Below are 71,223 nucleotides of genomic sequence, written 5' to 3' on the forward strand. Positions count from 1 at the left end.
AAGAGGATTGGACATACGGCTGCATGAAAGGATCAAGATGCCCAAGAGGGGGGGGGGTGAATTGGGCTAATTTAAATTCTCTTGCAATAATCAAATCCTACGGATAGCCCAATTAACCCCTTGTGCCTAGAAAAGTGTTTATATCAAACTAATGCACAACAACCTCTCAACCTATGTTCCAAACTTACTTTAGCAAGCAATTCTATGGATGTAAAACAAGTATTGAATTGCTCAAAGTAAATACTCAAAGTAAGTGCTCAAAGTAAGTAGAGAGAGAAAGGAACGCGGCGATGTTTTGCCGAGGTATCGGAGAGTCGCCACTCCCCACTAGTCCTCGTTGGAGCACCCGCGCAAGGGTGTAGCTCCCCCTTGATCCGCGCAAGGATCAAGTGCTCTCTACGGGTTGATTCTTCGACACTTCGTCGCGGCGAATCACCCAAAGCCGCTCACAACTTGAGTTGGGTCACCCACAAACTCCGTCGGGTGAACACCAAACTCCCAATCACCACCAAGCCGTCTAGGTGATGGCGATCACCAAGAGTAACAAGCACGAACTCTCACTTGACCACGCGAAGCCTAATGAGAAGATGGATGCACACTTTGCTACTCTTGATTTGCTAGTGAGGCTACTCTCTTGGATTCTCAAATCACAAACACCTCACTAGGATCTTGCTCTTCTTGGCACTCACAAACGTGTTTCTCAGCTGTTGGAATGAGCAAAGGATACTCCACTCACGAGTGGAGCTTCTATTTATAAGCCAGCCTGAAAAACTAACCGTTATGAGCTTCTGCGGGATGACCGGACGCTCCGGTCGTGATGACCGGACGCTCCGGTCAGTTCAACCCGCGAACCAGCATTCAAGTGATGACCGGACGCTGTCAGGGTCCGGTCAGTACCGACCGGATGCGTCCGGTCGCTCTTGGATGCTTACTGTAAACGACCGGACGCTGGATACTCAGGGTCCGGTCATACTGACCGGACGCGTCCGGTCACACTTTTCCAAGTCTGGACCCTTACTGGAGTTGACCGGACGCTGGCCCTCAGCGTCCGGTCACATGACCTCCCAGCGTTCGGTTACACCAGACTTGATCTTCTCGGTCAAATGAACTGACCGGACCCTGCGGCCAGCGTCCGGTCGCACCGGAGCCAGCGTCCGGTCAGTATTTGACCCTCCATTCACTTCCAACTTCCGAACATATGTGAATGAAGTTTGCTCCAAAGGATCTTAGGCATTCATAGGAGCTACCTAGAGCTAGTTTTAACAAGTGTGCACCACACCTAACTCACTAGACTCAACTAGGTCAAGCTACCCGTTCATACCCCCCTTCATAGTACGGCCAAAGGAAAAACAAAGTCCTAAACTACTCTAAGTGTCTCTCCAACTCCAATCGACACTTAGAACTAGTCATCCTTAACCTTGTCGTCCATCCTTTGAAAACCGAAACGATTTCCATCGTAGGGGCATGACAACCTCGATTGCCCAATCGATCTCCATTACCATGACCTAACTTACTTGTCTCTGCAAAACACACATTAGTCATAGTAATCTTTGTATTGACATTAATCACCGAAATCCAACTAGGGGCCTAGATGCTTTCAATCTCCCCCTTTTTGGTGATTGATGACAATACCACCTCGAGTATGTTATGGAGTGAGGTTTTTGACGGGCTTGGTTCATATAAGCTTTTGTCAATAAGAACAAAAGAGTTAGTCAAGCTTATATGACCCAAGCCAACACAATGTACTCAAAGGATATGAATTAAGCATGAGTACAAATAACAAAGCTCATTTGCTTCGAAGTAAAAACGCGGAAGCAAAAGCAAATGAGCATTCCACAAGTGATATGACATATAGATAAAGCAAAGTAGAAATCACATATGTCAAATATCACAATTATGTAGATAGCACTATCACATGTATATATAATAGTATGCATGAAAGAAAACACACGAATGCATAAGTAATAGTGTATCACACAAATAAAACTCCAAATGTATATAATAAGCTAATACTAGATAACTAGCTCCCCCTAAAACTCGCTCCCCCTAAGTCTACATACTCAAACCCTCTCCCCCTTTGGCGTCAAACACCAAAACCTAAGGGTCGGTCGGCGGGGCTGCAGCGGACGAGTCGGGCGCTGAAGTACGTGGAGCAAGGTGGAACTGGGCGCCATCATCATCTGACCCTGAGCTCTGAACTGACTGACCCTCTGAAGCAGGAAGTGTTGCTGAAGCGGTCTGGGTCTGAGCTGGGGCTGGTGCTGCCTGTGAAGCTGCAAGTATGTCTGTCGTAGGATCTGACGAGGCGACAGACGAGGGGAGCCTCTGAGTAGTCATGATAGCTGGAGCTGCTGTAGACGAACCGGCAGTATGCATGTGAGGCGGAGTAGGCATGCCGGTCAACTCGCTGAATGATGCTCCAAGACTCCTGGAGACTGACGACTCAGGCACGAATAGCGAGGAAGTCTGCTCTGGTGAGAAACCCGTGTGATAAGGAGTGAACTGCGGGGCTACACCAGGTGAAGCTAACCACTGGGACACCTGTACAGGAGGTGAAGTAAACTGAGCTGGAGGCTGTCCCTGACACTGAAGCCCGATGGGCTGTACTGCTGGAGTCGTCGAAGTGGTAGGAGGCTGTGCAAGCTAGGGCGAAGTCTGTGGCAGTGGAATCCCAATGGCTGTCACTACATGCTGCATGAATCCCATGAGCTGCTGCTGCATAAGTAACTGCTGGTGCTGAAGGAGCTGCTGCTGCCGCTGAAACTCATCCTGACGAGCCTGAAACTGAGCGAAGTTTGTAGCTGTCTCCTGTGCCTGTCGTGTCTGATCCTGCTGCATCCGCTCAAGAATAGCAATGAGAGCGGGGTCTGTCTGTGGAGCAGGTGGAGCAGAACTAGAGCTACCGGCCTCTGCATCGTGTCTGCGTGGAGGCATCTGAGGTATAGGCTGGTAGTCGTTGTTAGAGCTATCACTGTACTCACTCACTCCCTGCTGTGCCTCTAGCTCCTCCTCCTCAGTGGCTGCAATCCCTCTGATGATCTCGTCCTGCTGAGCTGCAGGACTCTGGCACATTGGGGCGACGGCTAGGCTGACTGGGTGCCTGAGGAGTGGCGTGTCTGATCCTCTGTGACAGGTTGTAAGCTGGGAACTCTGTAGTGGCACCTGTATACTCATCCATCATGCCAGGGGGCTTATCAATCACAACTCTGCGGATGAGGAACGTGATCCAGTGAGCATAGGGAAGCTGCCTACGACCCTTAAATCCCTCAGCTATAGTATCCTCCATCTCTGAAAGAAGGAGGTCCCAGATGTCAAACACTATCATCTGCATGATGGCATTGAGAAGCCAGAGCTATAAGCGAGTCAGGCCCTCCCTGTATCCCAACCTGGGAAGCAGTGTCCTCCTGATGATGGCCTCTAGTATCCTCGCTGTAGGAGTCAAGTCACTGGGGTTCCTGCTCGACCCCTCACCAAACGGCTCCTTGAAGCAATGGCGCACTAAGTCTGTAGGGGGCACCAACCCTCCATGAGGACGCTTGGGAGGCTCCTGATGTCCATAGCAAACCTCATGCAACCTTACAGGCTGCTCCTGTAGTCTCAGTATCTCTCTGGCCCTGCTACTCGTCACTCTATAGTCTTTGCCGTTGAAGGCAAAGTGAATGAATCTGTGATGAGGATCGATGTAGAGCGAGGCATAAAACTGACGAACCCAAGAAGGTACATATATCCCTGTCCGTCCAATCAGATCTGACAGTCCTAGCAAATATGACAAGTATTGCCGAATGCCCTCTCCGGCTGCTGCCACTATGGACTCTATCAGACAGACCCTCTGTGATCTGAACACTGCCCCACTGTTTAGATATGCATTGTAGAAATCCTCCTGCAGTGGCGTGTAGAACCCCTCAGCTGCTCTCTCATCCCTCCTCGGAGGGAACCAAACCTCAAACTCAACAAACCGCAGCTGCTGAACCTGCCTGGCTGTAGCGGCCCTCAAGTCGAGGTGAACCACTGGAGGCGGACCCTATGGTCTGGGCGGAGGGCGTGAACCCCTGCGCCGTGTAGCTGGCCTCGATGGAACTGCAGCACTGGTACGACTCGAGCGGCGTAGCTGAGGTGCCGGCTCGGTCTCCTGACTCTCCTGAGTCTCCTGGGCTAGCTGAGGCTCTGCTGGTGGAGGCTGCTGCTGTGCTGACGGACCCTCCTCAATGGCAACCCGTCGTCCTGCAAACGTGGCAGTCCCAGCTGGACTACCATGACGATGCTCAACCTCCTCAATCGCAGCTCTGACTACGGGTGAAACTGGCTGATCTGCAATGACAATTCCGCTACGGGTGCCACCTCTCTCGGCACGCTCTGCGGCCTCTGCAACAGCTGCTGCTCTGGCTGTCTCTGCGTCGGGGTACTTCCGCTTCTTGGATGTTACTTGCTTGGTTGATTTGCCCTTGGATCCGGCTGGCTGACGAGGCGGGGGCCTCCGATCATCTTCACCTGGGCCACCACCAACATTCTTGGTGCGAGCCATCTGAACTGACAAGATGGTGAACTGTCGCTGATGAAGATCGACTATCAAACTGCTGCTTTCGAGGCTTGGCCTCGATCCTTACTCACGAGCTTGGCTCCGAGTTGACTGCCAACTGCCAATTGAACCATAACGGAACCGACTCGCTGCACGATAGAATAGATGGATATACAAATAAATACCATATGTCTAATAGATGCGAAGACCTAGCAGAGAAAGCAATGTAGATGCGAAATTGAATCGAATGGCTTTCTACCTGACGATCAGCGAACCGAGAAGAGGTAAGATGTCACGCGGGGGATCCTCGGAACCGGGCTAGGGTTAGGGTGAAAGTCCTGAATGTAATGGTGAATCAGAGACTACAAATTGATCTAGGTCACCATTGTATAGATCAAGATTGAGAAAAAAATTTCGTACTAAACAAAGGAGATAGTAGGGCTAGGGCTCACAAATTGATGATCAACAGATCGGCGCAAGAGGCAACGATGGAGCGACGAGCTAGGGCGCGAGAAGCCTGGAGCACGGCGTGGAGGCGAGCAGGCGCGGGGCTCGGTGACGCGCGAGGCCGGGGCGCGCAGCTTGGCAGCAGGCCCTGGGGTGTTGCAGAGGCGCGGCACTGAGCAGGCGCGGAGGCCCGTGGGACGGCGGCGTGGCTTGGCGAGGGGACCGAGCGCGGTGGCGCGAGGGACGGCGGCGACTCGGCGAGGCTGCGGCGGCGCGGCTGCTCGGGCTAGGGCACGGCGGTGGCTTGGGCTAGGTCACGGCGGGTGACAGAGGACGCGGTTAAGTAACCCCCAAGAACGTGACAGAAAAGGAAACGGGGAAAAGAGTCCTTAAGATGTGCGAGATCCACTGACCGGACGCTCTGGTGGTAGCGACCGGACGCTACCACCCAGCGTCCGGTCGATTCCAGAGAGGTCCGAATCCTCTAAAATCGCGACCGGACGCGTCCGGTGGTCCATGACCGGACGCAGGCAGGGTCCGGTCAGTACTGCTTGTCCTTCCTTTGATCGACCGGACGCAGAACCCTTCCTGACCGGACGCACAGACGCAGCGTCCGGTCACTCCTTCATCAGTAGTTCACCTCCTGCGAACTGACCGGACGCTGGACAGCAGCGTCCGGTGCAGCGTCCGGTGCACCTTTTACAGCAATCCTTCAACATTCCTTCGCGCTACCTGTTCCCAATCAAGTCCCAACTTGAATAAGATCCAAATAAACACCAATTGGGACTGATGTGAGTGACCTCTCTCAAGCCCTCATATTTTTCAAAATATTTTGCCTTAGGCTATAATTCTTTCTAAGAAAATAGGCAACAAGAGGGCAAATGGAACAAAACAACAAAACAACATTCATGCATATGTAATACTTGTAAGTAAGTCTAGTTGCTTATCAAGTTTGATCCAAGGTTAAGCTTCTTCACACGCTTTTCGGCGGTTATCTTAACCATGTTAGACAAGCCCTATATGCATTGCCACAAATTAAACATGTTGTATATTACAATAAATGCAAGGGACAACACAAGCTCAATTTTTAGTGAAGTTACTAAAATCAAGTACATTGAGCTCGTTCCGCAATCTATAAAATGTAGCCTCATCTAGCGGTTTAGTAAAGATATCCGCTAATTGATCTTCGGATCTTACACCTTCTAGTGATATATCATTTTTAGCTACATGATCTCTTAGAAAGTGATGGCGGATATCTATATGCTTGGTGCGAGAGTGTTGAACCGGATTATTTGCAAGTTTTACCGCACTTTCATTGTCGCACAAAAGAGGTACTTTCTCTAGAGCTACTCCATAGTCTAGTAAAGTTTGTTTCATGTATAATATTTGTGCACAACAAGCACCCGCGGCAATGTATTCCGCTTCGGCGGTGGACAAAGCCACACTATTTTGTTTCTTGGAGGACCAAGACACAAGTGATCTACCAAGCAAATGGCACCCTCCGGATGTGCTCTTTCTATCAACTTTGCATCCGGCGTAATCCGAATCGGAATAGCCAATTAATTCAAATAAAGCTCCTTTGGGATACCAAAGGCCAATGCTTGGTGTGTGCTTAAGATACCTAAGGATTCTTTTTACGGCAATTAAATGAGTTTCCTTAGGACTAGCTTGAAATCTAGCACACATACACACACTAAACATGATGTCGGGCCTAGATGCGGTTAAATATAACAAGCTACCAATCATGGAACGGTAGAGAGTTTGATCAACCGAGTTACCTCCCTCATCTAGGTCGAGATGTCCATTGGTAGGCATTGGGGTCTTGATTGGCTTACATTCATCCATCTTGAATCTCTTGAGAAGATCTTTTGTGTATTTCTCTTGAGAGATGAAGATGCCTTCTTTCATTTGCTTGACTTGAAAACCAAGAAAGAATGTAAGCTCACCAATCATTGACATCTCGAACTCCTTAGACATCAATTCACCAAATTCTTTGCATGAGTCTTCATTTGATGATCCAAAGATGATATCATCAACATATACTTGACAAATGAAGATATGCCCATCAAGCTTCTTGGTGAATAGTGTGGTGTCGACCTTCCCAATGGTGAAGCCCTTCTCAATAAGGAAGTCCCGAAGGCGCTCATACCAAGCTCTTGGGGCTTGCTTAAGCCCATATAGTGCCTTGGACAACCTATAAACATGATTAGGATATCTAGGGTCTTCAAACCCGGGAGGTTGATCAACATAGACTAGTTCATTAATAAAGCCATTTAAGAATGCACTTTTCACATCCATTTGATATAGTTTCATTTCATGATGTGATGCATATGCAAGAAGGATACGGATGGCTTCTAATCTTGCAACCGGTGCAAAGGTTTCTCCAAAATCTAAACCTTCAACTTGAGAGAACCCCTTTGCTACTAGTCTTGCCTTGTTCCTCACAACAACACCTTGATCATCTTGCTTGTTGCGGAACACCCACTTCGTTCCAATGACTCTTGCACCTTTTGGTCGCTCTTCAATATTCCAAACTTCATTGCGAGTGAAGTTGTTCAACTCTTCATGCATGGCATTGATCCAATCCGGATCTTTGAGAGCTTCTTCTACCTTGGTAGGCTCATAGCAAGAGACAAAAGAGTGATGAGCAATAAATGAGGTAAGTTTTTGAGATCGAGTCATCACCCCCTTCGTTGGACTCCCTATGATAAGATCTTAAGGATGATCTTGTAGGAGAGGTGTATTTCTTCTATTGACCACTTGAGGAGGAGGTTGTGGGGCATCAACATCTTGTGCTTGTACCGCCATTTGCTCATGGGAGATATGAGTATCTTCATTTTCTACTCTCCCAACTTTTTCACCATCTTGTGGTACATTTGATGAAGAAGGTTGGTTAATGACTTGTACATCATCTTCATCATCTTTTGGCTTGATGTCTCCCACCGGAATATTCTTCATAGCCTCCCTCAATGGTTCATTACCTACATCATTAAGATTCTCATGTGCTCCTTAGGAGTCGTTAGATTCATCAAATTCCACATCATATGTTTCTTCAACCAAGCCGGTGGCATGATTAAATACTCTATATGCTTTGGACTTCAATGAGTAACCAACAAGAAAACATATATCACAACGCCTTTGAAACTTCCCTAGGTGTTGCCGCTTCTTGTAGATGTAGCACTTGCAACCAAACACCCTAAAGAAGGAGACGTCCGGCTTCTTCCCATTGAGCAACTCATATGGTGTCTTGACAAGGAACTTTTGAAGAAATAGGCGGTTGGATGCATAACATGCGGTGTTGATTGCTTCCGCCCATAGAGCTTCGGGGGTGTTGTACTCATCTAGCATTGTCCTTGCAAGAGTGATCAAAGTCCGGTTCTTCCTCTCAACTACACCATTTTGTTGAGGAGTATAGGTTGCGGAGACTTCATGTTTGATTCCAACTTCATCACAATAAGCTTCTATATTTGTGTTGTCAAACTCTTTGCCATTGTCACTTCTTATCTTCTTGAGCTTCACTTCAAATTCATTTTGAGCTCTCTTGGCAAACTTCTTGAAACAAGATGCAACTTCGGATTTGTCATGAAGGAAGAACACCCATGTATATCTTGAATAGTCATCCACAATCACAAGACAATAGAGATTTCCTCCCAAACTCTTATATGTTGTTGGTCCAAATAAATCCATGTGTAGGAGTTCTAGCACTCTTGTGGTTGACATGAAAGCTTTGGTTGGATGAGTGTTTGCAACTTGCTTGCCGGCTTGACATGCACTACAAAGCTTGTCCTTCTCAAACTTCACATCCTTCAACCCTCTCACCAAATCATTCTTCATAAGCTTCTTGAGTGAGCTCATCCCAACATGAGCAAGTCTTCTATGCCATAGCCACCCAAGTGTTGTTTTGGTGAATAGGCAAGTCTTCAAGTTTGCATCTTCGGAGGTGAAGTCAACTAGATATAAGTTGTTGTATCTAAATCCATTGAATATCACTTGATTGTCATCTACCTTGGATACAACCACCTCCTTCTCGGTGAATAAGCATTGAAAGCCAAGATCACACAATTGCCCAACGGATAGCAAGTTGAAGCTCAATGAAGCAACATAGAGTACATTGGAGATGGAATGATCATTTGATATTGCCACTTTGCCCAATCCTTTAACCTTGCCCTTTGAATTATCTCCAAATGTTATTTTCTCTTGTCCATCTACCTCTTCATCTAGTGAGGTGAACATACGAGGATCACCGGTCATATGTTGAGTGCAACCACTATCAATAACCCAATGACTTCCACCGGTCTTGTAGTTCACCTACACACAAGAGATTCAAGCTTTAGGGATCCAAGCTTGTTGAGGGCCCTTCACCTTTTCAACAAGTGACTTAGCCACCCAAACTTTCTTAGGCCTACTCTTGTTGGGGGGACCTAAGAACATGACTTTCATCTTTCCACTCGAATCTTTTCTAAGCATGTAGTGAGCATTGAAAGCAAAGGGTCTAGCATGCTTGGGCAAGGGTTGTGGTGGTGGAGTTTGACACTCATGAGCAAAGTGACCTTCTTGTCCACACTCAAAACATCTCTTTGGCTTTGGCTTTGGCTTTGATTGTTGGTGTTGAGCTTGAGCCTTCTTCTTCTCTACACTTGCCATATATCCAATGCCACTTCTATCCATCTTCATGACGGTATTCATGAGTAGCTCACTTTGGAGATGCTTGCCTCTGGCAAACTTGCTCAATCCCACCTTGAGATGCTCTTTCTCCATCTTGAGCTTCTTGTTCTCTTCTTTGAGAATATCATTGTTCTTCTCCTCCTTGAGTTTCTTGATTTCTTCTTTTAGCTTCTCATTCTCAAGGATCACCTCTTTGTCATGATCAAGAGTTTCTAGGCACAATGGTGTTGTGACTTTTCATCTCTTTAAGATCTTTCATGAGCTTCTCATTGTCACTCTTGAGCTTGACATACTCATCATAGTCATTGCACTCAACCACTTGTTTGCCCTTGCTACTAGATCCATGCTCAATGCTTTCATCAATTAAATCATCACATGAGGTAGCTATATCAATCTTAACAACATGGTTAGTAGCATCATGTGGCTCATTTGGTAAGAATTCTTGTGCAATAATAAGGGTATCATAATTGATCTTTAGAGTTGTATATTCATCTTTTAGCTTATGGTGACTAGTGACAAGCTCATTGTGTACCCACTCAAGTTTATCATTTTTATCTTTAAGCTCTTTCTTAGAAGATTTGAGCTCCTTGAGTTTGGATGATATAGAATCATTTGTTTCTTTGAGCTCATCATTAGCCTTTTCTAATGTATCACACTTAGCTAAAAGCGAATCATTTTTAGCATCAAGTTTTTCATTTGTAGCTCTACTCTTTCTAATGATCTTAGTATATTTTCTAAGTATTTTGACAAGATCATCATAAGTGGGTGAGTCATCATCATCGCTATCACTATCATCATCACTAGCATGTTCATCATCACTACTATCATCACTCTTAGTTACCTTGCGTTCACCTTTGGCCATAAGGCATAGGTGTGTAGAGGATGATGGCGATGGTGGCGGTGAAGATGCAAGATCAATAGCAATGGCGGCCACCTTTTCATCGTCACTATCATCATCGGATGATCCACTTGATGAATCAATGTCCGTGAGCCAATCACCGACAATGTAGGCCTTGCCACTCTTCTTCTTCTTGTAGAAGTCCCTCTTTTTGCCATCTCTCTTCTTGTATGGCTTGTTCTTTTTCTTTTCATCTTCATCACTTGAATCATCTTTCTTGCCCTTGTTCTTGAACTTGTCTTTCTTGGGCTTTGTGCATTGATGAGCTAAGTGGCCAAGTTCACCACAATTGTAGCAATCCATCTCGGAGATTGGCTTTCTTCTTGAGCTTGTGAAGAACTTCTTCTTCTTGCCGTCGAACTTGATGCCACTCTTGTTTAGCCTTTTTAGCATCTTTGTGGTCTTCTTCACCATGAGGGCAAGGCTTTCTTCATCATCTTCATCACTTGAGCTCTCATACTCAAGTCTTGCTTTGCCCTTGTCTTGGCTAGCTTTGAATGCTAAGTCCTTCTCTTTCTTCTTTGTAGAGGATGAGCCATCTTGTGGTGTGATGTGCATGTACATCTCATGAGCATTGATCTTTCTCAAGATTTGTGTCGGTGTAGCGGTGGAAAGATCACCTTGATGTAGCACGGTCACAATGTGTCCATATTTATCAATGGGGATGACACTCAAGATTTTTCTCACAACATCGGATGGTGACATTTGAGTAAGTCCAAGCCCATTGACTTCCTCTACAAGAACATTTAATCGAGAATACATCTCATTAGCACTTTCTTTGGGAAACATCTCAAAAGAATTTAGCTTTTTAATCACAAGATGATAGCGCTCCTCACGCTCACTCTTGGTTCCCTCATGGAGCGCACAAACGTCCGACCATAGAGCATGGGCGTCTTTGTGGTTCCTTACACGATTGAACACCTCTTTGCAAAGGCCTCTAAAAATGGTGTTGCGAGCCTTTGCATTCCATTTCTCATAATTCACTTCATCGCCTTGAAGTTGTGCGGCATTCCTAGGTGCGGGGAACCCTTGAGAGGCGGCTCTAAGAATTCCAACATCTAGAGCTTCTAAGTATGCCTCCTATGCGGATTTTCCAATATGGAAAATCATCTCCCTCAAAGATAGGAGGAGGTCCATCCCCGTGAGACATCTTGCTCTAAGCGATTAAGCTTAAAAAGTGAGCACGAGGCTCTGATACCAATTGAAAGGATCAAGATGCCCAAGAGGGGGGGGTGAATTGGGCTAATTCTAAATTCTCTTGCAATAATCAAATCCTACAGATAGCCCAATTAACCCTCTTGTGCCTAGAAAAGTGTTTATATCAAACTAATGCACAACAACCTCTCAACCTATGTCCCAAACTTACTTTAGCAAGCAATTCTATGGATGTAAAACAAGTATTGAATTGCTCAAAGTAAATACTCAAAGTAAGTGCTCAAAGTAAGTAGAGAGAGAAAGGAACGCGGCGATGTTTTGCCGAGGTATCGGAGAGTCGCCACTCCCCACTAGTCCTCATTGGAGCACCCGCGCAAGGGTGTAGCTCCCCCTTGATCCGCGCAAGGATCAAGTGCTCTCTACGGGTTGATTCTTCGACACTCCGTCGTGGCGAATCACCCAAAGCCGCTCACAACTTGAGTTGGGTCACCCACAAACTCCGTCGGATGAACACCAAACTCCCAATCACCACCAAGCCGTCTAGGTGATGGCGATCACCAAGAGTAACAAGCACGAACTCTCACTTGACCACGTGAAGCCTAATGAGAAGATGGATGCACACTTTGCTACTCTTGATTTGCTAGTGAGGCTACTCTCTTGGATTCTCAAATCACAAACACCTCACTAGGATCTTGCTCTTCTTGGCACTCACAAACGTGTTTCTCAGCTGTTGGAATGAGCAAAGGATACTCCACTCACGAGTGGAGCTTCTATTTATAAGCCAGCATGAAAAACTAACCGTTATGAGCTTCTGCGGGATGACCGGACGCTCTGGTCGTGATGACCGGACGCTCCGGTCGTGATGACCGGACGCTCCGGTCAGTTCAACCCGCGAACCAGCATTCAAGTGATGACCGGACGCTGTCAGGGTCCGGTCAGTACCGACCGGACGCGTCCGGTCGCTCTTGGATGCTTACTGTAAACGACCGGACGCTGGATACTCAGGGTCCGGTCACACTGACCGGACGCGTCCGGTCACACTTTTCCAAGTCTGGACCCTTATTGGAGTTGACCGGACGCTGGCCCTCAGCGTCCGGTCACATGACCTCCCAGCATCCGGTCACACCAGACTTGATCTTCTCGGTCAAATGAACTGACCGGACCCTGCGGCCAGCGTCCGGTCGCACCGGAGCCAGCGTCCGGTCAGTATTTGACCCTCCATTCACTTCCAACTTCCAAATATATGTGAATGAAGTTTGCTCCAAAGGATCTTAGGCATTCATAGGAGCTACCTAGAGCTAGTTTTAACAAGTGTGCACCACACCTAACTCACTAGACTCAACTAGGTCAAGCTACCCGTTCATACCCCCCTTCATAGTACGGCCAAAGGAAAAACAAAGTCCTAAACTACTCTAAGTGTCTCTCCAACTCCAATCGACACTTAGAACTAGTCATCCTTAACCTTGTCGTCCATCCTTTGAAAACCGAAACGATTTCCATCGTAGGGGCATGAAAACCTCGATTGCCCAATCGATCTCCAATACCATGACCTAACTTACTTGTCTCTGCAAAACACACGTTAGTCATAGTAATCTTTGTATTGACATTAATCACCGAAATCCAACTAGGGGCCTAGATGCTTTCACTGCAGCTTGAGATATACCCAATCACCAGTCTAAAAAGTTCTCTCTGATCTCTTTTTGTCGGCTTGTTCTTTCATACGGCGCTGAGCATGTAGAAGATGCTGCTTGATCAAGTTTTGCATGACCATTTTGTCTTCCATCCATTCAGTGAGCTCAACAAAGGGACATGCATCAATAGCATCAATGCCAAAGTATCAAGGAGAATAGCCATAGAGGGCTTCAAATGGTGAACGATCCAATGCAGAGTGCCAACTAGAGTTATACCAAAACTTAGCAAGATGAAGCCACTCAAACCACTTCACTGGAGTAGCATGAACAAAGCAGCGAAGGAAAGTTTCCATACATTGATTCACGCGCTCTGTTTGTCCATCCGTTTGCGGATGGTATGCGGAGCTCATCTTCAGCTGGACATCAGCGAGCTTGAACAATTCCTGCCATAGAGTACTGAGAAATATTTTATCATGGTCTAAAATGATGGAAGATGGTAACCCGTGAAGGCGGGTAGACTTGCTGCATAAAAATCTTAGCCACAGCTAGTGCTGTAAATGGATGCTTAAGGGCAATAAAATGACTGAATTTGGAAAAGCGATCCACAATGACCATGATACAATTGAACCTATGAGACTGCAGAAGGCCCTCAACGAAGTCCATGGAGATAGACTGCCACGCAGAGGACGGTACATGAAGGGGTTGCAGCAGGCCTGGATAGCGAGACCGATCAAGTTTGGACTGCTGACAGGTAGGACAAGTGGTGACAAAGTGATGCACATCAGACTTTAGTCCGGTCCAGGCAAACAGCTGACGTACTCGACGACAGGTAACCGAAACACCAGAATATCCACCGACCGCTGATGTATGCAGTGCCTGTATCACTTGAGCTTGCATTTTCTTGTTGTTACCGAGCCAGATGCGATCTTTGTAGCGTAGAACCCATTCTGAAGTGTGAAATTGGGAATTGCAGATGGATCAACAACCAATTGTGTTATATAAAGCTGCGCCTGAGGATCTGAAGAGTATCCGGCCACAATTTCAGCACACCACTGTGGAATTGCTGAAGACAGAGCAAAACACGATTCTAGAGCATGTGGTCGGTGAGATAAAGCATCAACTACACGATTCTCAGCCCCTTTCTTGTAGATGATCCAATATTGTAACCCAAGAAGCTTGGTAAAAACTTTCTGCTGCCAAACAGTATTCAGGCGCTGCTCGTTGAGGTGTATCAAGCTTTTCTGATCGGTAAAGATGAGGAACTTAGCAAGCTGTAAATAGGATCTCCATTGCTCTACTGTCAATAAGAAGGCCATGCACTCTTTCTCGTATGTGGATAGACCTTGAGTGCGTGGACCCAGTGGTTTACTGATGAATTCCAAGGGGTGCCCTTGCTACAGAAGAACAACACCTACACCATTGTTAGATGCATCTGTTTCAATCGCAAATGGTTTAGTGAAGTCTGGAATAGCGAGGACTAGGGCCGAGCTCATGGCTTGCTTCAGGGTATCAAAAGCCAGCTAATGCTCAGATGTCCAAACAAAATAGGTGCCCTTTTTCAGCAAATTAGTTATTGGCTTGGCAACCACAGCAAAGTGTCTGATGAACTTCCTATAAAAACCAGCCAAACCCAGAAAACTATGAAGTTCACTCACATTGGAGGGGGTTGGCCATGTAACAATGGCTTCAACCTTAGCAGGATCAGTGGCAATCCCTTCTAAACTGATAATGTGGCCAAGATATGACAGCTTTTGTTGAGCAAAGCGACACTTAGACAATTTGATATGCCAATGCTCTGACTGGAGAAGCTCAAACACCTTCCTGAGATCAATCAAATGCTGCTCATAAGTGGGACTAAAAACTAAAATGTCATCAAAGAATACTATAACACACTTGCTGAGAAGGGGTGCCAAAGTCAAATTCATGGCCTGTTGAAAAGTGTTTGGAGCCCCAGTGAGACCAAACGCCATGACCTTAAACTCAAAGTGACCGGGAGTGAGTGGAGAATGTTGTCTTGTGTTCCTCACCCTCCTTGAGTCTTACTTGATGATAGCCAGCAAACAAATCCAAGATAGAAAACCAGCGAGCACGAGATAATTCATCCATCAGTTGGTCAAAAATAGGTATAGGAAAAGTGCCCTTGACTGTAAGATCATTCAAGTATCGATAGTCAACACAAAAACACCAAGATCCATCTTCCTTTCGCACCAACAACACTGATGATGAGAAGGAAGAACTGCTAGGCTGGATTAAACCTTGCTAAAGCATCTATGTGACTTGGGCTTCTATTTCATCTTTAAGTGCTGGTGGATATCGATATGGCCTGATGTTGACTGGTCTAGCCCCTTGAACCAACATAATGGTATGGTCATATGGCCTAACTGGAGAAAGTTCAGATGATAGATCACACACTGATTGGAAGTCTTGCAGGAGCTGTACTATATCAGCTGGTAACTGGGATGCCTTAGAAGTAGGTTGAGTCCCCAACTGAACTGATAATAGCTGAAAAACCATGTCAGAAGACTGAAATTCAGGAGAACCATGCAACACAACAGTGGAAGCCCCCATAGGAATTTGCATCCATTTGTTCCTCCAATCCACCCTCATTGGACTGAATTTCTCGAGCCAATCCATTCCAACAACAATATCATAAGAGCTTAATGGCAGGAGTTTCAGAGAATGAGTGAAAGAATGAGCAGCCATAGACCAACAACAATTTTCGGCAATAGCAGAACACTGTAAGATATCACCATTTGTAACCTGTACTTTATAACTGGCTGGGCTCAAAGTAACAGACTGCATCTTATCAGCAACATGAGTACTGAGAAATGATGTAGTACTGCCTGAATCAACAAGAACTACAATAGGCATATCCTGAATAAGGCCAGCAAACTGCATGGTGCGAGGACTAGCAACTCCAGAAATAGATTCTTGCGAAATAACAAGGAACATTTGCTCTTCGGCAGGTGATGCATCATTAGGTTCAGAAATGGCTTCATTGAGAGCAAAGAGTTCTAGTACCTCTTGCATGGCGTGTAGGCGAATAGTAGTGTCAGTGCTTTGGAACCAGGGGTCCCTCAACCAACGAGTGAATCTGTGCTGCGTGCCCCTAATCCCGGATGGTAGTGCAAAGAGACACAAGGTTTATACTGGTTCAGGCAATCGAGGCCCTACGTCCAGTCTGAGAGATCGATCTTGTATTCCTTGCACCGGAGTGCTCGTAGTAGGGGGTTACAAGCTAGGTGAGAGAGGGGACTAGCCCCAGGTCTCGGCGTGGGTGGTGCAGGCTGCTTGAGGCATTGTTCCCAAGCAGCGTAGGAGTGCGTGGTTCTATCGGTGTGTTCGTCTTTCTTGTCCCCTAGAAATGGCCCCGGTCCCTCCCTTTTATACTCTAAGGGAGGACCGGGAACGTACATAGGTTGCTACATAGCGCTTCTGCAAATGGGGTGTCGTGTCCGAGCCCTGTAGCCGGCCACTGTTGTTGTGGTATGGTCGATGGAGTGGCTCCGTCCTTGTCGTGCAGAAGTGACACGCCGGTCATACTATCTTGTGTCGTGGGGCTCCAGTACAGCTTGATGCAGGACATGGCGGGCGACGTGCTGGTCACCGTGTAATGACGTCGTAGTGGGCAGCGGCTCTGCAGATGCCGAGGCCGAGCCATCGTGGGGGGCTCGGCGGTCATGGACCCTCAGGCTGCCGAGCCCGTGAAGCAAACTGCCGAGGCCTCGGGGGAGTTGTTGGCCCTGGGTACTGATTCCGAGGCCACAGTAGCCCAGGCGCGGCTCCCCATGCTGCGTTGTCCTCGAAGCAGGAGTTGGCAGCACAGTGAGGCATGGGTGTCAACCATGTGCATGGTGGTTAGCACAGTGATGGGTAACCCCTGCCCAGTCCGGGGGACGTGCAGGTCATCGCGTGATGACGTCATAGGGGGCTGTGGCTCTGTAGGTGCCGAGGCCAAGCCATCGTGGGGGGCTTTGGTGGACATAGGTCCCCAGGCTGTCGAGCCCCTGAGGCAAACTACCAAGGCCTTGGAGGGAATTATTGGTCCTGGATACTGATTCCGAGGCCACAGTAGCCCAGGCGCGGCTCCCCATGCTGCGTTGTCCTCGGAGTAGGAGTTGGTAGCACAGTGAGGCATGGGTGTCAACCATATGCATGGTGGTTAGTACAGTGACGGGTAACCCCTGCCCAGTCCTGCCTCCTGTCCCATCGGCCATTCTGCTGTACTGTGCCGAGCATGCGGTTGTCGTCAGGGGCAGCAGTTGGCTGAGTTGATGCGACACGACGTTTTGTCAGAGGGACGGGAGGAGGAAGAGGCAGCGGAGTGCTGCCGAGCCTGCCTTGCGCGAGACGGAGGGTCGGTGGCCCGGCCGAGGCCTTTGGCGGGGAATCGCTCGAGGTCGGTAGTGAGGGAGCCTCGGGCGAGTCGGAGAATCGGCCGAGGCCCGCGGTGATGGTCCTCGGGCGAGTCGGAGAATCGGTCGAGGCCCCCGGGGCCTCGGGCGAGTCGGAGAATCGGCCGAGGCCAGCAGTGTTTAGCTGGTATCGATCTCTACGAAGTCTAAGCAGTCGTTTTTTGGGTCTTGCTTAGGGTACCCCTTCTCACGGTACCTGACAGTAGCCCCCGAGCCTTGGGGGGAGTGGAGGCACTCCCCCTGAGGTTCTGACGAGAATTGGCTCTTGATAGTTCCTGTCGGGATGGTGTTTTGCATTCGAGGTTTCGGTGGGTGCGCGCGAGCGCACCCGCCGGGTGTAGCCCCCGAGGCCCTGGAGGAGTGATTTCACTTCTTCAGGGGGTTTTTTCTCTTTCGAGTGGACCGTTTTCATCGTGTTTGCCGGGCCCGTGGGTGCGAGTTCGGATCGCGGGGCCTCGACGATGTTGCGGAAAGAGCCCCTTTGCCTCCGCCTGGAGCGAGAGGGCCATCAGGGGTTCTCCCGGCTTTTTGTACGACCCTCGTGCTTCCTTTTTGCTCGGAAGGAGGGGTGGAAGATGCCATGCTACCCTCGGTGGGCACGAGCGATGGCATTTCCGGTGAGCTGTTATCGGGTAAGTCCGAGTGGAGGCCCGTACCCCGTTCGCTGGGGGTCGGCTAGCGGTCCGGAGACGCGCTCCAAGAATACCGGCGGGTTTCTTTAGTGGGTGCCGAGGCCGTTCGCTGGGCCTTGGTGGCTCGGTGCCTCCCTACGGTGGGATCCCATTCGGAGACCTCCCGGCCGGTCTCGGACACGACCCGGGGCGCGCCTGTACGGGCTCGCCCGTGGTCGTCCCTGACTCCTTTATCCTGGGGCGGCTGTCGAAACCCCTGGGGGCCCAGTCTTCGAACCCCTAGACCATAACGGGCTTGGGTCGCTTTGTCTTTATCTAGGGTGTAGGAAGAGCCCCCGAGCCTCTGCACGGAGCGAGAGGGCGGTCAGGGGTCCTCTCGACTTTTTTGTTCGTCCCCCGCACGTCCTTTTCATTCGGACGGGGGGGCTGTTTGCCGAGCCCACTCGTGTGCGAGCTTGAGCCGCTGGGTCTTGGCAAAGTTGCAGGAGGAACCCCCGAGTCTCTCGCACGGAGCGAGAGAGCGGTCAGAGGTCCCCCTGGCTTTTGGTTCGCCCCTCGCGCGTGAGGGTCTGTCTGCCGAGCCCCCCTCGGGTGCGAGGCTAGGTCGCGGGGTCTCGGCGTCTTTTGCAGAAGGAGCTCCCTAGCCTCTGCACGGGCGAGAGGACCGTCAGGAGTTCTTCTGGCTTTTTGAACGACCCTCGCGCTTCCTTTTCGCTCGGAAGGAGGGTTTGTTTTGCCGAGCCCCCTCGTGTGCGAGTCTAAGCCGCTGGGCCTCGGCAATGTTTTGCAGGAAGGGTCCCTTAGCCTCTGCGCGGAGCAAGAGGGCCGTCAGGGATTCTCCTGACTTTTTGAACGACCCTCGCGCTTCCTTTTCGCTCGGAAGGAGGGTTTGTTTTGCCGAGCCCCATCGTGTGCGAGTCTAAGTGCTGGGCCTCGGCAATGTTTTGCAGGAAGGGTCCCTTAGCCTCTGCGCGGGGCAGGAAGGCCGTCAGGGATTCTCCTGACTTTTTATTCGACCCTCGCGCTTCCTTTTCGCTCGGAAGGAGGGGTGGAAGATGCCATGCTACCCTCGGTGGGCGCGAGCGACGGCATTTCCGGTGAGCTGTTATCGGGTAAGTCCGAGTGGAGGCCCGTACCCCATTCGCTGGGGGTCGGCTAGCGGTCCAGAGATGCGCTCCAAGAATACCGGCGGGTTTCTCTAGTGGGTGCCGAGGCCGTTCGCTGGGCCTCGGTGGCTCGGTGCCTCCCTACGGTGGGATCCCATTCGGAGACCTCCCTACCGGTCTTGGACACGACACGGGGCGTCCCAAGCATTTCGCTTGCTTGGGCCTCGGCCTCGCATAGGCTCGCTCGTAGTCGCCCCTGGCTCTGTTGCCCTGGGGCGGCTGTCAAAACCCCTGGGGGCCCAGCCTTCGAACCCCTGGACCGTAACGGGCTCGGTGCCCAGTTCCTTTGCCTGAAAGGAATCGGGGGGGTTATCTCTCTCCCTACGGCTAACAACGGCAGGCGCGCCCTTTGAGGCGGCTTTTTCGGGGAGGCGGAACGGCGCCTGCTGCTGCTGCGGTTGGACGCGACGTGGGGTCAGTCGACGGGACGTATCTGCACGCACGATTTATTGAGGAGGGAGTGGGCGCGTGGGCTGTAAAACCGGATCTGGATAACCGCTCCGGATCTTTTGGGGGAAACTTCCCCGATTTCGTCGCCCGGCGGTTTCATCTTGTCCCTGCATAAATACGCAAAGAACCTCGCCCTTCCCCTTCTTACCTCTTTCGCATTCGCTTTTGCTGCCTCCATGCCGCTGCTGAGAGCATAGAGCGCCGGGGAGGAGAAGGGCGAGGGCGAGAGACTGAAAGAGAGAGGGAGAGAGATAACCGCCGTAGCAGCGTCCTTCGCCGCGCAAATGGCTGGTGGTCCCGTCCTCCTTGCGGCGGATCCCTGGGAGCGGTCTGACGTCACCGAGGAGAAGCTGCAGTCGCTCGTGGAGGCCGGTCTTCTTCGCCCGATCACCGACCCCGACGAGCCGGAGTGGATTGCTCCAGGGGACGAGTCGGAGCCGAGGCCGCGCGACGGCTACGTGGTGAGCTTCGTGGTCTTCCACGAGCGAGGCTTTGGGTCGCCGGCGGATAATTTTATGCGGGCGCTCCCGCACTATTATGGCGTGGAGCTGCACAATTTTAGCCCCAACTCCATCGCGCAGGCGGCCATCTTCGTCGCCGTCTGTGAGGGGTACTTGGGGATCGCTCCCCACTGGGAGTTATGGCTCCACTTGTTCCGAGCGACATTCACCACCAAGCCGGGGGGAACGAGGGGGGCTCGGAAGGTGTAGAGGGCCGACGGCTGCACCCTTCACGTGCGGCAAGACCGGCAGTCCCTCTACATCCCGGACCAGCTGTCATCGTCCAACCGTCGTTGGTATGACGGCTGGTTCTACCTCCGCAACGACGGCGGAGGACTTCCCCCTTATATCGGGCGGGTCGTGGAGAGTCAACCGGAGAAGTGGGGGTACGGCGTCATCCAGGCCGATCAGCCCAGGCTGGAACCGCTTTTGAGGGCCTTGCGGAAGCTGCGTGACCATGGCCTTTCGGCGGCTGTGGTCGTGGCGGCTTTTCACCGCCGGAGGGTGTTGCCGCTGATGGCTCGGCGGCGACGGCTGTTCGAGATGACGCCGAGCGATCCGATCGCCGGTATCAAGATGTCCGCCTTCGCCCTTACCGACGAAGAGACCCTGCGTCGGGTGAGGGAAATGGTGGACATGAAGCCGAAGATTGAGGATTTGATGCCGTTCCCGATGCGCCCGTCGCGGGGGTATGTCTCGCTGGTAAGTTGGAAGTTGCCGAGGCTCTCGCGGCCTTCTTGCTTTTTGCCCTTTCGTCTGTTGTCTTACTTCGTCGTTCCCTCAGGGGATAAGAGATGTGCGGGGCTCTCCGCCGCCCGTACCCGAGGACGCCCGGCGGCGGTCCGCGAACAGGGCGCGTGCCGAGGAGGAGAAGAGGAAGAAAGATGCCAAGGAGGCGAAGCGCACGAAGAAGATCCTTGCGCGTGAAAAGCTGGACGCCCGCCGCCGGCGTCAGAAGCTCGACGGTCTCCCGTTGGAGCCGTCTCCTTCGTCGTTGGCGTCGGATTCTTCGAGCGACGGCGGCGGGCGCGAGGTGGGGACGGCCTGTTTGGAACACCTCCCCGACATCAGGGAGATGGTACCCGGGGCGCCGGCAAGGAGCCTGACGCCCCTAGGAGGAGGAGGAGGTGTCCCGGGGCCAGTGGCGGCCCGTCCCGGGGCCGAGGCTGACACACCCGAGGCGCGGGTGTCGGAGGAGCGTGCCGTCGGCCCGATGGGTTCGACGGTGGAGATGGAGCGGGTGATGGTGGGGGCGACCCCATTGTCTCCGCGAAGGGTCGAGGAGGTGCCGGGGTTCGACGGAGGCCAGCTGGCACTGGTGGACACCGAGGCCGCGCTGCTGCCATCACCGCCACCGTCGCAAAGGAGGCAGGCGGTGTCGAAGCGGCTGCATCCCCGTTCGCGGTAAGCGTCTTCTCCGGTGGAGTCCGTAGTACTTCTTGTTTGCCCCTTGATCGCATGCTGACCTCGGGAGTGTCTTTGTTTCCAGCCAGACGCATCTGGTGGAAGATCCTCCCTTGGCGCCCCGTAAGGCGCTCAAGGTGAACGTTAGCTCCTCCGCCCATCAGGCAGCGGAGGCGTAGGCTGGCATGCAGCGTGGCGTGGCGTCGGACGAGGCCGTTTCAGAGGAGGTAGCTGCCCAGGGAAAGGGTGCCGAGGCGGCCGTGGAGCGAGTGGAGGAGGGGGAGCCCACGCCTCACGATGTTGTGGGTCTTGGGGCGACGGGGGCTGGGGCGTCTAGCACTGCCGAGGCCATTGAGAGTGAGGCCGGGGCCCCCAAGACCTCCGAGGTCAGGGCGGTGGACTCCGGGGCCATTGAGGTAGAGATGGCGGAGGCCAGAGCCCCTGGGTCCATCGAGACCGAGGCGATGGAGGTGGAGGCGGAGCAAACTTTGGCGCCGCCCCAGGTTTAGACAATCTCGTCTGATGATTCTTCCCGAGGGAAGGAGGCGGCGGACGTCGAGGCGGCCAGTGCCGCGGAGCAGCAAGTCCCAGATCCTGTCGAGGGGAGTTCAGCCCTTGCCCCGCTACGGCCCGAGCCCCGTGGGTGGAACTTCCCGCGTGTTTTCTGGTGGGACCAGGCTGATCCCGAGGGGGAGCCTGTGTTCGCCCTTGAAGACATCGCCGAGGGGGGGCGTTGGGATACCCTCGAGGAGTACCGCCAGCTGGCAGTGCGGTCATTGCAGACAGCGATGACTGTCATGGGAGGGGACTTGCCTGGTGTCACTCGGGTAAGTACTTTCGTGTCTCATGCCGAGTTGTCCTCGCAGTGTTTGACGTGCGTTTTTTACCTTTTTAGGAGCTCGAGACCCGGTCCCTTGGGAAATCGGTGTTCCTACGGAGGGAGAGGGGTGTCTGGGACCAGCTCCGGCGGTAGAGGGGCCTGCTTGCCGATGCCCAGGGGCTTTTGTCGGCGCGGAGTGCGGAAGTGGAGGACCTCCGCCTTCGTTGTGCTGACCTTCAGGCCGAGCTGGTCACGGCTAAGGGCCAGGCTGCCCCTCTGGTGGCGAAGATCAAGGAACTGGAGGAGGAGCGAGACTCCTTCAGGTCTCGGGCCCAAGAAGCAATGGCCTCTGCAAAGGCCACGGCCGGGCAGCTGGGTGCGGAGCAGAGTGAGCATCAGGCGACAAAAGTTGCCCTGGCAGAGGCTACCAAGGTGGCCGAGGCCTCTCGGGTCGAGGTCTTAGCCTGGAAGAACAAGGCCGAGGGTAAGTTCCACTGGACCGTGTTCCTCATTCATTTGTTCCGGTTCGCGTTTGACTCCTGCCCCTTCGTTGCGACATAGATCTGGAGAAAGAGGCTTCCCAGGCGGCTGAGGCCTCCGTCGCAGCGCAAGCGGCGCTGGATGTTGAGGTCCAGGAGCACGAGGCGCTGTGCAGCGCTGTTCGTACCGCCTGCGAGGCCCTGGATGTCGAGGAGGTCCAATCAGCTAGCTCCCTTGGGAGCCGCCTGATTGCATTGAGCGGCCGCGTCCACGAGAGGCTCCGGGGGGCGTTGCACACGGGTGTCAAGCGTGCCCTGGCCGTCGTCTCCTCGCACTACGCCATCAACCTCGAGGCTGTCAGCGACGGCTACGTGTTGCCAGAAGATGACGACGAGGCGGATGCGGAGGTCGTGAAGCTGTTGGAGGCGGCCGAGGCACCTGGCACAGCGCTGGCCCGTCTATTTGAAGAAGAGGTGGTCCCTCCCGCGCCGGTCGCCGGTCCTTGAGCTTTAATCTGGGCCAAAAGGGGTCGTGTAACCGGATTGGATTAGTTGTCATATCGTGACGTCTTTGTGGCCGTCGAGGCCTGTAAAGTATTTGCGTACGTGTGTCTTTTAATCGTTTTCTGTTCTACTTTCGAGCCCGTGCCCTCTGTCTCGATCTTGGGAACCCGCAAAGAAATCCCTCGGGACCTAAGCCATCCTTCGGCGAAGGGTGGTGAGGGGGCTGCCGTAGCCCAGAGGCGTAGGCCGTTCTCACGTCTTGACCGGCCCTTTGGCCTCCAGACAAACTTTTGGTCTTTGGGTTTCTTGTGAGGGTCCCGTCGGAGTGCGAGAGAGTTTGGCATAGAAATTTTTTGAAAGACCATTAACAAACGGTATTCGAGACTTAGGGGGGGTTTTAGGGGGTTCCCCCTTTTTAGCCCCCGAGGGGGGCTCGGCTTTGCAGAGGCAGAGCCGAGTCTCCCTTATAGCGCTATTGTGACGTCGAGCCCCCATTGATAGACAAGCTCTCTGCATAGAACTTCCTCGGAGCCTACGCTGTCCTTTGGGTGAAAAGGTGGTGAGGGAGCTGCCGTAGCCCGGAGGCGTGGGTCGTTCTCACGGCTCGGCCAGTCTTTTCGCCTTTGAGACGATCGTGCGGTCCTTAGGTTCTATACAATCGACTTGTCATAAAGGGGGGGGGGGGTTCCTCGAAAGATTATAACAACTAAGAACGCTTGTATTTCGAGAAACAATGTAAACAACGTTTGGAAATTTAAGGGTAGAAACGACGTAGCTGTTGTATGTTCCAAGCGTTTGTGAAGATTTTGCCCTTCTCGTTGGCCAACTTGTAGGTCTCGGGCTTCAGTACTTGAGCGATGATGTACGGCCCTTCCCAGGGTGGGGTCAGCTTGTGACGGCCCTTGTTGCTCTGCCTCCGTCTCAGCACCAGGTCGCCCACCTTCAGGTCTCGTCTCTGGACGCGCCGGGCTTGGTAGCGTCGTAGGGCTTGCTGGTACCTGGCTGAGTGTAGCAGCGCGACGTCTCGGGCTTCCTCCAGTTGGTCGAGGGCGTCTTCGCGGGCAGTGCGGTTGCTTTGCTCGTTGTACGCCTGTAGCCTCGGGGAACCGTATTCTAGGTCAGTGGGGAGGATGGCCTCGGCTCCATAGACCAGGAAGAACGGTGTGAACCCCGTGGCTCGGCTCGGGGTATTCCTTAGGCTCCAGATGACTAACGGGAGTTCGGCGAGCCATTTCTTGCCAAACTTCTTCAACCGATTGAATATTCTTGGCTTAAGGCCTTGTAGGATCATGCCGTTGGCACGCTCTACTTGGCCATTCGTCCTTGGGTGCCCTACGGCTGACCAGGCCACCCGGATGTGGTGGTCGTCGCAGAAAGTTAGGAATTTGCGACCGGTGAATTGTGTCCCATTGTCAGTGATGATGGTATTAGGAACCCCGAACCTGTGGATGATATCCGTAAAAAACAGCACCGCTTGCTCGGATTTGATCTGAGCGATCGGACGAGCCTCGATCCATTTGGAGAATTTGTCGATAGCTACCAGCAGATGGGTATAGCCCCCGGGTGCCTTCTGCAGAGGCCCAACCATGTCCAGCCCCCACACAGCGAATGGCCATGTGATGGGGATGGTTTGGAGGGCTTGGGCCGGGAGGTGCGTCTGTCGAGCGTAGTACTGGCATCCCTCGCAGGAGCGTACTAGCCTCGTGGCGTCTGCCACCACCGTTGGCCAATAGAAACCTTGGCGGAAGGCGTTACCCACGAGCGCCCGAGGCGCCGCGTGGTGCCCGCAGACTCCCGCGTGTAAGTCCCAAAGTAAGGATTGGCCAGCCTCGGTGGTGATGCATCGTTGGAGAATACCGGATGGGCTGCGCCTATACAACTCGCTATTGCAGAGGACGTAAGCCTTGGCGCGTCGCGCAAGCCGCCGGGCTTCGGTTCTGTCAGTAGGAAGTTCTCCTTAAACGAGGCGATCAAGGAAAGGGACTCGCCAGTCCGTTCCTGGATCGGCCTCGGGAGGCTCTGCGTCAATTGCCATGGCCTCGGGCCCGGCGGGCGAGGTCTCGGTGGCAGAGGGGGCCTCGGGCCCCGCGGTGGGCTCGGCTGATGGGCCCTCTTCCGTCGAGGCATAGTCGACGGATGGCTTGTGGAGGTCTCTAGCGAAGACGTTCGGGGGAACTGGGGTCCGTGCCGACGCCATCTTTGCTAGTTCGTCCGCGGCCTCGTTGAACTTTCGTGCAACGTGGCTGAGTTCGAGACCGTCGAACTTGTTCTCCAGACGACGTACTATCGCGCAGTACGCCTTCATTTTGGGGTCATGGCAGCTTGACTCTTTCATCACCTGATCGACGACGAGCTGCGAATCACCCCGTACGTCGAGACGTCGCACTCCAAGTTCGATGGCGATTTGCAGGCCATTGACGAGGGCCTCATATTCGGCGACATTGTTGGAGGCGGCGAAGTGAAGCCGGATCATGTAGCGCATGTGTACTCCGAGGGGCGAGATCAGGAGCAGGCCCGCGCCGGCCCCAGTTTTCATCAGAGACCCGTCGAAGTACATGGTCCAGCATTCTGATTGGATCTGAACGGGTGGCAGCTGTGTGTCGGTCCATTCGGCTACAAAGTCAGACATGACCTGTGATTTGATTGCCTTCCGAGGTGCGAAAGACAAGGTTTCCCCCATGAGTTCGACAGCCCACTTGGCTATTCTACCCGAGGCCTCCCGGTTTTGGATTATCTCTCCCAGAGGAAAAGACGACACCACAGTCACCGGGTGGGATTCGAAGTAGTGACGCAGCTTGCGTCTAGCCAAGACTATGGTGTAAACTAGCTTCTGGATGTGGGGGTAACGTGTCTTAGTCTCAGAGAGCACTTCGCTGATGAAGTAAACAGGTCGTTGGACGGGTAGAGCGTGTCCCTTCTCCTGCCTCTCGACTACTATGGCCGCGCTGACCACTTGGGTCGTCGCAGTGACGTAGAGTAAGAGGCGCTCGCCCTCGGTGGGTGGAACTAGGATGGGGGGGGGGGTGGTGAGTAGTGCTTTGAGCCTGGCGAGGGCTTCCTCGGCCTCGGTGGTCCAAGAAAAGCGCTCGGACTTTCTCAAGAGGCGGTACAGGGGCAGGCCTTTTTCGCCGAGGCGCGAGATGAAGCGGCTTAGGGCCGCAAGGCATCCCATGACCCTCTGCACCCCTTTGAGGTCCCGGATCGGGCCCATGTTGGTCACGGCCGAGACCTTCTCCGGGTTGGCCTCGATCCCTCGTTCCGAGACTATGAATCCCAAGAGCATGCCTCGGGGAACCCCGAAGACACACTTCTCGGGGTTGAGCTTGATGCCCTTCTCTCTGAGACACGTGAAGGCAATCTCCAAATCGCCGACGAGATCCCCGGCCTTCCTGGACTTGACTACGATGTCATCTACGTAGGCCTCGACGGTTCGCCCGATGTGTTCACCAAAGACTTGGATCATGCATCGTTGGTAAGTAGCCCCTGCGTTTCTGAGGCCGAACGGCATGGTTATGTAGCAGTACATGCCGAATGGAGTGATGAAAGAAGTCGCGAGCTGGTCGGACTCTTTCATCTTGATTTGGTGGTAACCGGAATATGCATCAAGGAAGGAGAGGATTTCGCATCCTGCAGTGGAGTCGACGATTTGGTCGATTCGTGGTAGTGGGAATGGGACTTTCGGGCACGCTTTATTTAGACCAGTGTAGTCCACGCACATCCTCCACTTGCCACTTTTCTTCCTGACTAACACAGGGTTAGCCAACCACTCTGGATGGAATACTTCCTTGATGAACCCGGCTGCCACGAGCTTCTGCACTTCTTCGCCGATGGCCCTGCGCTTCTCCTTGTCAAATCGGCGCAGGCGCTGCTTTACCGGCCTGGAGCCTGCCCGGATATCTAAGGCGTGCTCGGCGACCTCCCTGGGTATGCCCGGCATGTCCGAGGGACTCCATGCGAACATATCGACGTTCGCACGGAGAAAGTCGACGAGCACGACCTCCTATTTGCTGTCGAGGGTGGCGCCGATCTTCAGTTCTCGGCCGTCGGGGACGGTGGGATCAACGGGGACGGGCTTGACAGCCTCCGCGGGCTCGAAGGTCCTGGCGCGCCGCTTGGCGTCGGGAACCTCGCCACCAAGCTGGACGAGATCGGCGATGAGGGTCTCAGCCTCCACAATGGCTTCGGCGTACTCGATGCACTCGACGTCGCAGTCGTATGCATGTTCGTACGTTGACTCGACGGTGATGATGCCGTTGGGGCCTGGCATCTTGAGCTTGAGGTAGGTGTAGTTGGGGATCGCCATGAACTTGGCGTAGCACGGGCGCCCCAAGATGGCGTGGTAAGCCCCCTTGAATTCAACCACCTCGAAGGTGAGGACCTCCTTGCGGTAGTTGGAGGGAGTGCCGAAGCAGACGGGTAAGTCGATGCGCCCGAGGGGTCGCGTGCGCTTTCCTGGCACGATGCCATGGAAGGGCGCGGAACCGCCTCGGAGCCGCGATTGGTCGAGCTCCAGGAGCTCCAGAGTGTTGACGTAGAGGATGTTGAGGCCGCTGCCTCCGTCCATGAGCACTTTGGTAAGTCGGGTGTTGCCGACGATCGGGTCAACGACAAGCGGGTACCGCCCGGGGTTTGGAACATAATCGGGGTGGTCATCCCGGTCAAAGGTGATTGCCTCCCGAGACCAGTCGAGGTACCGGGGGGTGGCCACCTTGACCGAGAAAACCTCCCGGCGTTCCCTCTTTCGCTGGCGTGCCGTGAGGCATGCCGAGGGTCCACCGAAGATCATGAAAGCATTGCGTACCACGGGGAACCCGTCGTCCTTGTCCTCGTTCCGACCGCTGGGGCCCTTCTGCTTGGCGTCGTCGTCGGGGAGCCTGAGCCTGGCGTAGTAGCGCCGGAGCATGGTGCACTCCTCGAGGGCATGCTTCACCGGACCTTGATGGTAAGGGCAGGGCTTTTTCAGCATGTCGTCAAATAGCCCGGGGCCACGGGGGCCGCGGGGATTCCTGCGATCCGTCGTGGCGACATGGACGGCCTCGAGAACTTCCTGCTTCCCTGGGCGACCCTTCTTCTTTTTCTTAGGGAGGTGGGGGGCTGAGGCCTCGGGGGCCTCTTCCCTCCGCTTCCCCTTGGGGTCGGCGTCGGGGAAGATGGCTCCGACAGCCTCTTCCCCTGAGGCGAAGCTGGTGGCGATGTCGAGGAGCGCGGCAGCAGAGCGTGGGATGTTGCGTCCTAACTCTCGGACCAAGTCCCGATAAGTGGTGCCGGAGAGGAAAGCCTAGACGATCTCCGAGTCGCCGACGCTGGGTAGCTCGGTGCACTGCTTGGAGAAGCGTCGGATGAAATCTCGGAGAGACTCGTCTGGCTTCTGGCGGCAGCTTTTAAGATCCCAGGAATTCCCAGGGCGCACGTATGTGCCCTGGAAGTTCCCGACGAAGATCCTAACCAAGTCGCGCCAGTCGTGGATTTGCGAGGGAGGGAGATGCTCAAGCCAGGCTCGTGCCGAGTCCGACAAGAGCAGAGGGAGATTGCGGATGATGAGCAAGTCATCGTCCGTGCCACCTAGCTGGCAGGCCAGGCGGTAATCGGCGAGCCAGAGTTCCGGGTTGGTCTCACCGATGTATTTCGCGAGGTTGGCCGGCTGTCGGAACCGGGCGGGGAAAGGAGCAACACGGATAGCCCTGCTGAAGACCCGAGGTCCTGGCGGCTCAGGGGAAGGACTGCGGTCCTCACCGCTGTCGTAGCGACCGCCTCGGTGTGGGTGGTAGCCCCGTGCGGCTCCGTCGTCGTGGCGCCGTCGCCTGCCAACTACTTCGTGGTCGCCCTGTGCCTCGCGTTGGTCCCTAAGTCGGTCGCGCACCGAGGGGGCCCTATTGACCGTCAGCGCGCGAGCGTCCTCGGGATGGACTGAGGCATGCTGGCCCCGGCGAGGTTGCGCTGTGGGTTGCTCCGAGGTGCCTCCGCGCCGGCGGGAGGCGGAACTTTCGGCCTGCTGCACCGCTGCGGTCTCGAGAAGATCGCGGAGCTCTCCGCGGACCCGTTGCCCCTCGGTGGTGGAGGGCTCGGGCATCGCTTGGACCAGCATCGCAGCTGCTGCGACATTCTGGCTAGCGCGATTAAAGATTGGGGGTGGCGCTCCCTCCTCGTCGTTGTTGATGCGGTGATGGACATCGCGGGCCCTCCCTCGGGCTCCTCCGCCCTCACCGCGCCCTTGCTGCTCCTGCTCGAAAGTGTTCCGAAGCTGTTGCAGAAGGAGTCGGTCTTGTTCGACCTTGTCTCGAAGCTCGCGGAGCTGCTCCAGGTCTGGGCGTCGATGCCCCCCACGAACGGGATTCTCGTTCCGTGCTGCCGGGGCCTCAAGACGCGGAGGTGTGGCATCGCCCGCCCCTGCCCGGGGCGGGGAATGGTTGCCTGTCCTTTCGTCCTCTTCACCCGCCCTTGGCATCCCGAGCCCGACGTGGAAGCACTCACGAGATGGATCGTAAGTCCCTTCATCGTCAGAGTCGGAGTAGCCGAGGCACTAGTCGCTTGCGGCCAAGAATTGGCGCAAAGCCCCAGGGTTGTGGAGTTCGGAGAAATCCACCCTGGGCCATGCCTCGTCCTCATCCGCGGGGTCGGAGCGGGTGCTCAGGTCGAGAGTGAAGCGCTGGCGGCGTTCCGAAGGGTGCTCGTGAGTGGCAGCGTAGGCGTAGGCATAAGAGGCGGCGGTCCTTCTCAACCCAAAGGGGTATGGGGACGGTGCCGTCTCCATATTCTGCCCCGCCCGGGTCGGCTCTTCAGGGAGTGGTGGAGCGGAGCTAGACGACTGGGCGTCGCCGCGAGCCACCGGCGATTTTCCTTCGTCCATGCTCAGGCCAGACAGGTCCCCAGCCAGGGACCCCGTACCAACAGCTGGTCGTAGGGCATCGGTGGGGAGGGGCGTGCCGCCCTAGGCTCACGTAGCTTCGGGGTGGCCTTGTCCGCGTCGCGCCTGGCGAGCGTGGCGAGAGCGGCCGCCTTGGCGCCGCCTGCGCCTGGGCTGCCGGGGCGTGACGTCATCGTCGGACGGTGGGGCTCGAGGAGTGAGGAGCACCATGTCGTACTCATGCCCTAGAGACATGAACTCTAGGCTCCCGAACCAAACTACGGTGCCGAGACGCAACGGTCGTACGGGGTCTGCCATCCAGAACTTGCTAGGATGACGAAGCTGACACGCAGCGGCCCCTACCTGGCGTGCCAACTGTCGGTGCTTTGGAACCAGGGTTCCCTCAACCAACGAGTGAATCTGTGCTGCGTGCCCCTAATCCCGGATGGTAGTGCAAAGAGACACAAGGTTTATACTGGTTCAGGCAATCGAGGCCCTACGTCCAGTCCGAGAGATCGATCTTGTATTCCTTGCACCGGAGTGCTCGTAGTAGGGGGTTACAAGCTAGGTGAGAGAGGGGACTAGCCCCAGGTCTCGGCGTGGGTGGTGCGGGCTGCTTGAGGCGTTGTTCCCAAGCAGCGTAGGAGTGCGTGGTTCTATCGGTGTGTTCGTCTTTCTCGTCCCCTAGAAATGGCCCCGGTCCCTCCCTTTTATACTCTAAGGGAGGACCGAGAACGTACATAGGTTGCTACATAGCGCTTCTGCAAATGGGGTGTCGTGTCCGAGCCCTGTAGCCGGCCACTGTTGTTGTGGTATGGTCGATGGAGTGGCTCCGTCCTTGTCGTGCAGAAGTGACACGCCGGTCATACTATCTTGCGTCGTGGGGCTCTAGTACAGCTTGATGCAGGACATGGCGGGCGACGTGCTGGTCACCGTGTAATGACGTCGTAGTGGGCAGCGGCTCTGCAGATGCCGAGGCCGAGCCATCGTGGGGGGCTCGGCGGTCATGGACCCTCAGGCTGCCGAGCCCGTGAAGCAAACTGCCGAGGCCTCGGGGGAGTTGTTGGCCCTGGGTACTGATTCCGAGGCCACAGTAGCCCAGGCGCGGCTCCCCATGCTGCGTTATCCTCGAAGCAGGAGTTGGCAGCACAGTGAGGCATGGGTGTCAACCATGTGCATGGTGGTTAGCACAGTGACGGGTAACCCCTGCCCAGTCCGGGGGACGTGCAGGTCATCGCGTGATGACGTCGTAGGGGGCTGTGGCTCTGTAGGTGCCGAGACCAAGCCATCGCGGGGGGCTTTGGTGGACATAGGTCCCCAGGCTGTCGAGCCCCTGAGGCAAATTACCGAGGCCTTGGAGGGAATTATTGGTCCTGGGTACTGATTCCGAGGCCACAGTAGCCCAGGCGCGGCTCCCCATGCTGCGTTGTCCTCGGAGCAGGAGTTGGCAGCACAGTGAGGCATGGGTGTCAACCATGTGCATGGTGGTTAGTATAGTGACGGGTAACCCCTGCCCAGTCCTGCCTCCTGTCCCATCGGCCATTCTGCTGTACTGTGCTGAGCATGCGGTTGTCGTCAGGGGCAGCAGTTGGCTGAGTTGATGCGACACGACGTTTTGTCAGAGGGACGGGAGGAGGAAGAGGCAGCGGAGTGCTGCCGAGCCCGCCTTGCGCGAGACGGAGGGTCGGTGGCCCGGCCGAGGCCTTTGGCGGGGAATCGCTCGAGGTCGGTAGTGAGGGAGCCTCGGGCGAGTCGGAGAATCGGCCGAGGCCCGCGGTGATGGTCCTCGGGCGAGTCGGAGAATCGGCCGAGGCCCCCGGGGCCTCGGGCGAGTCGGAGAATCGGCCGAGGCCAGCAGTGTTTAGCTGGTTTCGATCTCTACGAAGTCTAAGCAGTCGTTTTTTGGGTCTTGCTTAGGGTACCCCTTCTCACGGTACCCGACAAGTAGCCGCACACTTGTGGTCACGCGACCATTTCTCTGCACACTTATCACAGAGGCCTCGTGCTCGACGATAGTTGCGTAGCGCTCGGAGCTTGTCTTCGGCCGTCTTGGCATTGGCTGGTGTAGTGAAGCCAGCATCATCAGGTTTGGAATTGCGATCACCCGCTCTCGGTGGAGGAGGAAGAGGGTACGCATTCCTGAATGTCGGTCGAGGATAAGATGCCAGATCACACCGACCGTCCTTGCGCTTGGAAGGATCAGCCACGTCTTCCTGCAACAGAGCCAAGGTATACGCAATATCCAAATTTTGGGGTCGCTGAACCACAATAACAGAACGAATATCTTCACGTAAACCATCAACAAAGCGAGTTGTATAGTAGAGCATGTCAATGTTTGGGTTATAGGCTTTGAGCTGATCGATCAATTCAGAGAAGCGCTCCACATAATCGGTGACAGTGGACTCTTGGTGAATATGGAACATGCGACGGATCAGAATTTGGTGTTGATCACGGCCAAAGCGCTCATGCAGCATGCGGCAAAAAGTGGGCCAATCAAGTGATTTCAAGAGGGGTTCTATAGATTGGATCCACCGAGCAGCAATATCCTTGAACTGTTGTTTGGCGATTTTAAGCCAGAGGTGGGACTCAACTTGGTACATGTCAAAGTAATCCTCGGCATTAGAAATCCACAGCCGAACTTTCTCGCCATGGAAGGATGGAAATGGAAACTTAGGTAAGCGACCAGGCGACCAGGAATGGGGATCAGGGGGTTTGTTGCGCGCAGTATACAAATCATAAGGAGTACCATGGAATTGAGGGAGTGAGTTCGTACCATTGGCCGGGGAATGAGTGAGGGTGGTGACAACTCCGAACTCATTCTCCCGTGGAGGTGTGTCGACGCCATGCCCGCTGGGCCGAGCAGCCATTTTGACAGCAGATGGGCGCTTGTCGGTCTACTCAACACCTGGTGGATACGCGATCAGGCCCGGAGCAGAAGATGATTGCTCGACGATGGACCGATCCCATGCCTTGTTCAGCTTCAGAACCTTCAGGCGCATATCGTCAAGCACTCCCTCAGCGTCCTGGCGCCACTCTTCCAGGCCGCCCATTACCTTCTCGATGATCTTCAGGCGATCGTCTTGGCGGCGCTCGGACTCAGTGAGGATGCTGCTGAGGAGGGCCTCCGAGTCAGCGATGCGGCCGTCGAGGCGGGTCTCCGATTCGATGATGCGTTGTTCCACCGAGTGCTCGGCATCTGCGAAACGCCGATCTAAGATCTGCGTCTGCTCCTTGAAAAGGCGCTGGAGCTCCGCCATCAGCTGTTGGCCTTCGGGACTCATGGCTCCAAGCTTCCTTGTGGATCGGGTGTAGTGGGGATGAGGTGGTGGTGGAGGACTCGCCAGATCGGAGAAATCCGCCACAAATCGTCGAACGTGCTGTTGGAATTACAGGAGTTCGCCGATACTCAGCAGCTCACTGACCACCGGAAACTCGAACCAACCGGCAGCGTTTGTTCAGGCGGTCGATGGAATAGGGGATCTCGCGCGATCGGGGATCGACTTGTCTCTGATACCAGGTTTGTTAGGGTAACTGAATTGGGGAAGGAGATAGGAAGACAGACTTGGGGAAGAATAAGCAGAGCACGGGGTTGGAGATCAGAGGAATGATTATAGTTGGGTTTGTTTTGGTTCAATACATGTTGTCGTCTTTCTGAGCAGAGCTCCTCAATTATATATCCGGCTTGCCGGTGGGTTGAGTACTTGGAAACTTGACACGTTCACTCTTCCTCTGTGCTGTTGCCGTAAGGGGTACCGCTGACGGGCCGGCTTCAGGCAGTGCAGGTGCAGTAGGCGCTGCCGTGACAGATAATGGCTCTGAGATCATTCCTGCGGTTCCTGCTTCTTCCCTGCGCCATTTTGCTGCGCCTGCTGCAGCTGGTAGAACGGTATCGGCGTCGCCTGCTGCTGCTGCTGATGATGCAGATGAAACATCTGCTCCTGAACGCTGATTTGGATCTGCTGGCTTAGATTGTTGGACGAGCAAGAATCCCCGAGCTCTGCAGTCGCGAGTTTCAGGCGTTGGACCTCGCCGGTCAGTGCGTCATTCAATGCTGTTCAACAAGACAACAAAATACGAGATTAACCTCCAAAAAAACATAAAAAAATGAATTAACCCATCAATTTCCCATGTTGCTACCACTTAAACTCTATAGCTGACATATGTTCTCTCAAAACACATGGTGATACGCTAGCCTGCCGCAATTTTTTAGAGTGCAGTGCATATGCTCCTACTCCTACATGCTAGACACTAACATCGGCAGAGGAACCACATACTTTATCTGAAGAAAGGGCGTGAGATTAAACAAACACGAGCAAATCTTGTTCCTAGATGATGCATGGTTAGCACATCTTCCTAGACACCAGTAGCAGTACATGCTAACGACTACCGGTATTGCGCGAGGGATCGCATAGAAAAGCAGCCAACCACCAACCCGGCTGTCTCCAAATGCCAACACGAGCTCTCACCCACGATTCAGACTTTCAGAGCCGTGGGCACACGGACTGGGCCGGACAAGCCAGCATGTCAACGTCAACTTCAATGAGTTGCTTCTGCTAACTTATCCAAGCCGATCTAGCATGCTACTCCTAGTGCCTAGCACACCGGCCGGACGTTGACGAACACAGCGAGGAAGAAGCAAGTGTGCAGGTGAGGTGAGTGAGATTTGGAAACGCACCGTCACGCAGCTGCTCCTGCTGCTCCATGGCCTGCAGCCGGAACTTGAGCTCGTTGTTCTGCGTTGCGATCCCCGCGGAGTCACGCTGTGAAGGCAAAAGAAAATTGGTTGAATCACACGATCAAACGATCGGCACGAAGGATTTCGCTGCAATTCAAAGTGCATTGGAGATTAAGCGAGGGCAGCATAGGGAAGAGTAGCTAGCTAGGTACCTGAAGAAGCGTGAGCTGGGCGGAGAGAGTGGTGGCCTCCGTCTGCAGGATCTGAACCTTCTGCTCCAGCTCCGCAATGTATCGCATCTTCCGCTCCTTGGACCGCGCCGCCGACTGCCTGTTGGCCAGCACCCTAGCAATAGCAAGCAACGAACCACAGCTCGATCAGTCCAAAGCTAAACATTTTACAAGCTCGATGGATCCAAAGAAGTAGTAAGAACAACGGAGCCACGCGCGAGAGCTCAAAGATTTAAGATGAGTGGCATTGAGTAGTGGTAGGAGTTTTACCTCTTGACGCGCTTGGGGTCGGCGAGCGCCATCTCGGCCAGCTTCTCGTCGGCCATGATCTTCTTCATCTCGACGGGGGTGAACTCGCCGCTGCCGAACTCGAGCTTGAACATGTTGGGCCCCGGAATGACGCCGTTGGCGGCGCCCGTCGCGCCGGCGGAGAAGTTGAGCTTGCCGATGAGGCTGTCCATGGACAGGCTCCTGGCGTGGTGCGCGGCCGGTTCCCCCGCGGCAGTCCTCTTGAGCCCCTCCCGCCTGTCGGCTGCGGCGGCCTCGGTCCAGAGGCGGATCCCGGCGCGGCTGTTGGCGGCGCACTCCTCCGACTCGTTCTCGCTGCTGTCGGCGCCGTTGGTCTTCATGCTGCTCCCGCGGCTGTCCCCGTCGTCGTGGCGGTCGTCGGAGGAGTTGAGCCCGTCCAGCCCCTCCAGGTTGAGGTACGCGTTGAACAGGTCGTCGTCGCCGCCTCCGCCGTGGAGGTGACCGCCCCAGCCGGGCTCCACCTTGAGCGGCGGCAGCTGGTGGTGGCCGTGGCCCCCGCCGCCCGCCGCGGGCGGGAAGTACCCGAACGGGACGTCGCTGCTGGAGCGCCGGTGCGCCTTGCGCGGGCCCTGCTGCTGCGCCGCGGGGTCGACGACGGCCTCCATGCACACGTCCCAGCGCTGCAGGGCCGCGAACGCCTGCGGCGGCGTCGGCGGCAGTCCCGGCGGCCTGGTCAGCTTGGCGCTGCCCTGCTCGGGCAGGAACTGCGCCATCGGCAGCGACATCCCCAGCGCCTGCTGCATCATCGCGGCCGCGTGAGCGTCGCCGACGCCGTTCATGCTGCGGGCGGGCGACGTACGCAAACGGCAGACGCAGCGCGGCGGCGGTGGCACGGAATGGAATGCGGGGCCGGGTCTCTGGGTCGCGCGGGCGCGTTTAAGGGTATTTATTAATCGCCGTTTGGTGACGGGCGGGCGGTCTCTCGGTGAGGCGGTGGTGGGGTTGCCCGTTGCCGTGCCGCTCCACTATTTCTTCGTTGCGCGCGTCTCTCGGCGTGGCGTGCCCCGCCTGGTTGTTTGGCCTGTCCTGGCCTCGCCTCGTCTCGTGCTTCCTTGGTGCGCTCGCCTGGGCCTCGCTACGCGCCACTCGGCGTTCGGCAGCCTAGCACTGCATGCTGTTTGGGAGCGAGCCGGGCAAGACGCAAGAACGTCGTGCGCGTAGTATGTGCATCCACCTCGTGCATGCTGTCGTCCTGTTGCAGTGCTGTCGGGACTCAGTCAGGACGTGGTGCATGCACATTCATGACGGTTTGAACATTCTGTAGTACGTACGAGTCTCTCTGTACAGTGTACTACGAAACAGCACCTTCTGCTGGACCGCACGGTGGCTAGCTTAGCTACTTCAGGCTGCAGCTGTAGCCGCCGCCGCCGCTGAGCCGCTTCATGGAATCATGGGACGATGTGGTGGTGCAGGAACGGCTCTCGATAACTTAGGCCTGGTTTAGTTAGGAGAGAATTCCTTTGACACTGGAAAAAATGAGTCGTTTCTTTTTTGTTCTGAAATTTTTTTTGTTTCCTATTTGACACTCACTTCAACTTTCATCCCTAATTTGACACTACCGTCAAATCCGTTAGCTAACGGTGTTAACTGGCCGTTAAAAAGACGTTTTTGCCCCTAAAAAAAGCGGCGTAGTAAATTTGAGAGGAAAAAAACCTATGCCTTTTTTTTTTTTGCAGTTGGACGCATGCATCAGAGACGAGCGCATGTTTTTTTTCATGGAATCATGGGACGATGTGGTGCAGGAATGGCTCTCGATAACTTGCTGTTTCTGCAATGTAGACCACAGTAGCTAGCACGAGGGACATTGGATACGTGCCAGCTAAGGCTAGATAAGGTTGGGGAGGGTATTTCAGTCATTGTTTCGCCTATTAGCTGCTTTCATTCAACTAATGAAACGGTTGTTAGTTAGGTATTCAGTTAACAATTAGTTATATTATTAGTTGAACCTATTTTTTTTATAACTATTAGCTACAAACTATTGTGGGGACCTGCTCCCTCAATCCCGAAAAGATAGTCGTTTTAGCACTTAAGCAATATCCCGCAAAGAGTCTTCGTAGGTCCTGCACCTACACTGCCACAACTCAGCTAGCTAGTCTGCTGCCCTGCCTCACCACTCACCGCTTGCCCACCCAAAGTCTGTTCGACTGAGCTGGATTGAGGTCCGCTGGTCGTTTTCGGCGCTTATTTGTTGTGAGAAAAAAATAATGTTTTGACTGGTAGATAAACAGTGTTTTGTGAGGAGGAATCACCTGGCTCCAGCGAGCCGAACGGACTGCCAACCAGCAGGCGTGAAGGTGGAGTAGTAAGACTGTCAGCATGGGTAAGAACGCAAACACCAGATCTATTCTAAGATTTGAGTTACATGCAGAAAAAGATAAGCACTCAAAACCTTCCTTCTTCAACAGCGAACCCAAAAGAAGACTTCCAGTTTCCTCCGTCCGGTGCCGCTTGCTCCTCCGTCTTCGCCTTCCTCGCGGCTGGCCACCGAGCTGCGAGCTCCAGCTCTAAAAATATCTTTGCCCCCTCCCACACCTCTCTCTCTCCTCTCGACTCCCTCTCTCTCCCTCTCGTCACGTGGCAGCACCGGGTGGCTCCTCCGAGACGGCGGCGCAACGGATGGCCACCGGTGCCATGGTGCTCGTCGCGAGCGCGGCCAGCCCCCCTCCCCCCCCCCCCCCCACCCGCGCCACGGCCGGCTCCCCTATGGGCTCGGGTGGGGCGGCGGTCAGCCCCGGCGGGTGCTGTGGCAGCGCGGCTGGCCCCTATGCTCCATTCGCTTCTTTGCGTCTCCCATGTGAAGCAAGAACATCTCTCTCTATTGGACCCATTGTAGTCTCCTCTATTTCACTCTTCTGGTCTGCACTAGGGGTTCATGGATTCATTCCATTTGTACAAGAAAAGCCAGGTGCTTTCCCTTAATCTGTATCCCCATCTTTCCATTATTACGCACCGATGCATAGATCTCGTTTCTTTGCAACGGGAACACAGATCGGTACATCTATGAATAGAGCGCGCCTGATTCCTGATTGATTCATTCGGCGCAAAGGGAGGAATCTTCTGGCTTTGTTTTGATTTTGTTCTTGATGCTGTTGCTTGGATATGATGTCAGTTTAAAGAAGCTGCCAGGGTGGTGGTATGGCCTAGCGAGCCCGGAGGTGGGCAACGAGAGCGAGGGCGCGACGGATGCGAGCGCGGACGCCGATATGGTGCCCGTGCCGATGGCGGCGACGATGGCCGGCCCGGCCTGCTGCAGCAGCCAGTGCATGGTCTCGCCGTCGGACTTGTTGGAGCTCCGCCTGCTGCCTCCGCTCCCCGGGCTGTGCCACCACCTGCAGCTGTTGCTGTTGCTCCTTCCCTCCGCCGCCCTCGTCCTGCTGCGGCGGCTAGTGAATTTGGATTTGCATGTGGTGCTGCGCCGGCTGCTGCTGCTGCTGCTGCCGGGAGGGGGCGCCGCACGAGCCGCCTCCGTCCCCACCACGAGCGGCACCTTCGAGATACGGCTCCAGAGATTTGCGTCGTCTCTCTCTCTCGAGACGCTTATTTGCGTTTCGGTTCGGCTTGAATGCAAAATGCGTCCTCTGTTTGGGTCATCTGTTGGAGCGTGTTTTTAGTACCCAAAACACTGTGAACGACCTATTTTATATTTGGGTTGTGTTGTTGGAGACAGTCTAATGATTGTTATAGGAGTATACAGGTTATTTTCACTCTGTCTTGGTACTCCCACCAGAAGCCAGAACGGCTCTCTTGAAGGGACTGAGGGAGTACACTAGAGGCAAGTGCGTATCAAATGATGATTTATGGGTTAGCTAGCCTATTTCATTTCTTATCTCTAAATTAATTATTCCTACATGGAATTTTGCTATTCTAGTTTGCTTTGGCCCCGTTCGGCTGGAGGGTTTTTGGAGGAAAGTGGATGAAAACACTGTTCCAGATAAAATGTTGTGAGAGAAAAACACTGTTCCGGATGAAAAAAACAAGCGGATCAAGTTTTGGGTCGATCCGATGATCCAAAATATGTGGGGCTGCTAGCTATATTAGTAGTGAAACATTACGTATTTGTCGCCTCGTGGCTGCCAGTTCGTGAATCATAAGGACGACCAAGTTCACTAGGAGATGGAATCAATGGCTTTATCTGCCAGCAGACCGTTGGATCCAGCACGTCGGGCACGTTTAGTTGTTTTGCCATCCAACTAGTCTCGTCTCGCTCGACATATCAAGATTTGCCAGCAGGGAAGAGTAGTTTTGGCTCAGTTGAGTTGGAAAGAAAATTCATTTAAAAATTAGTTACTCTTAGTGGCATTTGCTATTTTAACAAGTTTTGGATACCCAGAACATGTGGGACCGTCTAATATGCTAGTAGTGGAGAGTTATGTGATATCTGTCACCTCATGACTGCCAGTCTAGTTCAATGTATGAATCTCAAGGACGACCAAGTTCACTAGGAGCAGAACTCGGTGATTTTCTCTACCAGCGGACTGTTGGATCCAGCATGTCAGGCACATTTGATTGTTTAGCCTATCCAGCTAGTTTCATATCTCTTGGCACTGGTAGAGAACCGAGCTTTACTCCCGGTGGAGAACCCCCTCTAGTCCCGGTTCCCCACCTGGGAGCAAGCATCCGGGACTAAAGGGGGGGTCCTTTAGTCCCGGGTCAGGAACCGGGACTAAAGGAGAACCTTTAGTCCCGGTGGGTAACACCAACCGGGACTAAAGGTGCCTCCTGACATGCCACGATGGCCGGCACCTTTAGTCCCGGTTGGTAATACGAACCGGGACTAAAGGTTTTTTTCTTTTTTCTTTTCTTTTCATTTTTTTATTTTCTTTTCAAAATAGGTTTTCGAAGTCGTATTGTACGCTGCTAATTATACATTTATACGCGCATATAGTATGTTTCGGTTCAAGCACAATGAACGTATTAAATCACACAATTCAAGCATAGAAATATATATATATATATATATGCATGCATCATATATATATTTACATGCATGCATGCATATGTGTATTTTACATTATATTATTTTATGTGCATATATTACAAAAGATTGCATTATAGTTGTTGTGACATAACAAGTTTCCTCTCATCCTCTAACTTGGCTTCAATGGCAGTGTTGGGTCGAAGTAGAACTCGCCCTTGGAATCGATGACCTGCTCATTAAAAAATCCGGCTATAGACTCTTGAATTGCTTTGATTTGGTCTTGCCGTATGACCTTTTCCTCCAACCATCGAGTCTACAGGTTTGAATTAAAGGAAAATAAATTAATATATGTGCATATATATATATATAAAGACATAGTAACACAATCAATAATAATAATTAAATGAATATATAGTGTATTTTTAACGTACTTTGAGTCTCTCTGTAGGAGTTCTTTGGGAGAGCACCTTTATAAACTTGCAAACATAGTAACCACAGTAGTTGTTCCCCTGTTCCTGCCTCAGACACCACTTTACGAGAAAAAGATTTGTCATCCAATTTGGTGATCCGGTGAAAGCTATATGTTTAATTAATAAAGATGATGTGATTCAGGGGACTTACTTTCAAAGGGATTACATTCAGTGGCGCTTTGCATTTTTTCATGTGTTGCTTCTCAATAAAGGTTTTCCAAACACTGCCCAATAAAAAATTTGCCACGTCATCAGATATAGTTAATCATCATGTTTGTGTGTATATATAGTTGCTAGAGATCCCAAAATTACCTCTGAATAATATCTATCATATCTTGGTAGTCTTGTTGTGGTTTTCTCATCGAGTCATAGATTATCAAGTGACTTTTCACCAGATCGATGTCCATCAATATCCAGTGATTGCTGCATGTGTTTATAGGATATAACGCATAACACTCATTAATTAACTAGAATCAACATATGAGCCATTAAGGATATGATCGACATGATTAACACTCGCTTGAAGTTATAGGGAAAGAGTATATCCTTCTTGTGGCGTTGGTTCACTAAGAAGTTCACGAGGTTACTCTCTGACTCATACTTCCAATTAGTCTTTGGAGTAATTGGGTCTTTGAATACTATATGGGGATCAACAAAACCAATTTCATTGTAGCCTTCCTTTCTGAGCTCTGTCATTGTAAATCTGCATATATATAGTACTTGTTAGGATAATTTATATGCATATACACACATATGATGAGTTTAATAATAGATCAAAAGAATGATTACTTACAGGCAATAGCAGCTAATGATAACTTTGTCCAGAGAGGTCAGGTGGCATAGTTGATGAAATTCTACAAAGTCAACATACATAACATCATCGCCACGGAACCAATGTTCGTCTCTAATTCTGACACCAACGCAGAAGTCTCCACTGGTAGACGCCTGCATGTACCACTTGTTTAGCAGGTACATTTGCGTCCCCAGATCAGATAAGGCTTGAGGGTTGTATAGACTCTGGCCTAGTACAATTTTTTTCTTCCAAATATCAACCTCCGCCGCACTCTTAATGTTTCCATCACCAAACATCTGGTAAAGGTCGAGACCAGTCTCATCAAGAAATTCACCAAGGTGATCCAAATCGACATCCGGAGGTATGTTTGCCTGATGCATTAATCCTAAATTCGAACCATATTCATTACCAACAACTAGCAGGGGGATTGATTGGTGCGCTTGTTGTCCGAGTTGGGCAACTCCTTTCCCTGCCCGCTTCTTTTTCTGTGCCGCCTCAATTGACTTGGTGAGAGTGCGGTCATAGTCTGATAACGTTGATTTGGACGGCTTACGAGATTCCCACTGTTGTTGCTGGTAAGAAGTCACCTTTTTTCTTAGAATATCTGGAGCTACGAAGAAGTACGGTTTCTCTGGGTTTCTCCTTGCTTCTTGATTCATTTTAAGTTTGTCATAGAATCTAGACATGTCTTTTTTATATGCATCAGTTCCTTCTTCCTTCTCTTTAGATATTATTTTGGGAATAGCCCTTGGTTTCACGGTGGCTTTCTTTGTAGGCGGGGACTGGTTCTTCGTTTGAGGGGCTGGCCTCTTGCTAGGCTTCTTGGTAGGTGGGGGCGGGGGAGGCGTTGGAGACCTCCTTGGAGGTGTTGGCAGCGGCGTTGGAGACCTCCTTGGAGGTGGCGGCTGCGGCGTTGGAGACCTCCTTGGAGATGGTGTGGATGCAGCTTCGTCTTCCAACACAATGTCATCGTACAGAGCACTATGATGATCTGGCGATTGAACAATTGGATTTAGGTTGGGGGAGGATCTGCTACAAAAAAAGGAATGACATATTATTATGAGCAGATTGTTAATTATTTAAGCCAATACAAATTAATGATGTAGTGTTTTCATCCGCACGTACCTATGGTGAGGTAGTTCAGGAGGAGGTGGAGCCGACATCCCTGGAATGATGATGTAGCGCTTGCGCCATAGAATGAATGTCTTCTCCGCTTCTCCTAGAGTCTTCTCGCCATCACCTCCAGGAATGTCAAGAGGCAAATCACTAAAACCTTTTTCAGCTTTATCTACCGAGATGGTAGCATATCCTTCTTGGATTATATTCCCATGAATCCTTGGTGTCTTGGTTCGGTTGATAGGATTAACAAGACCGATAGCCACCTTGATTGTGGAATTCTCCTTCAGAATGTATAGCTCACACGTTGTACAAGGTTCAGTGATGTCATCCACAGGGAAGCGCAGTCCTGTGTCCCCTTGATTTGGTATCTCCGTGGAAACGTAGCTGCTTTTCAACTGAATAGATTGGCTAATGTTGATTCCTGGCTCTGATGCCTGCTTGCTTGCACTCACTGCTGTTTGCACTTGCCTTCTGATTTCCTCCTGCATTCTTGCTTCAAGGTTTTTTCCCGCTCCTGTGCTTCACGCACCGCTTCCTCCAACCTCTAGAGCCGCTGTGCCTCTTCTTCCTTCTTTCTCTGGCGACTTCTGTAGGAAGGTCTGTCCTGAGGGAATCCATGCTCCCACGAGACACTTCCTTTGCCTCTAGTTCGGCCACCATGTTCAATAGTCCCGATGGCGTATGTCAGCTCATCCTTCTCTCTATTGGGCCTGAACGCACCACTAGCAGTAGCTCTCTGAGCATAAAACAATCTTTCTGCTGCTTCTTGCAGTCTTGCGCCATAAACGCACTTCCCTGTCTCCTGGTCTAGTGTTCCTCTATGAGCGAAAAACTAATTCTTTGCACGTTCTCCCCACTCGAGTGATTCTGGTCTGATACCCTTGGCAAGAAGGTCTGCTTCCATTTTGTTCCACTTCTTAATGGTAGTCGGGTAGCCACCTGATCCCAAGGTATGGTGGTATGTCTTCTGTTGGGCATTACGTTGGTTCTTTATCACCCGACTCGCACCCTCTTCTGAAGTCTTGTACTGTACAAACTCATCCCAATAGGGCCTCTGCTTTGAGATCGGGCATGGGACAGTAAAATCTAGTGCTATGTTCTTCTTGACATACGTCGTGTATAGGTGTTTCTTCCAAGTCTGAAACTGGGTGGCCATCTTCTTCATTGCCCAATCCCTAACTCACTCCTTCAATTAATCACCATCTATTATATCATCATAACCATCTGTTTGGAGCGTGAAATGTACCAAGACATCATTCCAAATTAACGCCTTGTCACGATCGGAGACAAAACTGATATGAGGAGCATTGGTCTTCTTCTTCCATTCACGGGTACTAATCGGGAGCCGGTCCCATACAAGGTAACCACAGTGGTGCACAAATTTCATTTTATTCGCCCCCCCCCGGTTCTCCTATATCCACATTGAACTCCGAGATGATGAAGCGACCCTCCAATGGCTTTTTGGGACCTCGAACATTTTTACTCTTCGTTGTAGTTGTTGATGTCGATCCAGAGGGCTATAAAACATAAACATTATTTTTAATGTCATGAGCACACATAAGACATATGATAATATATATAGCTAATAATAAAAATATATACTTGGCCAATATGTTGTTGCTCATTTTGTTCAAGAGCTAAGTACTGACTCCTGTCATCTGCATCCTCTTGCACGTTATTTTTAGCACCATCATCGCCGGCAACTTGAGTGCCAGTGTTGATCAAATTCATCATCAACTCCTCCTCATCCATATTTCTCGGGTCAGCCATCTAGCTTCAAAAAACAAAACCAATATATAGTACGTCAAATCTTTGCTTACATACGTAAAATCTACGAACAATATGCATTATTAAATCTTGCCCCTCGGTCACGGACGCAATTCGCCACACTAGGACGAACTACGTCGGTACTAGGGCGAATTAGGGCTATACATAAATGGCCGAGGGCAAATTGCGTCGGTGACTAGGGCGAACCACGTCGGTGACATCAACAGCACGGTTCGCCCTGGTGTGATTGTTTAGCATTAACGATAATGATAATATGAATGTTGATCAACTAGGCCACGAGAAAGGGTGGTGTGACAAGAGTGGCGGTGCTCCACTCTGCCATATATATGTCTGTACACATGGGTGAACGAGGGCGGTGGTGCTCCGCCGTATACATAGAAACGCATGGACGAACGATGGCGGCGGTGCTCCGTGACATATATATATACATGCATATGAATACAAATGATGTATATATACGTGTCGGCGCGGTGGCCGGTGTGCTGATGACGATAACGTGAGGCGGGCCGGCGTGCTGACGACGACGACGACGTGAGGCGGGCCGGGGTGGTGTCGGTGCATGATGTTGTGATCCTATGTACCATGTGAACCATGTAGTCATTCATCATATGAGAAAATTCTATGTTAATAATGTAAGTATAAGTCATTATGAAATGTAAGTATATGTGTCTTATTGCTAATATAACCATTACTATTTCCAAAATGATAAGAATTTATTTTCTTCTTCTACAGGCGATCTCTGATGCTATGATATAAAGTTTGAAGATAGTCTTTCCGGAAAAAATATGTAATGCTCATATTACTTTAGCAACATTAATATATTATATCTGTATATTCAAAGTTCACAAATAAAGAAACGTTGAAGTTTTCCTTCATTTGTCTGTAGCCATGCATGCAAGTCCAACCAAAACTGCTTACATCATCACATGTGATATTTTTTATAAACTAAAAAACGCTTAGTTTACAAACTGGGTATCAAAATTGAGTTCCTATTTGACCATTATATATCCTACAACAACAATATCATATAGTGATGAATATATGGCGGTTGATGGGCTGGATCATTTTCAGCTTTAGTGACAACGACAATGGTTGCCATCCTGAGGAGTTTGTATGAAAGTTCATTATCGGATGGTTCGTAGCGTTGTTTCCAAATAATATATAGCGTGTTTATTATACAAGCCATGGATTTACATCGATCTAATTAATTTCTAAAGTAATTTCATTGGTGATCCTTAATTAAACTTGTCATGAGTTCAGGTCCCAGTGATCTTAAAATGTATTTTAGTACCATAAAATGTAGTTTTTGACACTCTAATTAAACTTGCTAATTTATCCATATAATATCCAAATATTCAAAACTTGCGTTAAGATATGTTTTTTATTTAAAATCATTTAGAGTTCCAAATATTCATTTTCAGTTCCTAGATTTTGTGATTCAAAATTTGGAATTTTCAATCGACCTCGAGCGTTGACATGGCTTACACCAAAGTTGTAGTTTTCGACGTGATCTATAACTCGGCAGTGGAGAGCTCGGGCGAATGTACAAAGAGATCGACGAACATATCACCTCAAGCTCGGCAGTGGAGGGCCTTGGGCGCGGTGGAGCAACACGCGCGGTGGAGGGCCTCGGCGCGGAGGAGGACGCGGTGGAGGGCCACGGGTGCGGAGGAGGGCGCGGTGGAGGGCCACGGGCACGTGCGGAGGAGGGGCACGGGCGCGCGCGGTGGAGGCCGCACGAGGAAGAAGAGGGCGGCGCCGGTGTCACAGAAGGCGAACGGACGCGGCGCGAGGAAGAAGAGGGCGGCGGTGTTCGACGAGGAAGAAGACGAGCGGTTCGATCTGCGCCAGGCGCTGGAGGTTATATACCAGAGAGAATTACTCCTGGTGCCAGCCACCAACCGGGAGTAAAAACTCTTTACTCCTGGTGCGTATTACCAACCGGGAGTAAAGGTACCTTTACTCCCGGTGCGTGTTATCAACCGGGAGTAAAGGTATACCTTTACTCCCGGTTGGTAACATGCACCGGGAGTAAAGTATTTTTTTGGCGAGCCACGAAACTGCAGCCCACCTTTACTCCCGGGTGGGCTTCCTACCCGGGAGTAAAGGTGGCCTGCAGTTTCGTTTCCCGCCTGTGTTAAGCAATAGTCTTGTTAAATATAATAGAAATGTAATAGTTTTTGTTAAATACATAGTAAATTAAATAAAAGGCATAAAATTATTTTGTTAAAAATATGAATTTTCTTTTTGTTTATTGCACATAGGAAAAATCTATAACCTAACTTTTTTTATTTTTTGTTAGAATTATAAAACATAATGTAACTAATATTTATTATTTCGTTAATGCAAAAATGTAGTGTTTAATTAAAATTATTAAAACTATTGGTTTTGGATAGGAAATTTGTTTTCACATTATTTTAACATTAATATTTTAATTTTTCATCACTCAGTATCCTAATTTACCTTTTTGAGAGAGAAATCCCACCAAATCAAACATTGATTTAATTTGAAACATGACATAATAAACATCTGAATTCACAATTATTACATAATATCTCAAACACACACTATATTAAATCACTATATCATCAAGTGGGCACAGCAGTGAACTTCTTCTTTACGTATGTCCCTTGGTTATGATCGCTTCGTAACCATGGAGTGTCCTCATCATTTACCAAGATGCTAGGGTCTTTGTTCACTTTGAAGGGCGGAATTCGGTCATCCTTTTCATATTCTTCTGACATGTCCGACTTGTCCTCAATTCCTACGATGACTCTTTTCCTTGAAAGAACTATGTGGCGCTTTGGCTCTTTGGTTGAGTCATTATCGTTTTTCCCTCTTTTTGGTTTGGTAGACATATCATTGACATAGAACACCTGATTCACATCCTTGACAAGGACGAATGGTTCGTCTTTGTACCCAATATTACTAAGGTCTACTGTTGTCATTCCATACTCGTTGTCTACTGTTACCCCGCCTCCGGTCACCTTGACCCATTGGCACTTGAACAATGGGATCTTCAAAGTAGGTGCATATTCTAGTTCCCATATTTCATCTATGCGTCCATAATATGTCTGCTTATTCCCATTTGGGTCTGTGGCATCTATGCGGACACCACTGTTTTGGTTGGTACTTCTTTTATCTTGGGCTACTGTGTAGAATATGTTCCCATTTATCTTGTACCCTTTGTATATGACGATATGCCATGATGGTTGCATAGCCAATAAATACAGTTGCTCATGGATGCTCTCATCACCTTAACATTTTTTTCGCAACCAACCGCCGAAAGTTTCCATGTGCTTATGCGTAATCCAAGCTTCAGTCTTCCCTAGAAACTCGGATCGTAAGAGATCCTTGTGTGTCTCAACATATGGATCTACCAAAGAGGAGTTTTGTAGAACTGTGTAGTGCGCTTTATTAAAATAATCATCATCCGTACCAATATATGTTTTCCTCCCTAGTGTCTCCTTTCCGCTTAGTCTCCCCTCATGTCTCTATTTAGGAACACCAATCGAGTCAAGGTCGGGAATAAAGTCAACACAGAACTCAATGATCTCTTCTGTTCCATAGCCCTTGGCGATGCTTCCTTCTGGGCGAGCACGATTATGAACATATTTCTTTAGGACTCCCATGAATCTCTCTAAGGGGAACATGTTGTGTAGGAACATAGGACCGAGAGTGAAAATCTCCTTGACTAGGTGAACTAGGAGGTGTGTCATAATATCAAAGAAAGAAGGAGGGAACACCAACTCAAAGCTGACGAGACATTGAACCACATCATTCTGTAGTTTAGCTAGATCAGTTGGATCAATTGCCTTCTGAGAAATTGCATTGAGGAATGCACATAGCTTCACGGTGGCTAGACGTACATTTGGAGGTAGAATTCCTCTTAATGCAACTGGAAGTAATTGCGTCATGAGAACGTGACAGTCATGGGACTTTAAGTTATAGAATTTCTTCTCTGGCACATTTATAATACCCTTTATATTCGAGGAGAATCCAGATGGTACCTTGATGTTGTTTAAGCATTCAAACATGATTTCCTTCTCCTCTTTGCTTAGAGTGTAGCTAGCAGGACATAAGTAATGGCGTCCATCATCTGTCTTCTCTGGATGCAGGTTGTCTCTTTCTCTCAAACAACGCAGGTCCTGTCGTGCTTCAAATGTGTCCTTAGGCTTTCCATACACACCCATAAAGCCTAGCAGGTTCACACAAAGATTCTTCGTCAGGTGCATCACATCGATCGAGCTATGGACCTCTAGGACTTGCCAATAGGGTAGGTCCCAAAATATGGACTTCTTCTTCCATATGGGTGCGTGACCGTTAGCGTCTTTCAGAATAGGTTGGCTTCCATGTCCTTTTCCAAAGACGACTTTCACATCATTGACCATATCGAGTACATCCTCACCAGTTCGGTTGTGAGGCTTGGTCAGGTGGTCTGCCTTCCCTTTAAAATGCTTGCCTTTCTTTCTTACGGGGTGATTTGCAGGAAGAAATCGACGATGGCCAAGGTACACGACCTTTCGACATTTTTTCAAGAATACACCTCTAATATCACCGAAGCAGTGTGTGCATGCATTATATCCCTTGTTTGATTGTCCTGAAAGATTACTTAGAGCAGGCCAATCATTGATTGTTACGAACAACAATGCTCGCAGATCAAAGTGTTCCTGTTTATACTCATCCCACACACGTACACCTTCTTTATTCCACAAAATGAGAAGTTCATCAATAAGTGGTCTCAGGTACACATCGATGTCATTGCCAGGTTGCTTCGGGCCTTGGATGAGCATAGGCATCATAATGAATTTCCGCTTCATGCATAACCAAGGAGGAATGTTGTAGATACTTAGAGTAACAGGCCAAGTGCTATGACTACTGTTCTGCTCTCCAAAAGGATTGATACCATCTGTACTTAAAGTAAACCTTAAGTTTCTTGCGTCATTTGCAAACTCCAGGAATTCTCTGTCGATTGCTCTCCACTGGGACCCATCAGCAGGGTGTCTCAATATATTGTCTACCTTACGGTCTTCTTTGTGCCATCGTAACAATTTTGCATGTTCTTTGTTTCTGAACAGATGTTTCAAGCGTGGTATTATAGGAGCATACCACATAACCTTGGCAGGGATTTTCTTACGCGGACGTTTGCCCTCAACATCACCAGGGTCATCTCGCCTGATCTTATACCGCAACGCATGGCATACCGGGCATGTATCCAATTTCTCGTACTCTTTGCCACGGTATAGAATGCAGTCATTAGGACATGCATGTATCTTCTCTATTTCTAGCCCCATAGGACAGACAACTTGTTTTGCTTCGTAGGTAGTGGCGGGCAATTCATTGTACTTCGGAAGCATCTTCTTTTGGATTTTTAGTAACTCTCCAAATCCCTTGTCAGATACACCATTCTTTGTCTTCCATTGTAGCAATTCTAGTGTGGTTCCCAACTTTTTCTGCCCTGCATCACAAGTTGGGTACAACAATTTCTTGTGATCTTCTAGCATCTGCTCGAACTTGATCTTCTCCTTTTCACTTTCACATTCTCTTTGTGCGTCATGAATGACCTGACAAAGATCGTCAGCCGGCTCATCTTCTGCGGCTACCTCTTCTTCAGCTTCTCCCATTGCAGTATCATTGAAGCACACAGCATCAGGAATAATATCATTGTCATCCCATTATTCTTCTTCACCTTCTTCCATTACAACACCAGTTTCTCCGTGCTTTGTCCAACAAATATAGTTTGGCATGAAACCCGACTTGAACAAGTGTGAATGAAGAGTCCTTGAGCAAGGATATTCCACCGTATTCTTACATATGGCACATGGGCAGCACATGAAACCGTCGCGTTTGTTTGCCTCAGCCGCACGTAACAAAGAATGCACGTCATCAATGAACTCTTGGGAGCGGCGATCAGCATTATACATCCAATGACGGCTCATCTGCATTACATGACATAAATATCATATTAAAACCTAGATCATAATTAATTATTTATACATGCGTGCCACCACAAAAGATACAAATTTATGAAAGCATCGCTACAATGTAGACAATCCCAACTACCACTAAAAGAACTAAAGCTAAAATACATTTCAGGAGCACAAGGATTTCACGACTAATCTCAACTAAAACAGACAGATCCCCCGATTGTGCAATATCTTTGGGCTTCTTCGGCTGGATCACTGCCTCATTAGCCACCGTATCTGCCTGTTGTGCAAGATATTTTTGCACGAGTTTAACATACTCTTCCTCCCAGTAGAAGCCTAAACATCGTCCACTGCCATCCCACTGAAATTAAAACAAAAAATTAGAACTTTAATCACAACCATCATGAAAATAGGTATAAACAAACCATAATCATTAAATACGATAAAATAACTCACATTGCGATCCGGACACTTGTAGAAGATACGATCCTTATTGGGACCCTCCTTCTTCACTCGGTACTCCATCACAATCTTCGTCTCATCACGACACTTGCCGCATGGAATGAGAGGAAGGCCTGGCCTAAGTCGCTTTGGAAACCCATGAGAGGCCGAGGACCCGGAAGCAGTTGCCATCTACTCTCTATACTCATTTTTTAATACACTATAAATTTCTCCTTTTATAAATAAATAAAATTAACAAACTATAAAATTATCTAGATCTCTAAACAATGATATTTTTAATGGTCATTGTGTTCTCGTCTTTTACTGCGGCAGGTAAGTAATTCACATGATATTTCCACAAATTAACAGAAGAATGGGAGTGTACACACATAACAGACTACTACGATGATATCGGGACGTGTGAATAAATAACCATCCGTACTAGTTGACCTTGCTTACGTGATCATCTCGGCGAGCATTTCTCCACCGGACGGCACCGTACTTGGTCACGGAAGAGCTCCAATTCTATGAGGAAGAGAACACGGTCTTCCACGACCGTTGCCGCTCTCCCTCGTAGAATCAAAGCTCCTCCTTGACGTCCGTTACCGCTCGGCAGAGAACATGCTCGCCAAAATGAACACGGTCCGCTAGTTCAACTAGTACGGATTTTCTATAATTTTCTAACTATTTTCTAAGTTTTTATTTATATATACTACGTTTAGGTACGGTGATTGACAGACTACTGCGACGATATCGGGACATGTGAATAAATAACCATCCGTACTAGTTGACCTTGCTTATGTGATCATCTCGACGAGCATTTCTCCACCGGACGGCACCGTACTTGGTCAAGGAAGAGCTCCGATTCTACGAGGAAGGGAACACGGTCTTCCACGACCGTTGTCGCTCTCCCTCGTAGAATCAAAGCTCCTCCTTGACGTCCGTTATCGCTCGGCAGAGAACATGCTCACCGAGCTAAACACGGTCCGCAAGTTCAACTAGTACGGATTTGCTATAATTTTCTAACTATTTTCTAAGTTTATATTTATATATACTTTAACCTTCTTTCATGTAAATATGCAAGCTTGAAGTGATTTTGAGCTCAAATTGCTTACAAATGAAAAAAAACCACAATAAAGAACCATAAATATATATAGTGAACAAAATGGCATAAGAAAATGGTGAAAAATGAGAGTATGAGATTGGTAACCTTTACAACTGAAGAATCGACGGAGGAATCGAAGAAATCGATGGAGGAATCGAAGAATGGATGGAGGAACAATGGAGGGAGGGAGGAAGCAAGAACACTACTGCAGTGAGCTTCAAAATGTGCTGAGCTCGGGCTCGGGAAGGAAGGAGGAGACGGCCGATTATAAAGGGAGAACATTTAGTCCCGGTTGATGGATCCAACCGGGACTAAAGGTAACTTTCCAACCCCGGGCGCAGCCATGGCCCGGGAGTAGACCTTTACTCCCGGTTGGAGCCACCAACCGGGAGTAAAAGTATACCTTTAGTCCTGGTTGGTGGCTCCAACCGGGACTAAAGGTCCCTGCCACCTCTATCTGGCGCAGTAGCCGTTGGGCAGGGACCTTTAGTCCCGGTTGGAGCCACCAACCGGGACTAAAGGTATCTCTAGTCCCAGACGCAAAAAATTCCAGGACTAGAGCCCATTTTGGCCGAGGATCAAAGGTCTGTTCTCTACTAGTGTGGCATGGCTGGACTTGCCAAAATGAGAGAGTAGTTTTGGCTCACTTAAGTTAGAAAAAATCCTTGAAAAAAATAATTATTCTTACATGCCATTTGCTATTCTAGTTTACTTTAACAAGTTTTGGGTCGATCCGGTGACCCAAAACATATGGGACTTCCTACTATGTTAGTAGTGGAGCGTTATGTATATCTGTCACCTTGTGACTGCCAGTTCAGTTCAAAGTGTGAATAGCAAGGACGACTAAGTTCACTAGAAGCTGAAATTGATATATTTCTCTACCCGTTGGATCCAACATGTTAGGTATGTTTGGTTGTTTTGCCCATCCAAGTCTTGCTCGGCATGGCAAGACTTGCCAGCTTGTGAGAGTAATTTTGGTTCACTTGAATGAGAAAGGAAACTCATTGATAAATAATTTACTCTCACGTGGCATTTATTTGCTATTCTGGTTTATTTTAACAAGTTTTGGGTCAGTTTGATGAGCCACGGGGCTGCTAGCTATGCTAGGAGTCAGAGGGTTAGATGCTATCTGTCACATCACGTCTGTCAATCTAGTTATCAACGCATGAATCACAAGGACGATCAAGTTCACTGGAAGCTGAAATCAGTGGCGTTCTCTGCCAGCAGACCGTTGGGTCCAACATGTCAGGCATGTCTGGTTGTTTTGCTCATCTAGCAAGTTTCGTCTCGCTCAACATGGTTAGACAAGCTAATGTGTTGGCGAGGAGTTTTGGTTCACTTCAGTTGGAAAGAAAAATTATTGAAAAATAATTACTCTGATATGGCATTGGCTATTCTGGTATATTTTGATAAGTTTTTGGTCGATCTGGTGACTAAAAATATGTGAGACTGCTAGCTACGCCAGTAATAGGGCGTTACATGTTATTTGTCACCTCATGACTGCTGGTTCGACACAAGAATCGCAAGGACGGCAAGTTCACTAGTAGCTGGAATTAGTGGCTTTCTCTGGCCGCAAATCATTGGATCCAGCGTGTCAGGTTGAAATGTCCTAATGGCTAGAGGGGGGGTGAATAGCCTATTCAAAAATCTACAACAACACTAAGCCAAGAGGTTAGATAATTATGAGACGAAGCAAGTGTTGCGCTAGCCTACTAAAAATATAAACCGCCTACCAACAATTCTAGTCAATTATGATCACTAGGCACTCAAGGGCTATGTCGCTACTCTCTACACTAGTTGAGCTAACTAGGAACTAATTACAACTAAGAAGCTAAGCTACACAACTAACTACAACTACCACAAGCTCTACACAAGGTAACTACACAAAGTAATGCAAGAGAGTGGTAGATGAGATATACCACCGTGGCAAGTGATCAATCAATGAATACCAAAGAATACCAAGGAGACAAATGATGACACAATGATTTTTTCTACGATGTTCACTTGCTTGTTGGCAAGCTAGTCCCCATTGTGGCGATACACTCACTTGGAGGTTCACACGCTAATAGGCATCACACGCCTAACCCGCAACTGGGTGCCGCACAACCAATACAAGATGAGGATCCACATGCCACGCGCAATCCACTAGAGTTGCCTTTGACGCTCCGCTGGGAAAGGCACAAGAACCCCTCACAAGCCCAATGATAGGGGCCGACAACAATCACCAATAGCCACTCAATGATCCACCAATCACCGTACCGTCTAGGTGTCGGCAAACACCAAGAGTAATATGAACTCTACCAGCCCAAATCGCCCACCTAGTGCCACAAGATGCTATATCACTAAGCAATGCACTAGAGGCTCTCCAATCTCACTCTTAAGATGATGAAAATCAAGTGTAGAAGTGAGTGGAGTGTGTTAGCTTGCTCACAATATGAAATCTCAGCACTTTGGGGTTCCAAGAGAGTGGCCGTGGCCGACCAAGGGGGCTATTTATAAGCCCCACCTCGAAATAGAGCCGTTACCCCTTGGAGTTGGTTTCTGCGAGGCCACCGGACACGGCGGTGGTGGCACCGCCCTAAGGGTGGCGGTGCCCCTCCAATGGTCACAAACGACTAGTTTGACTAGCTGTTGGGGCACCAGACACAGTGGCGGTGGCACCACCCTAGGGAGGATAGTGACCAAGCCACTCGAGATCCCCTCTCTAGAAAAATAGGTCGGTGGCACCAGACACAGGGTGGCGGTGCCCTGTCCGGTGTCCACCCCCGGTTCCCTTGCTCTCTAGAAAAAAGTGGTAGTGTGAAAGCCCTAGTTTGGTTTTGGCTAATTGATGAAACCAATTTGGACTAATCCTTGCATCTAAGTGTGTGACTAGATAGGATGGTCCAATCCAAGTGGTGGAGCAAGATGAAGTCCATGGTGTTGTTGGTGGACATGTGATGAAGGTGGTCAAGCTCTGGACTTGGAAAAGAAGAAAGAGAAAAACAAAATGGGCTTAAGGCAAAGGTGATATCCATAGGGCCATTTTGTTTTCGGTGATCGAGACACTATAGAGAGTGTGATCACATTTAGGATAGATGGTCGTATTATTAAGAGGGGAGCTCTTATCGGACAACTCGATCATCTAGTGCCACTAGGTGTTGTAATACTTGCATTGCATTTTAGGCCTAGTGCACAATCGGTGAGAAGTGAATAACCTTTGAAAAATGTTTGTAAAAATGCTAACACACTTGTACGTGATGGTGAAACACTTGGGAGTGTTAGCACATTTGCAAAGGTGGTGAAAAAGGTGAAGAAAAGGAGGCATAGCCGGGCTTATGTTGTTGTCCTAAGGGCACTGCCACCCTTGTCACGGTGCACTACCACCCCTGTGGCGGTGACTGGCAGAGGAGGCCAAGAGGGAGGTGCTCTGAGGGGGCACGACCACCCCTTGTCTAGTGGCACCACCACCCCTAGGGCAGTGCCCATCTGGACTTGCCCAAGAGCGAGGTTGTGGACGCTGGCACCGCACGTGGCGGTGTGCACTGCCTCGGGTGTGATGGTGCACCATCGGGGGCACCGCAACCTTGTCTAGTGGCACCGCCCCTTTCAATAGAGAGCAGGGGAAATCGTGATGGGCACCGCCACCCCTAGGGCGGTGCACCGCCATTTTTATCTAGAGAAGGGGGTTTCTCGGGCAGTGGTTGGGTGGTCACCGCCACCCTAGAGGCGGTGCCACCGTTGCCTGTCTAGTGCCCCAACGGCTAGTGAAAAGATGATCTTTGGAGGGGCACCGCCACCCCATGTCTGGTGCCATACCGACATGTCTGATGACCCAGCAGAAGCTGACTCAAAGGGGTAACAGCTCTATTTGCTTGTGGGCTTATAAATAGAGCTAGTGGCCGGCCTTGGCCACTCTCTTGGCACTTCTAACAGCTGCATACACCCTATGAGAGCTGAGCACATCACTCCACTCACTTGCACACTTGATTTCATCATCTTGAATGAGATTAGAGAGCCTCTAGTGCATTGCTTAATGTTCTAGCATCTTGTGGCACTAGTTGGGCGATTTGGGCTGGTGGAGTTCTTGTTACTCTTGGTGTTTGCTGACACCTAGACAACCCGGTGATTGGTGGATCATCGAGCGGAGGAAGGTAATTGTCTCTGGCTCTGATCATTGTGATTGTGAGGGGTTCTTGCGCCTTCCTGGCAGAGTGCCAAAGGCAACTCTAGTAGATTGTGTGTGGCTTATGGATCCTCATCTCATTGTGTTGGTTGTGCGGCACCCGGTTGTGGGTTTGGCGTGTGATGCTAATTAGCGCGTGAACCTCTAAGTGAGTGAATCGCCGCAACGGGGACTAGCTTACCGGTATGCAATTGAACCTCGGAGAAAAAATCATTGTGTCTTGATTGTCTCATTGGTATTCATTGATTGATCACTTGCGATGGTGGTATACCTCTCTACCACTCTCTTGTATTACATTGTGCCTTTACTTGTGTAGAGCTTGTGGTAGTTGAAACTAGTTAGTGTAGCTCTTAGTTGTAGTTCTCTTGCTAGCTTGCTCACCTAGATGTAAATTAGTGACTTAGCCTTGTTGTGATATACTAGAGATCATATATTTTAGAATTGAGTAGGTGGCTTGTAACACAAGTGTAGTGCTAGCATAAAATTCGCTTCGCCATCTTATTTACTAATCACTTGCCTTAGTGTTGCTGTAGAATTTTTTAATAGGCTATTCACCCCCTCTAGCCATTAGGAGCTTTCACGGTGGCATAGCCCTACCAGTGGTGGTGACCAGGTGGTGTACTGCCCTCGCCCAGGCGGTGTACATCGGACACGGCGGTGACTGCGCCCACGCTGCTTCTCGATCGAGGCCAGGTGGGCATCGCCCTAGGGGTGGTGGTGCCTCTAGGGCACCACTTCAAGCTCAGTTTCATCTCCTATTATTCACCTTTTTCACCACCTTTGCAAATGTGCTAACACTCCAAGTATTTCACCATCACGTGCAAGTGCGTTAGCATTTTTACAATCATTTTTTAAAGGTTAATCACTTCTCACCGATTGTGCACTAAAATGCATGTGCGAGTTTTCCAACACCTAGTGGCACTAGATGATCGAGTTGTCCGATAAGAGCTCTCCTCTTAATAGTACGACCATCTATCCTAAATGTGATCACACTCTTTATAGTGTCTCGATCACCGAAAACAAAATGGCCCTATAGATATCACATTTGCCTTGAGTCCATTTTGTTTTTCTCTTTCTTCTTTTCAGATTCTGGAGCTTGATCATCACATGTGTCCACACCATCACCTTGATCTTCATTTCATGTGGCCATGTCCATCCATGAGTGCCACTTAGCTCTATCACTTTAGTTGGACTAACCTATCTCAAATCCATACTTAGAGCATAGGGTTAGTCCAAGTAGGTTTCATTAATTATCCAAAACCAAACTAGGGCTTTCATAGGCACATTTGGTTGTTTTGCCCATCCAATTAGTCTCGTCTCGCTTGGCATGGCTAGACTTGTCAGCTTAGGAGAGTAGTTTTTGCTCACTTGAATTGGAAAGAAAAATCATTAAAAAAATAATTTCTCTTACGTGCCATTTGCTATTCTAGTATATTTTAACAAGTTTTGGACCGATCTGATGACCAAAATATGTGAGACTGCTAGCTATGCTAGTAGTAGAGTGTTACGTGTTATATGTCACCTTGCGACTGCAGTCTGGTTTAATACGTGAATCGCAAGGATGACCAAGTTCACTAGTAACCGGAATCCGTGGCTTTCTCTGCCAGCAAATCATTAATTGGATCCAACGTGTGAGGCACATTTGATTGTTTTGTCCATCCAATTAGTCTCACCTGGCTTGGCATGGCTAGACTTGCCAGCTTGGGAGTGGAAAGAAAAATCATTAAAAAATTAATTACTCTTATATGCATGGCATTTGCTATTCTGGTATATTTTAACAAGTTTTGGGTCTGTGATGACTCAAAATATGTGAGACTATTAGCTATGTTGGTAGTAGAGCGTTATGTGTTATCTGTCACCTCACAGCGGTTAGTCTGGTTCAACACATGAATCGCAAGGATGACCATGTCCACTAGTAGCTAGAATCGGTGGATTTCTCTGTCAGCAGGCCATTAATTGGATCTAATGTGTCAGGCACATTTGGTTGTTTTGCCCATCCAGTTAGTCTGGTCTCGTGTGGCATGGCTAGACTTGCTAACTTGGGAGAGTAGTTTTTGCTCAATTGAGTTAGAAAGAAAATCATTAAAAAAGATAATTACTCTTACATGGTATTTGCTATTCTAGTATATTTTAACAAGTTTACCCAAAATATGTGAGACTACTATCAATGCTGGTAGTAGATCGTTATGTGTTATCTGTCACCTCGCACTGTCAGTCTGGTTCGACACGTGAATCACAGGAACGACCAAGTTCACTAGTAGCTGGAATCAATGGCTATCTCTGCCAGAAGTGCATCAGATCCAGCGTGTTAGTCACATTTGGTTGTTTTGCCCATCCAGCTAGTCTCATCTTGCTCATTATGGCTAGACTTGCCAGCTTAGAAGAGTAGTTTTGGCTCACTTGAGTTGAAAAGAAAAATCATTAAAAAATAAATTACACTTACGTGGCATTTAATTTGCTATTCTAGTTTATTTTAGGGTTTTTTGGATCGAAGCCATTACAATTCTTCGAAGTTGGAGAAATGCCATTACAATTCGGGTATTTTGAAACATGCCATTATAATTCTAGGTGTTGCTGGTGCTGGCCATTTTCTACGTATGTGAACAGCTCGGGCCCACTGTCAGGTCGAGGAAGGCGCACCTGACTTTCATATGGACATCGATGCCCTTGCTTGTGTGTTACAAGCTACCGCAGCCCTCTCTCTCGTTCATTCCATCCCCCACCCGTGCTCCTCTTCGTCTTCCTCTTCCTTTCCCTAAGAACCCTAACCCTAGACTATAGCCACCGCCAAAGACCTGTGAAGCTGCAATGGCAACCTGTAGAGCTGCAATGGCAACCTGCAGAGCTGCAATGGTGGTGGTGGCGGTTGGTGGTGTCGCGTCTGTGGCCGGCGCATCCACCGGAGGAGATGCAGGACCCATGAAGATGACGGGCGAGTTCTTCCTGCATCTGCGCCGTAGTGCTGCAGCGGAGATGGAGGACTGCAATAGCAGGTAATGTGTGCACGTCCCCTGTTATCAGTTTGAGCACATCGTGTAGTTGACTTGTGCTTGCCTATTTACACTTCGATTTGGGACTCGATTTGATTGTTGGTAGGGATGCTATGTTCGCGGTAGAGGTTAAAGTCCATGGTTTCACTACGAAAGACTCAGATAGTAGGTAATCATACACTAAAGGCACTGTAATTAAGTGAGATGTGGAGTTTGGGTCTTTAACGCTTGAACTATTCGTGTCAAGTATTGCAAATGAATTGAATGTGTCCTCTAACCAGTTACCCACAGTGTGGTTCTTTGATAAAAGACTGCATGAGGATGTCAGATTAATTAGTGAAATTCAGATGGTTGATGTCTTTGAAATGTACAAGGAAGAGATGAGTTGTCAGCTTGTAGTGGGATTGTTTGATAATGATGCTGAGTTTGATGCCCTATTGCCTTTATGTACAAATCCCCCCGAGGTTAGATTTGAGATACCCAACAATGATTTTTCCATTGCCGATGAACCAAATAGTGCTGCAGCTAACAATCCAGAGGCTCCTGAACCCAGTACTGTTGTTGCTAACAATCTAGAAGCAGATACTGATTTAGAGCCTGAACAAGGTGATGATGTTGATGTAGAGCCTGAGAGGGAGCCTGATATCTTTGATAATCCTAAATAATATGTTAGAGTTGATGATGAACAAATCTATATTTCAATTGCTAATGCACATCCAGTTAACAATGCTTATGATCCTGTTAATGCTCACCCATCTGATGAAAATGCTTTTGTTGTTGATGATGAAGTTGATGATGCAGACCCTCTTGAGGTGCATGTACTCCATGATCCTAAGAATCCAAACATAGTGAAGGGGGCACTGTTTTCTTAGAGCATTGCATTCAGGAAAGCAATTAGGCACCATGCAGTGAAGACTAGTTTTGAGTTTGCTGGGCTCAAAACAGACAAGACCAGGTTCTTAGCTCACTGTGCTGCCAAGGGTTGTCCATGGCGCATACATGCATCCACTATTTTTGATAAAAAAACAATAAAGGTAATGTGTTCAACTGCTGTTGTTTATGACCTATTTGTGACCTTTTTTGACATGCTAATGACCTGTTTGACATGTTTGTGCAGATAAAAGTGCTTCCTGCACAACACAATTGTCCTACCACCAAGCTTAGAGAAGGAAAGATGGCAAGTCAGGGCTGGTGTGCAGACAGGCAAGCAGACTAGGTGAAAAAGAATCCAAATAAGGGCCCAACAGATGCCAAAGATAAATTAGAGGGTGACTATGAAATTAAGTTGAAGTACTCCAAAGCTTGGTCAGGTTCGCAGGTTGCTCTCGACCAGATTCATGGGTCTTATGAGGAAAGTTTTCAACTTTTATTCAATTGGGCTGCATAGGTTGAAATAAGTTCTCCTGGTAGCATTGTAGAAATAGAATTAGAGACAATAGGTGAATAGAAAAGGTTCAAAAGGATATTTATTGCTCTGAAGCCATGCATTAATGGTTTCTTAGTTGGTTGCAGACCATTTATTTGTTTAGATGCTTCTAGTCTGAATGGAAGGTATCTTGGGCAGTTGGTTTTGACTACTGGGGTTGATGGCCATAATTGGTTGTACCATATTGCCTATGGTGTTTTGACACATAGACTGAAGATAACTATAAGTGGTTCATGTAGAATTTGCACAGAGCTATTGGGGACCCTCTAGGATTGGTGTTTTGTTTAGATGCTTGTAAAGGCCTAGAAAAAGTTGTGGGAGCTGTCTTGCCACATGATGAGAATAGGGAGTGCATGAGGCACTTGTACCAAAACTTCATGAAGCACTACTCAGGTGATGTGTTCACTGACCATCTGTATCCTGCTGCAAGGAGCTACACAGAAGGCATGTTCAGGTGGCACATGAAGAAATTTTTTGAGTTTGCTCCTGATGCAATTGAGTACCTTGAGGAACACCATTCTAGGATTTGATATAGATGTGCCCTCTCAGATCTTAGCAAGTGTGATTACCTAACTAACAATGTGTTAGAGAGTTTCAATGCATAGATTACAAAGCTGAAGGGACTTCACCTCCATGAGTTGTGTGATAGGCTGAGGGAGCTCATAATGGAGAAGAGGTACATTAGGAAGAAGATTGCAAGGCAGTGGGAGGATGGCATCCTCCCAGGTGTACTTAAGGATCTCAATGCCATTAGCAAAAAATTGAAAGCAGTCAAGGTTGCAACATGTGATGATGGCATTGTAGAGGTCAAAATATTAGATGACTGGAACAACCAGAAAAGGCACACAGTGGATCTTGAAAACCACAAGTGTTCCTGCAGGGAATGGCAAATAACTAGCAAGCCTTGCAAGCATGCTATTGGGGACCTAATATCGGGGTACCCAATGAGGCAGAACTAATAACCATCGAACGTTGACGCTTTCAGTCAGACAAGAATGCTACTACACTTCTTGCTCGAACGATGGAAGATTGGTTCCGCCTCGCCTAACCCCCGAGGGCTAGACTCTGCCTCGCTCGATGGCTAAGGGCTGACTCTGCCTCGCTCGATGTCCGAGGGCGGGCTCTGCCTCGCCCGACGTCTGAGGATAGGCTCTGCCCCACCCGATGGCTGAGGGCTGGCTCCACCTTACCCGACGTCTAAGGGCTAGTTCTACCCCGCTCGATGGCTGAGGGTGAGCTCCGCCTCGCCCAATGATTGCACCCTGCTCCTTTATGATGACAAGCATAGGGTACAACAAGACATTCGAGTCAAACCACAGTACCGAGGACCATGCCCTGCACGCCTGTAGGAAGGTACCGTCAGGATATGATCGGACGGGCGCTTTAAGCCCTTTTCGACCTAATAGTGCTTGAATAGTGTTGTAGGCACTGCCATCAGCCCTCGGGCGTGGATACTAACATAGGCATATGACAAATGCTACAATCCAAGGAAGAACTCACATCATATACAGTGATAGGCATATAGTCACTTCCCCATCTACTCCCTGTAGAGTCATGGCTCAGCGCCCTAACGCACCGCACTGTCCGCATGGGGAGGATGGGACATGACCACTCGCTGAGACGAAGTCAGAGCCCGGCCCTATTAGGATCGGTGGAACATGCAATCCCTAGCATGGTCCGCCATATCAGTAGGGCAGGCTCAAGGGAAAGGGAGACCCAGCACCCTCGAAGGACTTTCTACCTTTGGTTTTTCCTCTTTCTCCCATCTGTAACCTCTGCTCCCCCCTTGGTCTTGGTGTCCTTTTGACCTTTAGAGACTTGGGATCCATCCCTCTCTCGACCATTTGTACCCCCTACTATGAACATTTTTCGGTACTAATAACATGAGCAGCAGTAAACTAGACATAGGGACATTCTGCCCGAACCAGTATAAACCTTGTGTCCTTGGGTACACCATCCGAGCCTAACGCGCAACAATTATAAATTTACTAGTTGGTGTTTGTTCGAAACACCGACAGTTGGCGCGCTAGGTAGGGGCCTTTGCATGTTCCAAATCAAGCCTCGGATGGGTAGCCACACAATCAGCTGGGTCCCATGCGCACACGTGTGTTTTGGTGACCTAGACTTCATCGTCACGATGGGAGGAGAGTTGGTGTTGGCCCACGTCGCCTTTCAATCTCTCCCCTCTGTCGGCCTCAACTACGGGAGGCTTGAGGGCTAGCCTAGTGTCTCCCTCAGACCTCGGCCATCTAGGGAGGACCCGTGCTGCCTCACCCTCTCTCTGGAACACTCCACATGGAGCGCCCTGATGGTGCTTCCATTCAGTCTCTGCAACACCGCGGCGACCGTTAGCCACCTTGTGGCACGACGCATGATCCTACCCCTTGCGAATAATGAGTTCATGCTGATGATTGAAAGCGTCATGGAATCCCTCCATGGCCTCCTCGTGGAAGGGCTGGGTCGGAGTCTGGCTCTGACTCTAGCAGGAGGAGCCATCACCCCTCCCAGAAATGTTTCATGGCGGGTACCCCCGAGGGACACGTCAAAAGCGTCTCCACGGATGAGGCTACCCTGGTAGGAAACCTCAGCGATGGAACCATAGGAGGGATAGCGGCCCCACCTCACATAGGGGTGGAGCAGCTGAGAGCCTAAAAGAAGAGATAGATGAAGCCGTACAACAGCTTGTTCGGGAGTACGTGGAGGTCGATCGAGAGATCGAGCACCGCGTAGACGGTGGGCGTGCATGCGCCGTGGCCCATGACGTGAACCGAAGGATCATCGCCAATGATGAAATCCTTCCTCACTTTGCTCGGGCAAGCTAGAACATCACCGCCGCAACGACTTTGCTCCGTGGCCTTCCAGTGGCCGCAACGCCCGAGGATCGTCGGGCCCACCGCAAAATTCGCATGCTACTTGAGCATGCGGCAGCGCAGCAGGTGGAGAGCTCATTGTCTCAGCGACGCGAGCTCGACACCAGCCAGCATATGCCCATGGTGTGACCTGCCTAGGATGCATTAGTCCACCAAGCACCACAAGGCAGTGGGCAGCGCGCTATGATCCCAGTACATCAACATCTCGGCCACAACTGTGACGCACGCAGCACCATCGACGCCCATGGACGCGCCTATAGCGACCCGAGGGAAGGAGCCCACCATGGCTATCATCCTCGACGTGGAGGATGCTACAATAGCGGTGAGGACCAGAGTCCAAGCCCTGGCCTATCAGGGCCTCAGGCCTTTAGCCAACACATCCTCAATGCTGCATTCCCGCCAAGGTATCGACCACCTACCAATATCCCTAAATACTCTAGGGAGACAAACCATGGACTTTGGCTTGAAGACTATTGGCTTGCCTATCAAGCTGGTGGTGCGAATAATGATGACTTCATTATCCGCAACCTCCCACTGTTCTTGGCCAATTCGGCCCAAGCGTGGTTGGAACACCTGTCGTCCAACATAATCCAGAGTTGGGCGGATCTAAAAGAAATCTTTGTGAGAAACTTCTAGGGCATGTACAAGCGCTCTAGGAACCCATGGGACCTCAAGAACTACCGTTAGAAGACTGGTGAGACCCTCTACGGGTACATTCGATGCTTCTCCCGGTAGTGCAATGAGCTCCCTAATGTCGCTGATGCCGACGTGATAGGAGTCTTCCTATCCGGGATGACCTGCGAGTCCTTGGTTCATAAGCTGGGATGCAAGGGCCTACGAACCACTAAGGAACTCCTAGACATTGCCACCAGCCACACCTCAGGAGAAAAGGTGGTCGAAGCGATCTTCGATCGCCTCGAGGACAAGGCAAGGCAGGACGAGGGTGCCGGCGAAGGCACCTCTAATCATTCCGTCAAAAGAAAGAATAAGAAGCAACAGCGTGAGGACTCGCTCATTGCCACTGCTGACTGCAAGGGTGGTCGGAAGCCCACAGAGGGCACTCTAAACCACTTCAAAAAAATGCTCGAGGGGTCATGCCCAAAACACGCCTTTCCCATTAAGCATCTGCTCAAGGACTACAGCCTCATGCGGTGGTTCTTGTTTGGAGGCTCTAACAAAGGAGAGCAGGGGAAGGAACCTGCCCCCACTATGGACAATGCTAAGGAGAAGGACGACGGCTTCCCACCGCCGGATGGCTGCCTCATGATGTTCGGAGGATCAGCGGCCTATGACTCCAAACGATGTTAGAAGGTCGCACGCCGCCAAGTCTACATGGCCCAACCAACCACCTTCCTTCCTCCGGTGGTCAGAGTCCGTCATAACCTTCGATCGGACCGACCATCCGGATACTGTCCCACACCTAGGAAGATATCCGCTTGTGGTTGACCCAATCGTTGGCCTAAAGCGAATCACCAAAGTACTGATGGACGGAGGCAGCGGCCTCAACATCATGTATGCCAAGATGCTCGATGTGATGGGTGTCGACCGGACGTGCCTCCATCAAACCTGAGTGCCCTTTTACAGCATCGTGCCCAGGAAGTAGGCCATGCCACTCAGGCAGATTGATCTTCCCGTTACCTTTAGGGATCAGTTCAATTACCAGACTGAGACCCTCACCTTCGAGGTGGTTGGGTTCCCTGGAACCTTCCATGCGATCCTAGGACGACCATGCTACATGAAGTTCATGGCCATCCCCAACTATACATACCTCAAGCTAAAGAATTTAGGCCCTCATGGGGTCATCACCATCAACACCTCCTTCCAACGCGCCTACGAGTACAAGGTCGAGTGCAGCGGCCACGCCATGGCAATCGTTGCCTTCGGGGAACTTGCCGCCCTCAAAGAGGAGGTAGCCGAAGAAGCACCCGATGCGAAGAAGTCGATCAGGTTGTTCGAATCGGCAAAGGGCTCCAAGGGGGTCCTCATAGATCGCAGTAGTTCCGAGGGTAAAACGATACATATTGGTACCACGCTTTCCTCCAAATAGGAAAGTGCGCTCATCGACTTCCTCCGCGGCAACAAAGACATCTTTGCGTGGAAACCCTCGGATATGCCAGGCATTCTGAGGGAGGTCACCGAGCATACCTTGAAAATTCACCTAGGCTCCAAGCCAGTGAAGCAATGCCTACGTCGCTTCGATGAGGAAAAGCGCAGGGCCATCGGTGAAGAGATAGCAAAACTATCGGCCACCGGATTCATCAGGGAAGTACACCACCCAGAGTGGTTAGCTAATCCCGTTCTTATATGAAAGAAGAGCAGGAAATGGAGGATGTGTGTTGACTACACGGGTCTCAACAAGGCATGCCCAAAGGATCCATTTCCTTTGTCGTGCATAGACCAAATAGTCGACTCTACCTCGGGGTGCGAAACCCTCTACTTCCTTGATACGTACTCCGGCTACCATCAAATCGCTATGAAAGAGTCCAACCAGCTCACGACATCTTTCATCACCCCCTTCAAATTATTCTGCTATGTCTCAATGCTATTCGGTCTAAAGAACGCTAGGGCTACATACCAGCGCTGTATGCTCAAATGCTTTGGGGACCTCATCAGGTGGATCGTTGAGGCCTACATTGACAACATCGTGGTTAAATCCAAGTGGGTTGACCATCTCATTGCCAATCTTGAGGAAACCTTTGCGAAACTTTGAGCAAATGGCATCAAACTCAACCTCGAAAAATGTGTTTTTGGGGTCCCGAGGGGCTTGCTGCTCGGCTTCATCATGTCCGAGCATGGCATCGAAGCCAACCTAGAGAAGATTTCTGCCATCACAAGGATGGGCCCGATTCAAAACATAAAGGGGTTCAACGAATCACAGGGTGCCTCGCCGCCCTCAGCCGATTCATCTCATGCGTCGGTGAACGAGGTCTCCCCCTCTATCTACTCCTGAAGAAAGCCGACCGCTTCGAGTGGACATTCGAGGCCCAAGAGGCACTTGATATGGTCAAATTGCTTCTGACAAGGCCCCCGATCCTAGTTCCTTCGAGCGACAGAGAATCCCTCCTACTATACATAGCGGCCACCACATAGGTGGTCAGCGCCGCCCTAGTAGTGGAGTGGGAGGAAGAGGGGCATGCCCTCAAGGTGTAGCACCCTGTGTACTTCATCAGCGAGGTACTATCTGACTCCAAGACCCGCTACTCCCAAATCAAGAAGCTCCTGTATGCCGTCCTCATCACCAAGAGGAATCTACACCACTACTTTGAATCACACACCATGATGGTTGTGACGTCATTCCCCCACGACGAGGTCGTCCAAAGCTAGGACGCCATGGGAAGAACCATGAAGTGGCACTCGAGTTGATGGATCAAGGCATCACATATGCCTCCCGAATGGCGATCAAGTCCTAGGTGTTGGCTGACTTCATTGTGGAATGGACCGAGGTCCAGACACCACCGGCGGTCGTTGATCAAGAGTATTGGACGATGTACTTCGATGGATCGCTGATGAAAAAGGGCACCGGCATGGGGTTGGTTTTCATATCACCCCTTGGCGTCCGCATGAGGTACATGGTTTGGCTCCATTTTCCCTCATCAAATAATGTGGTTGAGTATGAAGCGCTCATCAACGGCCTACGAATCGCCATCAAGTTGGGTATCCAACGCCTCAACATCTGGGGCAACTCGTAGCTGGTCGTCAACCAAGTCATGAAGGAGTCGAGCTACCATGACACCAAGATGGCTATGTACTGCCAAGAGGTCTGATGGCTAGAGGGCAAATTCGATAGCCTCGAACTCAATCACATCCCAAGGCGCCTCAACGAGGTGGCCGACAACACTTGCAAAAGCAGGCATCTGGTCAGAGCTGGTGCCAACGGGCATCGTCGCCAGTGACCAACATAAGCCCTCGGTATGCTATGAAGGGTCAAAATGGGCCGACGATGGCCCGTCTAATCTAGCCCCAGGGGCTGACCAACCAACGGCTCCCTCCGGCCCTGAGGTCATGGAGCTTGAAGAGGATCCAACAACAGAGCCCGACCCTCTAGATGACTGGAGAACACTCGACCCTCAACTACCTCCTCCATGACACGCTATCGATGGACAAGGCGAAAGCTTGATAGCTCGCACGTCGTGCCAAGTCCTTCGTTCTTGTATAGGGGTGAACTATACAAACGGAGCCACACCAGGATCCTGCATCTCTGTATCCCCGTTGAACAGGGGAAGCTTCTGTTGAGCATATCTATGGTGGAAACATCCGGTCGCCATGCACGCTTAGAACCTTGGTTGGGAACGCATTCCGATAGGGCTTCTACTGGCCCACTGTAGTAGCCGATGCCGAGCAAATCGTACGCACCTATGAAGGGTGCTAGTACTACGCTCGGCAAACTCACCTCCTGACCTAGGCACTCCAGATGATCCCTATCACATGGCCCTTCATAGTCTAGGGCTCGATCTGGTTGGGCCTCTAAGAAGGCGCCCAGGAGCTACACCCACTTGCTTGTCACCATAGACAAGTTCACAAAATGGATCGAAGCTCAGCCGATCTCCGTAATCAAATCTGAGCAGGTTGTGCTGTTCTTCCTCGACATCATCCATTTATTTGGAGTACCAAACTCCATCATCACGGATAACGGCACATAGTTCATCGGCAAGAAATTCATTTCGATTCTACGATGAACAACACATCCGGGTCGATTGGGCTTCCATCGCGCACCCCCCGAACAAATGGGTAGGTCGAGCGCGCAAACGGCATGCTCCTATAGGGCCTCAAGCCTAGGATCTTCAACCAGGCTTGAACAAGTTTGGCACACGTTGGGTCGTCGAGCTCCCTGCGGTGCTCTAGAGCCTGAGGACAACTCACAGCTGGGCCATCGGCTACATGCCATTCTTCATGGTCTATGATTCTGAGGCCGTCCTCCCAAACCGACCTCGACTATGGAGCACCAAGAGTTAGAGCATACTGACGAACAGGAGCCAGGCATCCCACCAAGACACCATGGACCAGCTAGACAAAGCTCGCGACATCACCCTCCTCCGTTCGGCCAAGTACCAGCACGGCGCTATGATGGTACCACAAACCGATGGTGCGGGACTGAGCCTTCAACGTCAGGGACCTAGTTCTCTGCCGCGGCAGAGCAACAATTACCATCACCAGTTCTCCTCGCCCTGGGAAGGGCCATACGTCATCGTAGAAGTACTCTGGCTAGGCGCTTACAAGTTGAAAACCATCGATGGTGAGATCTTCACCAACGCCTGGAACATTGAGCAGCTACATCGTTTTTACCCTTAAATAAACGAATACTTTTTCTATCAGTTCTTGTCTTCAAAAATCCCTGATCTTTAGTGACATCCGACCCCTACAAAGTGCGAGGGGTTGGACCTCACTCTGGGGACTAATATAAGTACGTTTATCTTGCAAACACTCCCTGTGTATCTTTGTAAACATTCTCTGAGTTTCCCCCTTTTCTCATAGCAAGTCCTAAGGACTAGGATTTTAGGAACAAAATCTGAGTATAACTGGTAGGACTGTGGGAAACCTATGCCCTAGTGGCTACGACCTCCTTGCTCACCAGCGTGATTAGGATTGGCTCACCCGCACTCTGAGTTTTTTGTGACCTTAACTATGGGAAGGGTCGGAAGGCACCAGACCCTCTTTGCCAAAAAGAGAGGAGAAGGGCTGAAAAGCTGTTTGCCGTAACAAAATTTAAGAACTTGTTCATTTTTGTACAAATTCATCGCTTACAAAGTAATTTCGTCATGAAAAGGACTGATGTATTCATAAATATAGAAGACTGTTCACTCGGGGGCTCCCCCACAAACTTATTCGATTATAGTTTCTGATCAGTTCCACTATGAGCACTACTACAGTCGTCGTGCCACGCTCTCCATCGGCGATGTCCTACCGCTCCATGAGATCCTCAAGGGCGCCATCATCTGCAACATCGAGCACCATGTTGGCAACCATGGTGCCCTCGCCGGGGTGTCTAGGGACTATGCCATCGTGATCAGCCGCAACACTGACAACGGCGTCTAGATGGGGGCGTTTCCCACCGAAGAAAGGCCGCCACAAACGACGGCAAAACCAACGATGCTCAGCACCCTCCAGTGTACCTTCTCCTTCGGCAGAAGCGGTCCCTTCTTGGTGAATGCGACCAGCACCATCTCATCTATGTTGGAGGACCTCCTACTCGACATCACGCTCTAGATTCATGAGTGGATCTGTGAGTTTTTCTCTCCCTGGCATTACCCTCTCTCACTTAGGAACCACTGCGACGCACGAACACATTTGGTGAAAAGGAAGGAGAAGAGGTAGCATCGCAGAAGCAGGTGAAGGAATGGGACAAGAACTCCCCTCCCCCTCCCTATTTAAGGAAGAAGCACAGCAGCTGCGGAAAGGCGAAAGGTTGGGACAAAAACTCTCTTTCTTCCCCTACTCAATGCACATGGGAAATCGATGCTGACAAGGAATCCGAGGGGACGCGCCTAGACCGATGGGACATGCTCTGGTCGATGAGACATTGCCTGGTCAAACAGGATGTTGCCTGGGCATGGCTCACCACTACCGCACGCCGGGCGTGAAAATCAGGGCGCGCCCTCATGCAGGTGACTCCTCGCTTCCCTAGGCAGGACCATGGAATGACCCAATGATGGAACCCCTCGTCTAGGGGGGCCCAATGAGCCTCTTGGGTCGATCAGACGGCCTAGGTAAAACGACAAACGAATGACCACTGAAAGATAAGCTCCTTTGTTTACTTACTTTGCGTGTTAATTTCATTACCGAGCTTTCGACCCCAGCAACGGCAGGGGCACGAACACTGCTTGGGGGCTATCGAGAGTGTCTACTTGTTTAGACATCCTCATTTCCTGACCCCTCCTTATGTTTAAAAACCAAACACATGGGGTGCGGGTGTAAAACTTTGAGTAAAACTGGATGAACCGCTAGACCCTATGTCCCGGTGGCTACGGTGTTTTTTCACCAGCATAATCGAATTCACAGTTCCTCGTACCCCAAGCTTTTGCATCCGCCTTCTCGTGAAGGGTTAGGAGGGGTCCGCCTGTAGAATCCCCTTCAAGGAGAAGCTGTCAGGTCGCTTAAAGTCAATCGAACGGCTCGAATCGCCACCAGAGAGAAGAAAATGAAAAATCACGATGCTCATGTAGGTCACAGCGGTCCCCATCGCAAACGTCGGACTACAAACTATGCACATGGACATGTTCCGGTAAGAGCTTCTCGTCGCTCATGCCACCAAGGTAACATTATCCGACCCTGACTTTCGTTTCAATTAAATCGTACATTAATCCCATCATCCAAACATTACATATGCAATCACTACATCCCAACGCTTCATGTCACGTCACAAAGCGATAGTCGCCTCATTCGATATGAGCAGCAAATGGCTGAGGTTCGAAGGCCAGCCCATGAAGGGCTTGAGGCTGCCTCGTGTGAAACAGAGCTAGGGGAGAAAAACCAT

General features: G+C 50.5%; 3 protein-coding genes across 3 annotated transcripts; 1 reads left to right on the plus strand and 2 right to left on the minus strand.

Moving 5' to 3' along the window:
* Nucleotides 1–15,580: 15,580 nt before the first annotated feature.
* Nucleotides 15,581–16,342, minus strand: LOC136537477 (uncharacterized). The gene has a single exon (XM_066529436.1). It carries the CDS (start codon nucleotides 16,340–16,342, stop codon nucleotides 15,581–15,583), a length of 762 nt encoding a protein of 253 aa, XP_066385533.1.
* A 5,722-nt stretch (nucleotides 16,343–22,064) lies between these two features.
* Nucleotides 22,065–23,260, plus strand: LOC136537479 (uncharacterized). Its single transcript, XM_066529437.1, has 3 exons — nucleotides 22,065–22,382; nucleotides 22,557–22,706; nucleotides 22,940–23,260. The coding sequence occupies exons 1-3, from the start codon at nucleotides 22,065–22,067 to the stop codon at nucleotides 23,258–23,260; spliced, it is 789 nt and encodes a 262-aa protein (XP_066385534.1).
* Nucleotides 23,261–34,080: 10,820 nt separating this feature from the next.
* On the minus strand, nucleotides 34,081–36,586 carry LOC136540738 (bZIP transcription factor 29-like). The gene is made up of 4 exons (XM_066532751.1): nucleotides 35,702–36,586; nucleotides 35,414–35,546; nucleotides 35,202–35,286; nucleotides 34,081–34,577 (listed from the first exon to the last, which is right to left on the minus strand). Exons 1-4 carry the CDS (start codon nucleotides 36,517–36,519, stop codon nucleotides 34,348–34,350), a joined length of 1,266 nt encoding a protein of 421 aa, XP_066388848.1. The 5' UTR covers nucleotides 36,520–36,586; the 3' UTR covers nucleotides 34,081–34,347.
* Nucleotides 36,587–71,223: the final 34,637 nt, after the last annotated feature.

The sequence above is a fragment of the Miscanthus floridulus genome, chromosome 2 (genome assembly GCF_019320115.1).
Source record: "Miscanthus floridulus cultivar M001 chromosome 2, ASM1932011v1, whole genome shotgun sequence".
Classification (NCBI taxonomy): domain Eukaryota; kingdom Viridiplantae; phylum Streptophyta; class Magnoliopsida; order Poales; family Poaceae; genus Miscanthus; species Miscanthus floridulus.

Coding starts and splice junctions, on each gene's coding strand:
- LOC136537477 (XM_066529436.1), bottom strand. CDS start 16,342: ATGCAAGAGGTACTAGAACTCTTTGCTCTCAATGAAGCCATTTCTGAA.
- LOC136537479 (XM_066529437.1), top strand. CDS start 22,065: ATGCAGCGTGGCGTGGCGTCGGACGAGGCCGTTTCAGAGGAGGTAGCT. Junction 22,383..22,556: donor AAACTTTGGCGCCGCCCCAG/GTTTAGACAATC, acceptor TGGTGGGACCAG/GCTGATCCCGAGGGGGAGCC. Junction 22,707..22,939: donor ACTTGCCTGGTGTCACTCGG/GTAAGTACTTTC, acceptor GCTGACCTTCAG/GCCGAGCTGGTCACGGCTAA.
- LOC136540738 (XM_066532751.1), bottom strand. CDS start 36,519: ATGAACGGCGTCGGCGACGCTCACGCGGCCGCGATGATGCAGCAGGCG. Junction 35,287..35,413: donor CCCAGCTCACGCTTCTTCAG/GTACCTAGCTAG, acceptor TTGCCTTCACAG/CGTGACTCCGCGGGGATCGC. Junction 34,578..35,201: donor GCAGGAGCAGCTGCGTGACG/GTGCGTTTCCAA, acceptor CTTGTTGAACAG/CATTGAATGACGCACTGACC.